The sequence below is a fragment of the Mesocricetus auratus genome, unplaced genomic scaffold (genome assembly GCF_017639785.1).
Source record: "Mesocricetus auratus isolate SY011 unplaced genomic scaffold, BCM_Maur_2.0 Super-Scaffold_100013, whole genome shotgun sequence".
Taxonomy (NCBI): Eukaryota; Metazoa; Chordata; class Mammalia; order Rodentia; family Cricetidae; genus Mesocricetus; species Mesocricetus auratus.
In genome coordinates this window covers 24061568-24133656 of record NW_024429196.1, presented here as the reverse complement: position 1 = coordinate 24133656, position 72089 = coordinate 24061568, and the positions used below count along the sequence as shown (strand labels likewise).

Sequence of the window (72089 nt, the reverse complement as noted above, 5' to 3'; positions counted from 1 at the left end):
GATTGGGTAAGTGTAGGTGACCTTTGGGTTCACTGACATGGGGGCTAGGGGAATTTCAAAATTGTTACTAACAGTTGCCCACAAGGACAGTTGTGACAAGAAGATATTATTTACCAAAATTGTCATTGCTGACTATCAGGATGGAGTCACTTTGTCCAGGGTGGGCACAGTTTGGGTACTCCTTGGAACTGTTCATGGTTCCTTGGCTAGAGAATTTCTCAGGGTGCCTTTTTCTGAGGATAGAGTTAATTCCATCCTCTGCAGTTTACCTTGCTCTTACAGAGATGTTATAGTGGGTGTTCCTGAGGCCAGGCAATCTGTCTCCAGACAGTGCCTGTGGCCATTACACCCTGGGGAGGCGAAGACTGATTGGCAACACAATCTTTTTCCTAGTTTGCAGGCAGGGTTGGTTCCCTTCTTTGAAGCAGAAAGTCATCAAAGGGACTCTGAGCCAGGCTTTTACAACAGACCCAGCAGACCTCCGTGGCCAGTACTGAGAGGCTGAGTTCCAAGGCAAGGTTTACTCTCTTCAGTTTAGGACAGGCAGCTCCTGGAGCTTTAAGCACAGTATCTCCTTTTTTCTTTTTTGAAAAAAATTTTTAATTTCATATGTATGTGTGTGGTATGTATGTGTGGGGGGGACTTGGGGGGGTAGGTAGGTAGGTGGGTGTGTATATTCAGATGTGTATGAATACATGTGTATGTGTGTGTGAATGTGGAGGCCAGGCATTGACTTCAGGAGTCCTCCTTAATCACTCTCCACCTTATATATTGAGGCAGGCTCCCACTTGAACTGGAGCTAATCTGTTGAACTAGTCTAGTTAGCCAGCTTGTTCCCAGGAAACTCTGTCTCTGCCCTCCAGGATCATAGGCAGACCAAGATATTCACCCATTTACATAGGTGCTGGGATCCAAACTTTGTTCCTCGCCCTTGACAGGTAAGTACCATTAAGCCATCTACAGTCTACAGCCAATTGAACATCTTTATTCCAGCCCTCTGGTATTATACTCAAGACATAAGTGTAGCTCTGAGTATTTAGGAGCTTTTAAGAGCAAAACCACATGCTGGTATATTGCTTGGCAGCTGCAGGGGAAGTTTGGACAAGCAGGCCGCTTAACAGAAGCTAAGTTCACCAGGGTACTTGACCTTGGGTTCCTAGAATAGAGTTGGGTAATTTTCCATCAGATGCTCCATCAAGGAGGAGGTCAAATTCTAGTTAAATCTCAAATGGCCTCAGCAAGAATACAAGATGAAGGAACCTCTGCACTGTCTTGCCCCACCACATATGCAGACTCTGAACATGCACAGATACACACAAAGTAAGAAATAAATAAAGGATATGGGGTATAGGTCATTTGCTTAGGACATTGTGGTTCTGGGTTGAATACCAAGTCCTAAAGAGAGAGAGAAAAAAAGAAAAAAGGCAGAGTCCTGACTCTACTCTAGACACTCAAGTATCTAACTAACGAAGCATCACAAATACCTCCATTTAAAAAAAATAAACTTCCTGTAGTAGCTTCGAATGTAATTGGCCCCCAGAGTCCCAAAGGAGTGGCACTATTAGGAGGTATGGCCTTGTTGAAGTAGGTGTGGCCTTCTTAGAAAAAGTATGTCATGCTGAGGTGCCTTAACTCAAGCTTCCCTCAGTGTGGCAATCAGTCCACTTCTGATCAAGATGTAGCCAGTACCATGTCTGTCGAAACGTTGTCACGCTCCCTGATACCATGACAATGACTAATCCTCTAAACTGTAAGCCATCCCTAATGAAATGTTTTCCTTTGTAACAGTTGCCATGACCGGGCGGTGGTGGCGCACGCCTTTAATCCCAGCACTCAGGAGGCAGAGGCAGGTGGATCTCTGTGAGTTCGAGACCAGCCTGGTCCACCAAGCCAGTTCCAGGACAGGCTCCAAAACAATACAGAGAAACCCTGTCTGGAAAAAACAAACAAACAAAAAAGAATTTCCATGGTCATAGTGTCTCTTTACAGCAATAGAAATCCTAACTAAGATACTTATTATACTATAACACATTGGGCTGAGTCTCTACAAATCCACACGCCAAAGTTCTATCCCATTGGCTCAGAATGCACCCATGTATACAGAGAGCTATTCAATTTGACATGCAGTCTCATGAAAAGGCCTTATAAGAAGGGGAAGTTGAGACACATTAGCAGGTATGGAAGAAGGATGGGGACAGAAGGACAAGATGAGTGTGTACAAGCCAGGGAGAAGAGAATGGCTTAGAACAGAATCTTCCCCTCAGCCCTGACAGTCTTTTTTTTCCTGAGACAGAGTTTTTCTGTGTAGCTTTGGAGCCTGTCCTGGAACTAGCTATTGAAGACCAGGCAGGTATCGAACTCACAGAGATCCGCCTGCCTCTGCCTCCCAAGTGCTGAGATTAAAGGCGTGCACCACCACCGCCCAGCAGCTCTTGACCTTGACCTTTCGTCCTCCAGATTTGCAGTGATGAATTTCATTTGTGGTGCTTTGCAACAACATTGCCTTGACACAACGGTCTAAGAGAAGGTTGCTTACTGTGTATGCATCTATGGTGAGGCCAGGTCAGACAGGCACTCAATACCTCCCACTAAATTCTTTTTTAGTATTTTGTTTTGTTTCTTTGTTTGCTTATGGCAGAGTCTTACTATATAACCCTGGCTGTGTTATAACTCACTATGTCAATCAGGATGGCTTTGAATTTGTGACAATCCTCTTGTCTCTCCCTCTCAAATACCTGGATTACAGGTGTGCATCACCATGCTAAATTCCTTAGGTGACATAATCTGAGAATAACAACATCAACTCAACAAGGGTGACATGGAGCAGGAGAAATGGGACAAAAGGATCTGGCCCAAGGGCCTGAAAAAAGCAAGAGAGAGAGTAGTAGGATTTTTCTGTGGGCCATCAGCTCACAAATAATCACGGAGACTTCTAGATAATTATGAAAGCTTGGCTCTTATAACTTAAATTAACTTGATGTTATCAATCTACATTTTACCATGTGGCTTTTTTACCTTTCCTTCATCTTGTGCCTCCTGTTTCTTCTCCATGTCTCCTGGCATCTCCTGTGTACCTACATTCTCCTCCTCTTCCTTCCTTTCCTCAGAATCCCACCTATACCTCTTGCCACGCTATTGGCCATTCAGCTTTCTATTAAACCAATCACAGCAATACATCTTCACACAGTGCACAAATATCCCACAACAGGAGAGAGGTTGACTATCAAAAAAGAAAGAAAAGGAAAAAGAGAAAAGAAGAAACTAAGATCCTAGAACACATGGTTTTTTGCTTGTTATTCATCCTGATTTACCAGCTGATGCCACGGGACATCTTTTCTCTGAGATAGAAGTTTAACACCAGGCATCTTTGTTGGCACTCTGAGCAAGTGTGTTACCTCATACAACACATGCTCTTCTGCAAGGTGCCTGTGCTTCAGTGAGGTCTGCTGGGCTCCTGAGATACAAGGCTGTTTCCATGCCATTGTTGTCAGGTTCCACTCTTACCAAGACATGGGTAGGATGACAGGAAGCAATAGCAAGTGATTCCCAGCTACTCCCTGGACTCCCCGTAATTGTGAGAGCCTTCATTTGTGTCACTGTCCTGAAAGAAAAGAGTACTGACACACACCTTTAATACCAGCACTCAGGAGGCAAAGGCAAATGGATCTCTGTGAGTTTGAGGCCAGCCTGGTCTACATAATGAGTTCCAGAACAGCCAGTGTTACACAACCAGACCATCTCAAAAAGAAGAAAAGAGGAGGAAAGGGAGGAGAGGGTGATGGGAGTGTGGGGTGCTGAATTCGGAGGTCTGTTCCGCCGTAATACTTAATAATGGCTGTTGTTAGGTATGAGGAAGAGCATACGTCCAGAAATGACGGCCTTGGCTTAGCTCAAGCTGGACTATGGAAGGATTTCTGGCAGTTAGATAAAAGCCAGCATTTCTCAGGAACTTGTGAAACAGATTCCTCCAAAAGGAGTCATTTCCCTTACCTCTGGCTGAGGAGCAATCATCTCCATTGACTTATACCAGAGATTACTTATCAAAGTCCATACTGACCTCCAGGCTCCTACAGTCCCTAGCCACATTTCAAAGCCCCACACAGGCTAGCATCCTGGCCCTTCTTACCTTCTCCCCTAAACTACCAGGCCTGCCCCAGCCCACAGACCCCCCCCACTTATCTCCCTCATAACATGCATGGCTTTTCCATGCCCTAGAGCCGGCCTTGTCCAGTCTATTTCTTTCTCTCTGTTTCAGAGTCTACCAGATGTCTCTGAATGTTTTCTCTCTTTCTTATGCCCCAAACTCCCCCAATCATGGAACAGCCATTTCTATGTTTTGTTTGCTGAGCCCCTCAAATAGAGCTCTCAATAAATGTGGGTGGTTTGGCGGGAAGTCCTATTGAGCACAGGGTCTCTTACATAGGTTGATGTATTAGTTTAGTTTTCTGTTGCTGTAGCAAAATATCTGAGGGGAGGTAACTGTTATTTGTTTGGGACAGGGTCTAGCTATATAGCATTGGCTGGCCTAGAAGTCACTATGTGGACCAGGCTGGCTTCAAACTCACAGAGATCCTCCTGTCTCTGCCTCCTGCTGGGATTAAAGATTTGTGCCACCATTCTGGGCAAGTCTGATTGACTTTTATTAAAGGTGGTTTATTTCAGTTTATGATTCTGCTTCAAGGCTGACGGTACATCTGATTATATCCTTTGTGGTATTTTGAATGAGAATGGACTCCACAGGCTCATATACTTGAACGCTTAGTCATTAGGGAGTAACACTATTTGAAAATGATAGGAGGTGTGGCCTTGTTGGAGGAAGTGTGTCACTGGAGATGATTTGAGGTTTCAAAAGCCCATGAGTTCAAAGGCCCAGAGTCTCTCTCTCTCTCTCTCTCTCTCTCTCTCTCTCTCTCTCTCTCTCTCTCTCTCTCTCTCTCTCTCTCTCTCTCTCTCTTTCTGCCTGTGGAACAAAATGTAGCTCTCAACTACTTCTCCGGCACCATGCCTGTCTCGACGCTCCTGCCATGATGATAATGGACTAAGCCTCTGAAACTGTAAGCCAGCCCCCAGTTAAATGCTTTCTGTTATAAGAGCTGCCATACTCATGGTGTCTCGTCACAGCAATAGAGCAGTGACTAAGACAGCCTGGCTGACAGTGTCCCAAGTTGTAAGAGGGCATTAGATAAAGAGACTGATTGTATCTAAGTGTGTGCCCCCTTTTGCATGTTCCTTGTAAAGTCACAATCACTTATCATGGAACCTCAGCCTGAAGGCCTTATTAATCCTGATCACCCATCAACTCCAACTCGGAACACTACATTGGGATTAAGTTTTTACCCTAATACCCTACAACAGGGATTAAATTCAACAAATGAAGCTTTGTGGGACCACTCAAGCTATATCCAAGTCACAGAGGTCTCCTGAAGCTTTGGGGTGGCAACCATACTGTACCTTCCCATGTCATCCTTCATGGAACTGAGTTATCACTTTTTATTTATTTAAAATTAATGATAAATTTATTACATTTTTATTTTGTTAATTTTCCTTCCTGCTTAAAAATATTCTCACTGATGACTAATGATGGTTTCCTCCTCTCTGTACCCTAGAACTAGAAAACCAGCCGTGTGTGTGTGTGTGTGTGTGTGTGTGTGTGTGTGTGTGTGTGTGTGTACATGGATGGTGCAGACCTGCAAATCTAGCTCTCAGGGTTGGAGGCAAGAGGAGCACAAATTAAAATCATCCTCAGCTATACAGTGAGTTTGAAGCCAACCTGGGACACATGAGTCCTAGTCAATAAAACAGAAATAAAATAAGCATAGCTTGAAAGACTTTCCACAATCTTGCTCTTTATCCCAGAATTTATTGACAACAAAATCAAGGCTAAACAGAGTGAACCTGCTTTTCATAAGCTAATGACAGTATCGCCACCACAGCCCTGGTGTCCAGAATCCCTGCTGGAATTTTTTCTGCCACCACAGCCAACACTAGTCCCTAAACCAGCCAGAGAGACTTGGAACACTTTCCATTCAGAGCTACTGTGTGTGCTCAGTCCTGTCTGAAATGCTTCCCACCCGCACCCCTGTCCCCCAGGAAACAGCTTCTCCCTCCAGTCTTTCTGTGGACATCGTTTCCCCAGGAAGCCGTTGCTGAAGTGCCAGACCAGATAGAGCCTGGTGGCAAACCCACTCGTCCTGGAGTCCTCCTTTCCCCTCTGCAGCACTGGAAAGGTATACTTAGTGGGTGGCCCCTTGTATGAGGTCTGTTTGCTACAGACTAGAAACTACTTGCAAGCAAGGCTCTTTCCCAGGCTTCCATCCCGGCACCTCACATGACCACACACGTGGCCCTCAGTTACTGTTTCATGACTCAGTTGTCCAAAAAATTGTGCAATGAAGAACGTAATCAATGTTATTTTGATTTGTTGTTGTTTGGGTTTGATTTGGTTGGTTTTGGCTTGGGTCTTGGTGTTCTGTTTTGTGGTGGTGTCTCACGTGGCTTGACCCCCCTATGTTGTTGAGGATGATTTTGAACCTTGATTCTCAGCCTCCACCTCCTAAACATTAGAAACACCACCACACCTGGCTGGACACTGCTTTAATTTACTTTTCAAAATTAAATTCAGTTATTCATTGTGTGTGTGTGTGTGTGTGTGTGTGTCCAGATGCCTTGCTGTTTACAAGCTCCTATGTAACAGCTTGCAAGACGAGGCTCTCTCCTTCCACCATGTGGGGCCCAGGGATCAAACTCAGGTCCTCAAACTTGATAGTGAGTGCCTCCACCCACCGAGTCATCTCACCAGGCCTGAAATGCTTCTCAGATTCCTTGACTCAAGGGACACTTTTATTGAGGAACAATAACAATCTGAGAAACTAGGTTGGCCATACCCTAAGGACTCACTTTGAGAAATGCTGCATCAGCCTAGCCACACGCTGCTAAAACCCAAAGGAAGTAGATTGGAGAAACAGAGCTGTGCTCCCTGCCCCCTGCCCTTCTGACTCTGGAGACATAACTAGCACTGTTCCCACACCAACCAAGAAAATAAAGCTCACAGCCACTGTCATCCTCTCAGAGCTGTAGAATCCCCGACTCAAAGTCAGAAGTGTCACTGGGTTCCTAGGGCCAGGAAGAGGGGTTGTCAAGTGCTTCTCTACCTGCCACTTTTCCAAAGAGGGGAGGGTTTTTGTTTGGTTTGCATTGCCTTTTTCCTACATCAAGTGAAATTAGCTTCAACCCTGAATTGTTCAAGGCCAAAGCTGAGCCTGACCCTCAATCAGCACAGGGGAGAAGGGCAGACATTTCAAATGACAACAGCCACTTGAGGGAATAGAAGAGCTCATGAAGGGACACTGTAAGGGCACTAGTCACTGCAGGGAGAGTCCTCTACAGAAGGTGAGTAGAGTGGAGCAAAGGGAGAGTGCTGGGCTAGCCTGCACTAGGAGGAACAAGGCAGGGGCCAGATGGAACCAAAAAGAATAGGTGTCCCCTGGGAGATCAGAGTTAAAGGGCTGCCAAGGACAAGCACTCCAGCTGCATTTAGCCTGTACGTGGCTTGTCACTGTTGAGACAGAACAGAAAGAAAGAGAAAAATCTGCATATGAGATGATAGTAGCTGCTAAGGCCTCTTACCACCCAAGACATCTCCAGGGACACCCTGCTATCTCAAGTATTAGAAAAGGGAATAGAGACAGAGGAGGAGAGGGTCCCGTAGAAACCTGTTACACAAATGAAGTTCCAGAAGCTTCCAAAATCCTCTATACACAGACACCGAGAGGACACTTAAAAGCAGCTCTCCTTTGAGAAGTCCATAGCCATGGCCTCGGGTGTGCCTTACTCTTTCCCCGGGCTCCTTTCTTTCTATTCTTAATAAACCAACACTGCTCATTACTGGCTCATCCTGAAATAGTTTTCTGTGTCAAGGCCGAGGATCTAGTTTTATCTGAGTTGAGGGCCCTAAAAGATTAAGGAGACTCCTCAGGCTGCTGTGGACAGCAATGTGAAGCCCTGCTGTCTCTGCTGCCCACACATGACTGCCTGAATTAGGAGTAGCAGCTGGAGAAAGGCAGACATGGCTCTTTAGTCAAATGGACAATGGCACAGATTCAAAGAAGCTCATGAAGGAGCGGCAGGGGAAGATTCGAGAACAATCAGTTTTGAGAAGAGAGGAGAATAGTCCTTCATTTCAGCAAAGAAAGAGCGCCTTGACCTTTGGAGGTCAGTGGCTATGCTGCTGCTGGTGTGGAGACAGACAGGAGCAATGCTTGAAGGCACAATGAGGAAAGGGCAAATGTGATCGATACTGACCACTCCATCTGAGTGTGTCAGAGAAAGAAAGTAAAATAGAGAAGCCAGAGGGGCACAGGGCAAGTTCATGCAACACTGAGTGGAACCCAAGGCTCTCTAGGAAAGTAACTACAAATCTCCTTGGTTCTTGTTCTTGTGAGTTCGGCTATCCTACCCAGATGCCTGAGGGAAAGACATCAGTTGTTGTGTTTAGAGACCACTTTTAACACAGGGTGTCCTCAAGTCCAGGTACGTAACTTAATTATGTACACAAAGACCTTATGTTCAAATAAGGTCAATGGGGGCAGGGAGAACTCAGCTGTATATCTGAGGGTGCATAATTTGTCCCATTATGTAATCTTGGGCAATTGTTTTATCCTTATAAGCCTTAGTTTTCCTACCTGGAAACTGTGACTCGAAGCCAACTCGTAAGGTCACCTTGGCAGTTCAGGAGACTAGGCTCACGGGCCACCACATGGATGGACCTTGAAGATATGATACTGAAAGAAGCTGGTCACAAAGAAGACAACATGAAGGATCCCACTTATCTGAGGTGTCAAAAGTCATCTTATTCATTGAAACAGAAGGCAGAATGGTAGATCACCAGCTCGAAGAGGAGGAGGATAGAATGGGATTTGCTGTATAGTAAGTACAGGGTTACAGTTTGGCAAGATGACAGATTTGTTGAGACTAGAGTTTTAGCTAGAGTGTCTATTGCTGTGTTAAAATGCTGTAGCCAAAAATAACTCAGAAAGGTAAGGGTTTATTTAAGATTACAGCTTGGAGTCCATCATCTAAGGAAGTCAGTGTTGGACTGGAGGCAGAGGTTATAGAGGAGTGCTGCTCACTGCCTCCCTCTTCATGGCTGCTCCGTCAGCTTTCCTATAGAACCTAGGGGTGGCACTTGCAGAGTAAACTGGGCCTTCCCACATCAATCAATCAAGAAAATAAGTGGCCACAGGCCAATCTAGTGGGAACATTTTCTCAACTGAAGTTCCCTCTTCCCAAATGACTCTAGCTTGTGTCAAACTGACATAAACTAGCCAGCACAATTGGTTACAGAACAATATTATATATTTAACATTACTGAACTGTACTCTCAAATACTGGCAAGTTTTCTTGGTATTTTGCTATTGTTTCTTATGTTTGTTTTCTCTCTCTCTCTCACTGTGTGTGTGTGTGTGTGTGTGTGTGTGTGTGTGTGTCCACAAACACATATGCTATAGCTCAATATAAAGGTCAGAGGACAACTTGCAAGGGTGTTTCTCTGCTTCTACTGTGGGTCCCAAGGACTGAATTCACATCTTCAGTCTTAGCAGTCTTACCCTCTAAGCCATCTCAACAATTCACAAGTTTTGCTTTATTTTTTATTGCTTTTAAAATTATGTGAATAACCTCTAAGCCATCTTCCCTGCCTCCATATTTACTTTTTACAATAAAAATGCAGAAAGAGCCAGGTATGGTAGCGCACACCTTTAATCCCAGCACTTGGGAGGCAGAGGCAGGCAGATCTCTGTGAGTTTGAAGCCAGCCTGGTCTACAGAGCCAGTTCCAGGACAGCCAGGGCTGCTACACAGAGAACCACCACCCATCCCAAAATGGATAAAGAAACCAAGTTCCACGAAACAGCAAAGTGCTGTACACACAGCAGGTTCGGCGATTACCGTAGCCCAGACACAGAACAATGGCCGGTACAATCGTTGGTGCTCCATTTGTGCTCGCTAATCCAGTGATCTCCTTTATCCCCATCCTGGTTATTCAGAGGTGAAAAGGTGTCAGATCAGCAGGTAGACATCTTGCCCCAGGGAGCAGAGGACAACAGGAAGGCTAGGGGGACATGCAGGTAGGACTTGGTCATGCAAATACATCCAGAACAAAGAAAAGCTGTTCATGGTGTGACACTATGTGGGAAGTGTGGCAGAGCCTCGTGACAGCTGAGCAGAGTCCTTTGAAGTCCTGTGCCCACCAGTCCTTCTTCTCCCCGCTTTTCTACAGGGGGAGGGAGCAGGCAGAGGGTTCCGGAGGTCTCAAGAAGGGAAGGCAGAGGCTGCCGTGGTATGTCCAGAGAGACCTTCAGGAATATCACAGGCGATGATCTCTAGACAGACAACTGCCAGTGCCACCTGGCTCTCCCTCAGGGACCCACTTTCTCATCCACATTAGCACTCCTAGGATGCACAAGACACATATGCAGCTCATTTTGTTTGTTTTGGTTTTTGTTTTCATTTTGCATAGAGGCATCTCTGGCATTGGCTCACCATTAACATCATCATATATTTTCTTTTGTTTCTCACATAAAAGTTCCATAAGCCCTCCAAACCCTATTCACTGACTTGGAGAAACATCCATTCCTTGGGGCATGCCTAAGCCTCCAGTCGCTGGAGTTCTTCCCTTGAGTCCCAGTAGAACTCTTTCACGGTGAGATGCCTGCATTTCTGGGACCCAGTGTGCTGTACAGAAGTTCCTGTACAGAAGATGGCCCTGGGCTGGGAATGTGGCCAGTTCCAGCAACCTTAGCACTAAGGAGGTTGAAGAAGGAGCATATTGAGTTCAAGACCAGCCTGGGTTATGGAGTGAGCTCATGTCACAAAAGAAAATAAAGGGCTAGTGAGATGGCTCAGAAGATAAAAGCATTTGCCTTGCAAGCCTGATGACTTGAGTTTGATCCTTGGAATACACTTTTTTTTAAAAGCCAGATGAGGTGGCTTGAACCTGTAATCCCAGCACTCCTTCGTGGAGATGGGATGAAACTTGCATGAGGTGCATGGTGGAAATGAACTGTTACCCCACTGAACATACGAATACTGTGAAAGGAGACTGCGTGTGTAGTCATCATAACCCAGGTGCAGGGAGACTCACATCCCAGCCTCCACACACGAGCTGCCAAGAATCCACTTAACTCCAGCCACACCCAGGCGAAAGGCTCAGGCGTGTGTGTCTGGAGTAAGGCTGGGGAACGCTAAGGCTCTCCTTAACTTTCTAAACTTCCTTGAGACTCCTTAGGAACCTTGGTGAAAGTCATGGAATGTGTTACACAGCTGCTATCGGATGTAAAGGAGAGCGGATCTGTGGGTCTTTAACAGGGATTAAGATCTGAGTTGCAGAAAAATCCCTACTGGTTTTTTTTTTCTTTCTTTAGTTTTCTTTTCATGCAGCACTAAACTTACACTCACTGTGTAGCCAAGGATGACTTTGAGCTTCTTACCCTCTTGCCTCCATTGTGCCGCTGCTGAGGTTATAGAACTGTGCCAACAGGCCAGCTTACATGGTCCTGAAGCCTGAATTTGGGGCTTGAAGCATGGTGGGCAGACGCTCTATCCACTGAGCTACATTCCCACCCTATCCCTCAAAATTGAGTCCCTATTTGGGGTGGGGGTGGTCCAATTAGTTTTAGAAAATGAAAAGACTAATAAGGCAGGGCCTCTGTGTTCCAGTAGCCAAATGGGAGGTACCAAAACTTTCACCTGCCAATAGGGGCCTGAGAAAACCAGGAAAGCTTCTCAGGGATCCCAAGCAGAGGACCTGGCAAGGTAGGTCTTAGCCCAACACGAAGCCCTGGGCCTCCAGAAAGAGATCTCAAGCAGAGAGCAGAAGCCAAAGAGAAAGCCAGGATCCATTGTTGGTCTCCATGTCAATTTACTTCAAAATTCACCCCAAGTCACAGAGATAATCTCTTGGCACTACAGACATGCCCCAGACTAAGAAGGTTCTCTGGGAATGGGTGGGGTAGAGGCTCTACTTGGCCCTCAATGAAGAACTGTCCTTTCATGCTTGGAGCGGGCATGGCAGGACAAGAAGGGATAAATGTCCAGCTGGCACTGCGGAAGGAGGAGGAATGACTGTGGCCAAGAACCACCCACAAAGCATCCAAGAGTGTCATGGGAACAGAGAGGCTGCCTTTGTGTCAGGCTACTCTGTGCCCCACTCCCTTCCTTGCCTCAAAACAAACTGACCAACAGTCGGAGACCAGCAGGAGCCAGAAGGGAGAGACTGTTATGGTTCTTGATGAGGCCAAACCCACAGTGGAAATGTATTCAGTTCACTGAGGGCCCAAGACTAGTTAGAAGTGCCTGAAACAGCGTGTGTTCAGAGAGGGGGGAGATAGAAAGAGAGAGGTTTTACAACTGGTGTAGAACAGCATTGGTTGGAACCCAAAAGAGGTGGAGGGGGCTGGAGAAAGGGGTAACAGCTCACACCTTAGCCAAGAAAGGAACCCATGAAAGCAAGAGGGAGTGTGTGGGAGTCACAGTCTGAAAATCCCATCAGAGGCAAGCACCTTACCAACCCAGTCCTGGGTGTGTGTGTGTGTGTGTGTGTGTGTGTGTGTGTGTGTGTGCGCGCGCGCGCGCGTGTGCACGCACGTAGAAATACACATGACATAACTTAGTAGCCTGCCTTCATTTAAGTGGGCCTGAGCAGCACACACCTGCTCTACTACACAACCATCACCAACAACTCCATAGTATTTTCATCTTGAAAAACAGAACCGTTCCCCATAAAACACTGACTTCCCATTTCCTCCTCCCACAGCTCCTGGCAGCCACATTCTTCTCTCTCTCTGTCTCTCTGTCTCTCTCTCTATTGCTCTCTCTCTCTCTCTCTCTCTCTCTCTCTCTCTCTCTCTCTCTCTCTCTCTCTCTCTCTCTCTCTCTCTCTCTGCATCTGACAGCTCTGGGCTCAGCAACAAGAAGGATCAATGAGTGAAGCCATACTCTGTCCACTTGTGTCTGGCTTATATCAGTTACTGTGATGTTCTGAGCTGTCTTAGTTCTATTGTTGTGAAGAGACACCAGGACCAAGGCAACTCTTAATTGGGGGCTTCCTTACAGTTTCAGAGGGTTGGTACGTTATCATCATGGAGCTGGAGCAGTAGCTGGGAGCTTTACATCCTGATGCACGGGTAGCAGGCAGAGAAAGGGAGGCACTGGGCCTGGTATAGACTTTTGAAACCTCAAAGCCCACTCCCAGTGACACACCTCCTCCAACATAGCCACATCTCCTGGTCCTTCCTAAATTGTTCACCAGGTGGGCAGTAACTATGCAAATAATTGAACCTCCAGGGTCATTTTCATTCAAACTTCAATGCCAGGCTTCCTCTGTGTCACAGCACCTGAATGTTTTTAAGTCTGACTAATATTGCATTGGGTATTTATATCACACCTTTTCCTTATCTGTTGACAGACACTTACACCTGCATTTTTTGGGCTACTGGGCATGATGCTTCTATGAACACTGAAGTACAAACGTCTCCTGAAGGTCTCAGTTTCCTCTCTTTGGAGCATATACACAGAAGCAGAATTGCTGGGTCCTCTGGTAGCCGTATGTTTGGTTTTCAGAAGACAAGTCATTTCATATTTTCACTAGGAGTACACCAAGGTTCCAATTTCTCCACATCATCACCAACACTTGCTAGTTTCTGCCTTTGGGGTTTTTGTTTGTTTTCAGGATACTCACATCCAAGCACCACTCGGTGCTCCTTTTATGTCACCTTCCCTAGACGCATGCCTGTCATGTCCCTGGATCTTCTGCTCTGTTGCTGATTTCCATGCGGGGCATCAACAAGAATGAATGGATTAAGACGTCAGGCCCACAGTCCTCAGGTGGCCAGTTAGGGCTAGGAGCCAACAGTTCCCCTGCAGTAGTAGCCAATTAGCATGCTCTGTGAGGAGCGTGTCATCATTTCCTATGTGTGTTACCAAAAGGAAGAGGTAAGGGAGCCAAGTGGATTGCTTTCTTTGGCCTTTCTGCTCAGCCTTCAGAATGAAACACTAGAATCTCTTCCCTTTCAAAACAACTCGGTTCTCCTAAATGCAATAGGTCTGGGCTCTGAACCCATGAACTCTGCTGTAAGCGCCAGTGTTCCTTTGAAACACAACTAACCGCTTTGTTCCATCTGGGTTATTCTGGGATGTCTCTTTGTATGGCATATGCACGTCCCCAAAGCAACATAGGGCAATAGAGCTAATGAGAAAGGGTTGGACCACAAGGGCGATCCTTAATGCCTGTCACTCATTCTCCAGCCACACAGGAAGGATGGCCTTTCCCCTTGGATGGAGCAGATGTGTCCTTTCACTCTGTGACCTCTCCTTCGCAAGGCACAGCAGTCAAACAATGGCAGACTGGTTTCCTATGAGAAGAAAATATAAAGTGAGAGAGCAGGCTCTGTTGCTACCAAGAGATGAGAAAAGAGAATGAGGTTTCTCCCAGGCAGGGTAGCACCTGGGAAAGGACCTGCCTGAGGAAGCCATCCTTCAGACAGATGGTGCTTGCTGTTCGAGGTCAGCGTGGCTCATCCCCTCTGTCCCAGTTTCCTCTTCCACAAATCAGGCATGTGTGGGGGAAGTGGATCGGGGAATGCCCTAGAATGCCAAGTCAGGAGAAGAGCTGATTGCATAGCCCTGGAAAATGGGGCGGATTTGCATTAGAACACGATGCTTTGATGCTGTCTGCAGACCTTCGACGAGTACACATCCTAGAAGGATCCACTTCTGAGAAAAAGAAGAGATAGAGGATCATAGTAAGGTTTATGTCATTCATAAAAAGCCTCTCATCTGGGTGTGGTAGTGAGTGCCAGAGCACACAAGAGTCTAAGGTAGAACTGTGAGAGTGAGTCTGAGTTACGAAGCAAGTTCAAGGTTAACCTAGGCTACATAGTGTGACCCTATTCCAAAATCAAAAACAAAACAAAACAACCCCTCCACTCTCTGGAGTGTCTGTGAGAAAGGAAAACTTTTGTATTCTTTAGGCTGACTCAAAATGATAAAACACACGATGTTGAGAAACCCTCAAATACCTTTGGGGTTAACAGCCTTCGAAGTTGGCTTGCATCAAATTCACAGGATTCATTCAATTTTGGTTAGAACTCAGTACATAAGACAGATGAGAATAGGGCTATTCAGAGTAAGCTGTGGTTGGGGCTGGGCTACCTGGACCTCAGTGCATCCCTTCACAACTCACAGGCCTAAAGCTTCTACTCAGAAGTGCAGGCCTTCCCGGTGAAAGTTCATTTCACTACTCTCACGTGTGGATAGGCTGGACCATCAGCCCAGATGGTTCATTCTTCTTTTCATCCACACTGGGAATGGTAGGAACCATTGACAGTCATTGTGGTTTGAGTGAGAATGACCCCCATAGGTTCATATGTTTGAATAGTTAGTGAGACTGTTTAGAAAGGATTAGGTTTCAAAAGCCCACACCAGGCTTAGTCTCCTTCTTTCTCTCTCCTTGAAGCTTGCAGATGTCAACTGGGACATCTCCGTTACTTCTCCAGCACCATTGCCTGCCCGTTGCCATGCTTCCCGCCATGATAGTAACAGACTCACCCCCTGAAACTGTAAGCAAGCCCCCATTTAAATGTCTCATTTTACAAGTTTCCTTGGTCATGATATCTCCTCTCAGCAATAGAACGCTAAGCATTGGGTTGGGACGAACGGAGTCAAGACAGTAGGCAGGGAGCAATCAGATTGAATATAAAAGATGGAAAAAGCAACATGTTTCTGGAAGAAAAGAATCAAGTGGTTATTGGTTACTTTTAGCATCATTGTGTCGAAGTACTGACAGAAAGAAAAACAAAAGCTAGTGAAGAAAGCTTTATCTTGGCTACGGTTTCAGAGGACCTCAGGCCATTAAAGTATTGTGGAGTTCATGGCAGTGGAAGCAGGTGGTGGAGGCTCCTTACATCATGGCAGACCCAGAAGTAGTAAGTAGTCAGAACCAGGGCCCGAACTATCACAGGACTTCTACTAACTAAGCCCTGACCTCATATAAGTTCCAGTCTCCTAACTACCCGTGATGGCTGAGGAACAAAGAGTTCAAAATGAGCCTGTGGGGGACAGTTCAGACTCAAACTATGGCAAAGTAGGAGGTAGTTGAATACTGTTTCTTCCTGTATAAAAGACAATGAAAACTGAGGCTGAGGAGATGGCTAAGTGGTTAAGAGCACTGACTCCTCTTTAGCGGTCCCAGGGTTTCCAGAACCCACATGGTGGCTCACAACCATCTGTAACTATAGTTCCAGGGATCCAAGGTCATCTTCTAGACTCTTTGGGCACCAACCATGTACATGGTGCACAGACATTTGTAGGCAAAATATCCATACATCTGAAATAATATAATAAAATACAACACTGAAAACAAAAGGACTGTTTCGTGAGTGAAGGAGTAAGAAGAGGAGACTGTTCCACACGCATCCTTTGGACAAGAAAACCACATCTCTGTATTACAAATGAGTCACTGAGAGGGCCTAACACTAACATGGGCATTCTGTAAAACGCCATTTCCTCAATTGTTGGTAGTCCAACCGCAACATTCCGATGTCTGAGTCTATCTTTAGAGTGTGTTCTACTCACCCTTTGTGATTTCTGGGATGGATAATTAATATAGCAAAGTTGTGGAGATCAGAGATCTCCACTTGCACCCATGCCATTTCTGCCACTGTGGTTGTTAATACACGTCCACTTGACTAAGACAAGACGTGTTCAAATTAAATATCATCTCTGAGGGTGTCTATGAGGGTGTTTCTGGAAGGTATTAGCATTTGAATACGAGATCTCAGTAAAGATTTCCTTTCTCAAAATGACTGAGCATCAGCCTACCCACTGAAAGTCTGATTAGAATGAAAGAGGTCTTTGTTCTCTTCCTCCCCCCTCCTCCCCCCATCTCCTTGCTCCAGCTGGGACATCTTAGTCTATATATTCTCCTGCCCTCAGATTCCATCATGTCCTAGGTTCCCAGCTTGTAGTCTATGGGACTTCTCAGCCTGCTAATCACATGAGCCAAGGCGCATAACAAATCTCTGTGTCTATTTTAATGCATTTTAATGCGTGCACCTCCTATTAGTGGATTTCTCTAGAGAACTCTGATTGATGCTCATTTCCTCCAGTACCGAATATAGAGGAAGTCTTCAAAATGTCTGAGAAGCTGTTCACTCTACAAGGCTGGGTGCTTGCGTACAAGGTAATGTAGCCAGCTAGTATTCCAATATTTGTAGAGCAATGTCAGCAACACCAAGAGGTCATTTCTAAGCCCAAATCAAGGTCATGACCCTGTCCTTAAAATTCCTTAAGTGCTGGAGATGCAGGGTTTCTGGAGACAAGTGGGAAGCAAATATTAGAAGCCTGGAAGGATGTTGCCTTGGACCCAGGAATTCAACTTCAGAGGAATGTCGGAGATGCACAGAGAGAATCCTACAGAAGGTTGTTTGATGCAGTATTATTTATGGTATTAAAACTGTGTCTGCCAAGAAAGCTTGGTTAAGCAAATTATGGTAAAGCTATGTAATGAAATAGCATGGTGCATTTTATTAGATACAAAGTCTATTTGTAAGAAAAGTCTTGAATCATGGAAGTATTTATGATTTATTAGGGGGAAAGAGGAGACTATAAAACACTGTACTATGTTATTCTATGCTTATGCTACCTACTATAGAATGTATTTTTGGTACATTATTTATTTGGGGGATGCATGCACTGTGGCACATATATGGAGGTCGGAGGACTTTTCCCTTTCCACCATGTGAGCCCCAGGGATATAACTCAGCTCATCAGGCTTGGCAACAGAGACTCTTGTCTTCTGAGTATCTCATCATCTAAAAAGTACATCTTTAGATAACATGGGTAGCTTGAATATAAAACAGGCCTTTCTATTTCTCAAGAATGAGCTATAATTGGTTTGAACACCACTTTGGTCTGGTTTCCAATTCTACGAAGTATGGGAAAAGCTTATAGGCTTTACCAGATTGCCTCTGACATTCAGGGATGGGGATGAAAGACGTATCAGGTTGCTCTCAATGTGAAACTCAACCCCGTTTTCCTTATTTATTTATTTTTACTTTATATTTTTTAAAGATTTATTTATTTATTATGCATACGACAGTCTGCCCCCGTGTATGGCTGCACACCAGCAGAGGGCACCAGATCTCATTACAGATGACTGTGAGCCACCATGCGGTTACTGGGAATTGAACTCAAGACCTCTGGAAGAACAATCAGTGCTCTCTAAAGCCCTGAGCCATCTCCCCAGGCCCTCCTTTTTTATTTTTAATTACATCTTATCTATCTATCTATCTATCTATCTATCTATCTCTATGTCTACCTATCATCTATCTAGTGTGTGTGTGTTGTGTGTTGTGTGTGTGTGTGTGTGTGTGTGTGTGTGTGTGTAACATTCAAAAGTTAAGTCGATTCTCTTCTTCCAACATGTAGGTCCTGGAACTTGAACTTTGGTGGTCCTCAGGCTTTAGGGGCAAGCTCCTTTACCTACTGAGTCATCTCACCAGCACCTCATTTGCAATTGATTTAGATTGATTGGTGTTTTAAGAGTTTCTTTTGAAGGTCCTTTGTAAAAAACAAAGTAAAAGACAATCTGAGAAAAAAGTTACATGGATGAAACTCACTATATAAGTGAGATTACATCAGACTCAGGAATCTGTTCTCTTCCACAACTCCAGAGGTGAGTTCTCTAACCCTGAGGTTGACAGTTTTCCAGATGGGGAAGAGAATCATAGCAATTAAAGCTGCTTCATAATCATGTAAATCTACAGTAGCAACCAAAGGTTTCTTCTCTTCCCCGGAAATCAGTTCTGATCTCCAAACTGCGCCATATGTCTTACAAGATAAGATGCTAGAAACGCAGGGGGATTTGGTGAGTCTTTCCTTTGCAATCACACCAAGCCATCTGATGGGCACTGCTGTCTGATCCAGGTAGGCATAAGTTGACAAAGACTTTCTATTTCGATAACGTCTGCATTGATCCAATGATGGCTAGCCTCTCAACATTGTCTCTGAGGCTATACTCAGAGTGAGGGTTTTCTGCATCCTGTATCTGTTCCTCCAGCATCTTCTCCTATTCCACAGCCAACCTTGCAAACCACAGTCACTGGGTACCAGTTCACAACAAAAGCTTAAGGTCCCTAAGAGCCCAGCACTCAAAATGTATACAACTATATAACTAGGCACAAAGAAAGAGAGGGTTTGGGGTGGAGTCTATGAGACATATACACCAGCACAAAGCATTTGGGTAGAGAAAGGCAAGCAGAAGTTTATATGTTAGCTTTGAAAGCTTTATTTATTCATTTAGTTATTTTGAGGCAGTGTCTCACCATGATGGCAAGAATGGCTTGAATTTGTAAGCTGCTTTCAACCACACTTTAACTTGCATTCCCGATACAACTTTGAATTCTGTTGGTTTTTTCAGCTTATTCAATATACAATCTGGTTTAATAAAAAAAAAAGGTAAACTATAAGAGTCTTATAGTAGGGCTGGGGTTGTGGCTCAGTTGGGAGAGTACTTCCCTAGCATTCATGAAGCTCTGGGTTCCAATACCCTCAACACTATATAAACCAGGTGTGGTGGTACAGGGTTAGAAGAGACCAGCACTTAGGAAATACAGGCAGAAGGATGAGAAGTTCAAGGTCATCCCTGATACACCTCAAGTTCAAAGCAAGCCTGAGATACATGAGACACCATTTAAAGGCAAAATCAAGGAAGCAAGAGTAGGACAGACAGGCATGTAGGGGCCAGGCGGTTACTCCAGGACACACACTCTGGTATCTACTGTATTTAATGCTTTGTACACTTAGAAAAATAACATGAAAAAAGTATTAACTTAGCCCAGGCAACAGAGCAATCACAGCTCATTTTCTGCACAATGTCCCACCACTCACAAAGGAAGGAATCCACAGTTAGGGCAGAGCTCCATGGTAGAGCATTTGCCTAGCATTCATGAGGCTCTGACTCTGCTTCCTGACACCAAATAATACCGGGTAGTGTGGTGCATGCCATCTCAGCACTTTGGTAGAGTCCCTGACAGGGTCAAGGTTATCCTCCACTGCATAGGGGAGGCCCAGGCCAGCCTGGGTACTTGAGATCTGTCACATAAACAAATAATTTCCCATGGGAAGAGGGAAATTCTGTAAAGCATCTTCCTTCCAGCACACAGGTTGCAGCCTTTCTGCTCTGAAGGCCCACAATCTCTGTCGTGTCCTTAGCTGGGGTGGCAGGGCCCCTTGTTCAGAGTAAGCGGGTGTTTGTCTCTCTGCAGATAGTGTCTTGTTTTGCTCATTAAGCTGTCTTTTATATTTCCCTTCCCATCATCCATAGCTGCTTGATATAACCAGCGAGGCAGCATTCAAAAGAGTCGCCGTTATCTTCAAGCTTGCTGAGAAACGGAATGTGTCTGACCCCATCTGTGCAGCTCTGCTTGAGTAGGCCGCCACCATGTGTCTTTGGAGAGAACTGTCCCTCAGCTTTGATTCCCTCTCCTCTATCTGCACAACTGCTACATCTAAAGCATCAGGGTAGCAGGTACGGGAGCGGTTAGGGTATGGAGCTTGCCCTCAAGACAACCTAGTATCGTAGGGAAGAGCAGACATGGAGAGAAAAAACTGCAAAACACGACAGAGCCAGCTGTGGCAGCTCACATCTGTAACACCAGCATTTACCAGGTGGAAGAGGGAGGACCAGGAGTTCCATGCCATAAATGGGAATTAATCTTTTGTTGTTGTTGTTTTGGTTTTTCGAGACAGGGTTTCTCTGTATTGTGTTGGAGGCTGTGCTGGAACTTGCTCTGTAGACCAGGCTGGCCTCGAACTCACAGAAATCCGCCTGCCTATGCCTCCCGAGTGCTGGGATTAAAGGCGTGTGCCACCAATGCCCGGCAGAAATCAAACTTTTACAAGCAGAGAGTAGAAGGGTTGTTTCCAGGAGTTAGGGGTAAGGAATTGAGGAAATGGTGGTCAAACGGGTAATAAAATTCCACCTTCGCAGGAAAAATAGGTTTGAGAGGCCTAATGAAAAGCAAGATTTAGTAACACTGGATTGTACATTTAAGGTTTGCTGAGGGAATAGATTTGCTAAGCATCCTGATAATATAGAGAAAATTCTATGAGGTGATGGATATGCTAATGAGATTGATTATCATGATCATTTCACATATACAGATATCAGACATACCAGGCTGGGGGGGCCAGTGAGATTGTTTGGTAGGTAACAGTGCTTAGCACCAAGCCCAGTGGCCTGAATTTTGCTCCCAAGGCCCATATGATAAAAGAAGATAATGGATTCTCCCAAGTAGTCCTCTGACCTACATACACACATACACACACACACACACACACACACACACACACACACACGATCACACATGCATGCACACATACGGGCATATGCATAGCCACACTGAGTTGTATAGCAATTTCCTTCAAAATGAAACACCCCATCCAGGAGGAAAGTTCATTTAGATTCAGGAAGTGAAGCTGGGCAGTGTTGGCACACACCTTTAATCCCGACACTCTGGAGGCAGAGACTGGCAGATCTCTGAGTTCAAGGTTAGGCTGGTCTAGAGTGAATTCCAGGACCACCAGGGATACACATAGAAACCCTGTCTTGAAAAACAAACAAACAAAAAGACCCAGGAAGTGTTAAAGACAGGCTGCTAGGATTCAGAAAGTAACAATTCACATGTCTCAGGAAGTCCCTAAAACCAAATACACAAGGTTTCCTACCCCACTTCAAGATAATATAATCAGTAAGGGCTGCTGAGGAAACTCAGACCAGTTGAGTTTCATGGAAGAGATTCTCTAACATGTCAAGGTGCCTACAAGTTGTGCAGTGAGCTCCAGGAATCTAGCTCTTATGAGCCATCACTCATGCTGGGATAGTGGGTAGGCCTTCAATGCATTCTCCTGTAAGTAACCCTTCACTTAAACTCCTATAAGTAACCTTGATAAACACATTGATTTACTTAGTTGGACTTTGGTGATATCATTACTTTGATCTGTCACTGGTTCCCTTTCTGAGGTGTATAGTAGGCTTTCTCAGACCACCAGCCCCTAAAGCATGACACAGAGACTTAATATTAATTAGGAATGCTTAGCCTTATCTTTTTATCCCACTAGCTCTTATAACTTATTTCAACCTGTTTCTCTTCATCTACATTTTGCCTCAGAGCTTTTTACCTTTCTTTCATTTTGTATGTCCTACCCTTCTTGCTTCTTCTGTGTCTGGGGGCTGGCAGCTGCCTGGCTGGCTGACCCCAGGCATCTCCCTCATTCTCTCTTCCAGAGCCTAGATTCCTCCTCCTACTTACTCTTTCTGCCCACCAACCCCACCTTGTTATTGGTCACTCAGTTTTTTATTAGATCAATCAGGTGCCTTAGGCAGGCAAAGCAACATGTCTTTACATCATTAAACAAATGCAGCATAAACAAATGTAACACACCTTTACATAGTAAAAGTAATATTCTGTAACATAAAAAATTAACACATCTTTACATAGTTAAAGTAATATTCCACATCAGGGGTTAATAGATATCTGTTCTAATCTCCCCAGAAAGAGTGTCACACAACAGAAATATACAAATAAATATGCAATTATAAAAATATATCAGACTGGGTATGGTGGTGAATACCTGTAATCTCTGTACTGAGGAGGTAGAGGAATTGACAGAATAGGGACATCCTGAGCTACAGAACTGAATCCCCGATTCACAATCCTAGCCTGGTGGTGCAGACCCATAATTCTAGCACTCAAGAGACAGAGGCAGGAGAATCAGTGCAAGCTTAAGCCTGGTCTGTATAGTGGCTTCCAGACCAACTATGGTTACATAGTGAGACCCTGTCTCAAAATACCTGGAAAAAAATGAAAAACACACTTGTCAGTATGTGGGAGGTCAGGCGTATAGGTTCAGGAGTTCAAGTCCAGCCTCAGCTAAGTTACAAATTCAAGGCTAAATCTAGGCTAGATGAGACCATATTTAATAGATAGATAGATAGATAGATAGATAGATAGATAGAAAGATAACCCACACAGATCACCCCATATATCCTAGACCATATATGTATAAATTTTATTTGTCAATTATCCTAATAAAGCTGGAGGGGAGGAAGTGGGAGAAGGGTGTTGGTGTAAATGGGGAGTAGGGGCAGAGGAGGGAGAAGGCAGGGTACAGTAGAGGGGAACTGATTCTAGTCCCCATTATTTTATAAGCCTTGGCATTGAACATGGATTTTAGCACCATAGGGAGTGGCTAACAGCTTGACCTCCCCACAGGTTAGAAATAGTGTCTGGGAACAGATGTACTATGCACCACAGAACGCACTAGAAAGGGCCTGACTCCCGGAGATCTGCAAGTACGATGCTGTGAAGACACATTTGTTATATTTATAACAGTCTTCCACACCTCTCACCTGAAGGTGTTGAGTGCATTATAGCTAACACAAATGAGCAAACTCCAGAACTTGTGTTATAAACTGGGTGCACTGAGCACACCTTTAACCCCAGCACCCAGGAAGCAGGGCAGGTGGTCTCAGTGAGTTTAACATCTGTGTGTTCTACTCGTGAGCTCCAGGTCAGCCAAGGATATGCAGAGACCCTGTCTCAAAAAAAAGCCAATCAGACAGAAAATGATCTGGACTAAGAGTCAATTTCACCCATATGCATTTCCCCTCACCTGGTCTCTTTGTTAACTTTCACTCAACTTGAGGCATGGGTCCTTATAAAGGAATTGAAGCTTGCAAAAGGCATTTGTGTGATGGCTGCTGGGTTATAAATAAAGTATAAAATAATACTGTCGGGGGACTGAGAAGCATGTTTGGATATAGGGAATCTTGAACATCGGAAGCTTTCTGGCTGAAAAGCGCTAGACTCTCCCACCGGCCTGGGAGATGGGGAGACAGACACCGGGTCAGAGAGGCAGAGGCTGCCCGTGCCAGAGAGATCATCACTGGAGCTAAGTTCTGACCTACACGTTGCTCTTGTGCCTCTGACCACGTCATCCCATTCTTCATAAGAGATCTGAGACAATTATTAGAAAGTTCAAATATCACTCCAAAACCAGAACTCTGCCCTGCTTTCCTTTGCTTTCTCTGCACCCCGAAGAGGCCTAAATCTCCCTTCATGCCGACATCAAACCCGAGACACCCGGCTCCCTAGAATTCTTTTTATTCGGCACGGCTTCTGCAGCGGTCTCCAAGCACCTGTGGGTCTTTAAAGGCAATGTTAAAGGAAGCAAAGACACGTCCTCCAGCACAGACACGGGGCTCAGCAAACGGCGCATAAATCAAAGCCAGAGAGAAGCCTGCTAGCAACCCGGAAATCAAATTGTGTCTGTGAGAAGGACAGTGTGGAAAATAGATTAGAAGGGCTCTGAACAAGGGAGGATAAAGACAGACAGCCCCTGAAAAAAATTAACGGGAGGAAGACAGGGCCTGGAGAAGCAGCCTGAATTCACAAAGAGCCTTGCACTGCCTCAGGATAGACCCGTGTTTCAGCCACTTACACCAATTCCTGCCTGGATAATGCAATGGTCGCCCAGTTATGTCAGCTCCTGCCCAGACACTGCAGTGGCTGTCCATCTCTACGTCTTTCTTTGTGTGGAAGTTATTGCTGAAACTTTCCATTCCATCCATGGTGTCCATGTTCTGAGTTCTAATCTGTTCCTTTTCTCAAAGCCTTATTATATATGCCACCCCTCCCATCCATGCTCTTGCTGCATATTTTTGAGACAGACACTTTGTCATATTGATATCACTCTTCCTTGTCCCTCACCTGAAACTGCTGAGTGTTTTATGTCCAAGGCAAATGATAAACTCAAGAAGCTTTGCCCGGGCTGGCCTTGAGCTCAGTGTGGCAGTGGATGGTCCTGAACTTCTGGTACTCCTGCCTCTACCTGCCAAGTGCTGGCATTATAGGTGTGAGCCACCTACCCCCGGCCTCCAGCCCTGCTCACATCTACAAATTCTGCACTCCAAGTTCAAAATTGGAAAAATGCAAGATGCACAAAAGGTTGTTGGGTGTGGTGTCACACTTGGGAGGGAGAGGCGGGCAGATCTCTGAGTTTGACATTAGCCTGGTCATAGCAAGTTCCAGGTCAGCAGGAGCTGTGCAGTAAAATCCTAGCTTAAAAGGTTTCTGATGCAGGGCACTCGAGAGGCAGAGGCAGGCAAATCTCTGTGAGTTCGAAGCCAGCCTGGTCTACAAGAGCTAGTTCCAGGACAGCTTCCAAAGCCACAGGGAAACCCTGCCTTGAAACCCTCCTTCAAAAAAAATGGTTCTACAAAAGAATTTGGCATACTAAGTGTTTATGATGAATCCCTGGAATGAAGTAATATATAGGATTAAGTTATAAGAACTCCAGAGATTATTTAAAGTGAACATCACACCATTTTATGCAAGAGAAAGGAGTATCCATGGATTTGGGTGTCTATCGGGAGTCTTAGAGTCAGGCATCAAGGAACCTTTTCTCCAACTCGGTTGAGGTGAAGTCTCTATCAATATATTGTCCCCAAACCAACCCTCTAGTCCTCTCAGGGAAACTGCCTTGTATAAGGTGAGAGACATCTTTCAGCTGACTGTGGCCTATGATGTGACTAGCTGAGTGACCTTTGCTCTGTGGGCTCTGCACCCCTTGGGGTGATGTCTGAACAGACTGGGCAGTCCCCAAAGCCACCACAAGGTTCTGAGTCAGAAAGCTGAAACTTTTACTTTTTCTGTCTCTTCTGGATGCTGGCCAGTTGTAAGTATGATTTTTCTGATACTTTGCGCTCCCCTGCTCTTTGTCTAAAGCCCCATCCATCCCTGCCCCGTGACTGCTTGCCACCGCCAGCTGACCTCCACCCCAACTTTACTCAAACGGCTTAGCTTTTTTTTCTCTCTCTCTATTCTCCTCCTCCTCTAGGTTTTGAAGATTTACAGCTTGCCTGCACTGGGATTTTTCATTTAAAATCTAATAAAACTGTCCTCAAGCAGAGAGAGAGGATGTCGTATCTATCACTATATAAACCAATAACTTTATGAGCTTAGTTGATTTTTTTAATTCTCTATTATATTTAGTGTGTGCATCTGTGTATGCTTGCATGCCTGCACACGTCACGGCACACTTGTGGAGTCGGGGAACAACTTTCAGGAGTCAGTAGTGCCCTTCCACCATATGCGTCCTCAGGTCCCCAGGCTTGGTGGCAAGCACCTATACCTGCTGGACCATTCCACCAGCTCTGGGAGATTAACGCTATTTCAAAACCCCATTTGGCTTAGTGGCAAAAACTTAACCTAAGCCCATTTCAACTTGTATTGCCATCCTCCTCCAGGGGACCTTGGCTGGCTCTTTCCCAACTTCCCATAATAATCACCCTCTTCTTCCTTTTCCCATGGGCTCTACTAGCCCTACTCCTGCCCCAAATCTTAGTTTGGCCTCAGGATGGAAGCCTTGTTCTGAATCACCTGGCTCCTACCACAGACAACCCCCCACACCCAACCCTTGGCATTCTGTCTGACACTCTGCACACACATCCTGGTCCTGTTGCCACCTACTTCTGGGTTGCTCACACCACACCCCTAAGGTAAGGGAGATCATTCCAAAACTTATAGGCCAGCGCTACAATTTGTCTGGCCCAACGAGGCAAGGTTAACCTATTATGTTTGCTTCCATCCCTAACGGACAAGCTTTAGAAACTCAGAAGCCAAGAATTGCAACCCTCTAAACTCCTAGATTCTACAGAATCTTGGGTTTCTTCAAGGAAACAAAGAATAACCCAGCTTCCCAGATACAGAAAAAGTTTTAAAAAAATGGAGAGATGGAGGGTGGTAGAGGAATCTTAAAAGATACTTCAAAATATTGTCTACTATATTATGTTTTTTGTCCAGTTACAAAGCTGAGAGTGATGGCTTCGCTCATGTTAAGCTATCATGTTTCATTAATAGTCTCTGTGTGTGACTTTTCCTAGGGAGACATGAACAAGACATGCACAGACCAAAGAAACAATTGTACCCTAGGCTAGCCTAGGGAACCTGTAAGTCTATTGGGGTTCCCTACAGAAGTAGGGGTGAGGGGCTACTTGGAGGAGCGTGGATAGCCCAGAGGCAGCTGCATGGATTAAAATGCCTCACCAGCACAGGTGAAAACTCACAGAAGCCTGCCTTCCTGCAGCTCCTTGAACGTCTTGCAGGGAGATCAGCTTATAGAATAGTCTATTTTGTCCAACAACGGTTACTACTAATAAAAACGTGGAGAGGGCCTTGTGGATCTTATTAGTTTCAGGAACTTCCTAACACTTGTAAATTTTGTTTACTTTTTGAGACTTAGTGGATGCATCTTTGTATACTGTTATCCTTGCAGAACCATGTGATAAAGGGTACAGCCTCCTGGGAATGGCACCTCCCTCTAGAAACAACACAATCCTAAGAGCTAAGAGTATTTATTCTGCATCTCCCACTATTATCCACATTTGCAAGAACTACTAAAAAGCAAGGAGGGTAGTCTCCTTCTGTTTAAAACCTTCCACGGTAGGATGTGTCTCTCATCTAGCCACTGGGATCCTAAGAAGGAGTCCCGGCTTTCCCTGGGTGAATGTGAAAAGCCCAAGTTATAAATATGAGTCTCCCACGTCTGCATGGGAAGAAAATGCAAATCATTCAACGTTAAGGTAGGCTAAATAGTCTTTGTGATCCAAGATCACCCACAAGGCGTGGGGGTGTTTCCTGTGGGAGGCGCAAGCCTAGCAATGTGTAACACAGCTCCTGCCACTCATCACCTGCTCGTTTCACAACATCCGACACATTCCTGGTGTCATTACAGAAAGCCAACCCAGTTCTCCCCTCCCTTAAACGTTTTCACAGCCTGACTAAGCCAAACAAACCGCTGGAACTGGCCTGAGTTTCAAGCCAGTGACCAACTCCGGAGGGCAGGACCTGCCCCCTCCCTCGGGTTGGGGGTGGGACTCCAGGGGGCGGGCTCCAGGAAAGGAACACAGGGGGCAGGACTTTGGGGGCGTGGCCCCGGGGCCAAGACACTGAGTGACCAGGTCCGAAAGCTAAAACCCCGAGGCCTAGGCCACTTGCACTGTCGACACCGCTGTTTCTTGACTGCAATGGCCTTGGTTGTCGGCCGACGGGCCTTTGGAGTGCAGGGGACCTGCTGGCTTTGGCGCAGCCGGTGGGCCCCTCTCTCTGCTGGTTTCTGCAGCCCGGGGTCAGCAGTGACCGCTCGGCCGGAGTCAGAGGCCCGGCCCACTAGCATGCGACAACAGGACGGAATCAGGTCAGCCTGCCGGCAGTGCCAGGGCTCTCTCCCTGGAGTTGGGCACCAGGACTCGGGAAGAACAGGCCTCACCGCCACTAGCCCTGAGTTATCAGTCACTGCTTGTCTTTTAGGTTTCATCTCGAAAAGATGAAATACTTGGTGGAGGAATCGTTGCATACTGAATTAACGGGTGTCCCTTCCCTGTGCACGCTAGTACGATGCACCTGTGAGGGTTGTAGGGGAAACTCAGGGCTACGGTGCCCAGTCGTCCGGTCATTTCTGAACATTTCTGCCGGTGTGGGCAGCACCCCACCCACAGTTGCTATGGCCTCCAAGAAAACCCATCACAAAAGATCCAAACTTCTGCAGGCTCCAGGGTTAGCGAATGCTGAAGTGCAGGGTGGGGGTAGGTCATTAAGTGGGGTAAAGGGCACAACACTATGCTCTCTGCCCTTTTATGCAACAAACTTAAAAGCCTCAAGGAGAAATCCGTGCACAACCTGGACCCTGGAGTGACGAAGACCCTTTCAGGCATGACCGTTTGCCTAGCCAGGGCAAGGCTAGAAAAGGAGATAGGTTTCCATGTTCAAGAGTTACAGATGATTGTTATATTCTCCAACTCCGGTAAATAGCCCTTCTTAATCCTAGAAGACCTCGTCAACCTTTTTAATCCTCACCCAAACTCTTCGGTGTTCTCCCAAAAGGATGGAAAGGCAGTCTCCGGCACCCACATCTCCCCTTTATCTCCTACACCTCTCTACCCTTACCGCCTTAAAGAGGCTTAGCACACAGGTCTGCAGATGCTGGTGTGGGGTGCCCATATCTGTCTGTCCCCTACCTCCCTACAGGTGGACACCATAGAGGCTAGGCACTCCCAAAGAAAGCCAGAGGCGGGCTCTGAAGTGTAGGGCCCACATAGGGGCCTTTCTTTCCAATTTTAAGGAACAGCTCTGCTTCTGAAAAATCCGATCATAACCTGGGCATGGTATCAAAGGCTTGTAATCCCACCATTGGGGAGGATGAAGCAGGATGATCCTGAATTCAAACCCTTCCAGAACCTCATAGCAAGTTCAAGGCCAGCCTGGGCTACATAGTAAGACCAATCACCTCTTCCCCCCAAAGCAAAGTCTGGTCATATCTGATCAAAAATTCTGGCAAAAGATAGGAGACTGAATCCTTCAGAATTAAACATGAATGGGCAATTGGAAGGGGGGATGATGAGACCAATTGATTGTAAATCATAGGAATCATATACTAAGACTCTCCCTGAGTCAAGCATTAAAGCAGCACTACGTTAAGCACTAAGCAGATGACTTGTGCAACTCAGTCACTTCAGTGGTCCCATTTCAAAGCTGTGCCTCAGAGCAATAACACTGTCATACCATGAGGGCCAGCTACAAAATGAGTGCTGTGTCAGTCACGGTGCATTGTTTCTAAATGGCACAATGACCTACAAGGTGGAAATCACCCCTCTTCACACACAGAGTCAAGTGCAGGGATGGCTGTCAGGAGGTAGGTGAGCCAAGAGCCTGAAAGAGCTCCCCTCTGCCTCCCAAGTTGTTTCCACTCCTGTGCCATCATGGTAGAGTGGGCCACTCCAGTCCACTACATTCAGTAGAATTAGCCATGAAAAAAAAAAGTCATTTTACAATGATGATCTTCAGATAGCTCAATGGAGCGTTTATAGGGACCAGATTTTACCTGTACACTTGTCACCCTGGGAGAAACCTCATCAGTAAGAAGTTTCTCCTTGGGGGGCGGGGATAGCATGCAGCTGAAGCTCTCAGCTTAAGGCCTTCCACACTTGGAACTAAAACAACCATCGAGAGGGCTGAAACTGGTGAGAAGCCTAGGAGTTTTGATATCCTGTGAAATAAGGGAGAGCTGCCCAGCAATATAAAATGACTTTCAGGCACCAGCTTGGGTGACTGAGCAGCAGCCCTGAGAGGGGTGAGTTAGGAGAGGAAAATACCCACTGTACACCTCGGTGGAGCAACCCAGTGAACATACAGATCCAGGGCTCTGGAGAGAGGCTGGACCGGGGCGAATGACTGGGAGATGTCAGCATGGAGGGAGCCGTGATTATGTCATGGCCACCAGCAAAGCTGCCTGGCCAAGGTGCGTGGAACAAAGAGGGCAAGGGATGGAGGGGAGTGTCTCCTGCCAGGACCCAGGAGCCCCCGTAAAAGAAGGCAAGGAGAGACTAGAGAAGAGTGAACTCAACCCCAGAGAAGACTGTTTCCAAAAGGGGAGAGGCGGCCCCGTATCTGTCCTGACAATCAGGAGATGAGCACTGAGAAGGGCATCAGCGGACTGCTGGGAAAAGGAGTCTGCACACGGGGCTGCAAGTGAGAGCTGTCTGGCGGTGTGTCTGGGAGGATCCATGGGACTCACACGAAACAAACACCACCAGACAGCAAGCTTCCGTTTGGGCTGGAACCTTTCTGTGCAACTTTGCTCGAGGCCTTAGAATTTCATGTAAGCTTGGGTGGCAGCGTTTGTGTGTGTGCATGTACCGTCACAGGCGCGTGTTCATGTGTGTGCAGTTGCATGTGTGCGCAGAAGCCAGAAGACCAACTTGAGTGTCCTTCCTCCCTTGCTGTCCACCTTTTCTTTTGAAACGGTTTCCAAAGTCTGTCTCCAGCTCCCCGGCATTAGGAATCAAAGTACATGTCAAATGACCCACAGGGGCGGGGGTATTTCTAGAAACGGAACTCGGGTTCTCAGGCTTGCAAAGCAAGAACTTGAGTAAGTCATCTCCCCAGGTGGGGTGACAGTGTTTTACGTGTGCTGCCATGAGCACAGTGATGATTCTACTGACAGGTTACAAGCAGCTTCCACGGCTTCCACAGACAAAGGTGTCTAAGTATCAGCGCATCAGATGCATGTAGCTCCTATACTTAGGAGAGAGGACGTTCGTGAAAAGCAAAACAACCCCACAGCTATCTGGAAGCTGCAGCAAAACTGAAATGGTACCCCAAAAGGAATGATTATTCTTATTGTGCTGAAATAAATTCAGTCGTCAAAGTTGTTTTTTAACTCTCCTAAATGTTATTTATGGAGCATCCAATTGACCATGTCCCAATAAAATACCATATTCAGAAAAGAATGAAGAAGGCTTAGAGCGTGTGTGGGTGGAGACTGATAGGAAATATAAAGCGTGCAATGAGAATCTGGTTTGGTTCACTGCCCGTTTCTTAGGACAACAACAAAATAAGACACTCATGTGTAAGGCAGTAAGATGACAATACAGGTTGTTTTATTCCGAATGTGGGCGATTTTAAAATAGCAAAGAGGCCCTTTGGGTGCGGGCTCTTTGCAAGATGCTACGTCTGTTGTATGGATTTGCCCGTCTGCTCTTTGTATAGCATTTGGTCTCAGACTGTACAAATTATCCTGCAGTCTTACCCTGCTGGAAACCCTTACAAATGCCAACCTTTTCTTTGGGGTGGGTGGGCGGAGATGGGGAGGGGGCACTTTCGTCCTTGGCTCCTATCTTAACCTCATTCTAAAGAAGCCACCTGGTAGAATCTGTTTGTGGATTCACCTAGCCCTGACACTGTCACCTGAAACTCATATCCTCTGTGGGCAGAGATGATTTGGGCACTGTTGTGACTCACCCTTGCTGTGGAGGTGGCAGTCATGTATCTGACAGTACATGCGGGGAGAGGGAAAAAAAGAGCAAAAACAAATCAAGGAAGCAGAGAGAAAAGGCTAGCCTACCTTTCGGGTCATCTTTTTTCCTTGTTTTGACTCAGCTGTCATTCTGGAGTGCTGACAGACCCTCTAAATTGGCACCAAGCCCTGGCAGTTCTCTATTCTTGGCTTTCAAAATTGCTCCTAAATTAGAAAGGAATTGCAGGGGTCCTTGCTTGTTTTGACTGGTTCATGACCCGGGGGACTATCAAATGCTTTTCGCAGGAACATTGTCTTAAGCAATCCCAAGAAGAGGAACGCGCTGTCACTGGCCATGCTGAAATCTCTCCGAAGTGACCTTCTTCATGAAGCCGAAAGCAAAGACCTGAAAGTCATTATAATCGCAGGTATTCCTCTGAGGCCTGTTGTTAGTGGCCCATGGTGCCCACGTGAGGTTCCTCAAAATGTGTGTGAGCTGGGACTCCCTCTCCTCACCTCACTGGAGAATCGCCCTGACCCCCTTTGAAGAACTGAAACCTTCTGTGGTCCTTGTTAGCTGTGGGGACTGTAGCAAGGCCTTTGCTTAGTGAAATCATGGCTTCTCCTTGTCATCAAAATCTGGAGGCTGAGGACGCTGCTCCACTGGTAAAGCCCTTAGCATTGCAAGTGCCAAGCCCACATAAAAAAGCTGGACTTGGTATTGCAAGCCTATAATCCCAGACGGGGTGCAGCTAGCAGGTGGGCTGATGTCTCCTCTGTTTGCTAAATCTTGCTCATATCTAAATCTGTAGTGTCATCTTTAATGGTGCCAAAAAGTATGCCAGATTTTGTCCATTTCTTTCCTTCCTTTTTCCAATAGGATTTTCTTCTAATGTGTATGGATGTTTGCCTGCATGTGTGTGTATGAACCACTTGCATGCCTGGTGCTGCAGAGGCAGAGGGTATCAGGTCCCCTGGAACCAGCATGATAAACGGTTGTGAGCTGCCATGTGGGTGCTGAGATTCAAATCCAAGTCCTCTGGAAGAACAGCCAGTGATCTTAACTGCTGAGCCATTTCTCTAGCCCCTCTAGTAGAAATTTCTATAGAATTATAACTTTGGAGTCAGAGAGGTGGCCCAGAGTTAAAAGCAATTACTGCTCTTGCAGTAGACCTGAGTTTGGTTCCCAGCGTTCATGTTGGGTGGCTCATAGTCACCCCATAACTCCAGCTCCAGGAGACCCAATGCCTCTGGCCTCCAAAGGTACCTGCAAATGCACACACCACACCCACACACAGGCACATAATTAAAAATAAATTCTTGAAAAGATAAAATCACCACTTCATACATAGTGCGTGGCATAATAAAAAAAATCACATTATCACCATCACGCATGCCCAGAAAAATACAACAGACACTGTTTTCTGATGCTTTGTTTGGTTAAGCATTAGTGTTTGCTGAGATACTCTGAGCTACCTTTTTAGGAATGGCCAAAAAAGAATTTTCAACTGTTTCCTATGGTGAAGGAAAAGAAGCTTGAATTAGCAACTTGCAGCAGGCATATGAGGCGTAGCCTGGATGCAGCAGAAAGGCCGCTAATGTCTTAATGACACCACTTTCTCACTTGTAAAAACAGGCTAACATTGCCTGTCACAAGGGAGATGGCAGGAAATGTCCTCAGCTTATCAGTGGAGTGACACTTTGTTGTTAAGGATAATGATGGCAGCCACATCCTCAGCTCCTCTCTGTAAAATCAAGAGGGGAGCCAGGTGGCTCCCATGTTTCTGTTCACACTCTGACCCACGCTGGATGATGGGGGCATTGCTTACGGCATGACAGATTTCAAAGGATCTGCACAAGTCGATAAACTTAGGCCAGACTGAGTACAACAATACAGTCATCAGACCAGACAGAGCTTCATAAAAGCACTGATCCCAGAGCCTTCCTGTGTCGCTGCATTTACCATTTGCAACCTCTCATTGTTGGCTTTTTATTTTTTTTCTTCTTTTCTCAACTGGAACCGCTCACAGCTGAGGGCCCTGTGTTTTCTTCCGGGCATGATTTGAAGGAGCTGACAGATGCGAAAGGCCGTGATTATCACACTGAAGTATTCCAGACCTGTGCTGAGGTAAGCCAACATGACAGCCAGCATTGTAAGCACGAGCACCATTGTTGTATTAAATACTGGGGTAGCCTTCGGGTTTCAGATAAGAGTCTATCTGTGGGGTCTGCTCTGGAGAATGGCTGTCAGAAGTTCTGCAGTTATTGATGAGTTCTTTATCCAAGCAATTATTTGGTTTGCACCAGCAGTTCTCAACCTGTGGGTTGTGAACCCTTTGAGGTTAAAAGACTCTTTCACAGGGGTCACATATAGATATCCTGTATATCAGACATGGACATTGAGACTCATAACAGTAGCAAAATTGCAGTTATGAAGTAGCAACAAAAATAATTTTGTGGTTGGGGTCTCCACAACACAAGGGACTGTATTGAAGGGTTGCAGCACGAGGAAGGTTGAGGACCACTGGTTAGACTTCTCAGACTTCTAAGAAGTGACTATGGGGCCTAGAGGGATGGCTCAGTGGTGAGAGCACTTGCTGTGCAATCGTAAGAGCCTACGTTAGGATTCCCAGCATCAATGTGAAAAACTGGTCATGGTCACACACACCTGCCAATAGAGGAGACCCATGAAGGTTTGCTGCTGCCAGAGTAGCCATAAACCAGTGGGCTCCGGGTTCAGTGAGAGTGTCGGGCTTAAGGGAGTGGGACAGACTGATGGAGCAGGAAAACCTCCTCTGACCTTTATGCACGCACGTACGCGCATGCAGACAGACAGACAGACAGAGAGACTAAAACAAAATTGTCAGTGGAAAAGAAAACATTCATATATAGAAATAACTATAATGCTTCTAAATTCTTAGCCAATTCTTCTAAGTATCACCTCCAAAGAAGAAAATTAACCTCATCAATTTTATTTTCTGTATGTAGATGTCTGACGCTGACATCAAGTGTCTTCCTCAGTTGCTTGTGTTTTGAGATTGGTCTTTCATTGAAGCTAAAGCAAGAGCTCCTAACTGCTGAGCTATCTCTCCAGCCCTACCCCAGTTGCTTTTGAGGGAATGTGCCAATGGACTAAGGACCTCCCACAAGACCACACTCCCACTGGCTCAGTCATCTTCTGATGACAACACCCTGAGAGAAATCTTTAAAGTATGGACTTTTGGAGAACATCCACCCGAGCCATAGTAACCATCTACTTTTAAAATTGTTTAATTTATTATTGTTGTTATCGTTATCATCATCATCATCAGTGTGTGTGTGTGTGTGTGTGTGTGTGTGTATGTGTGTTACGGGTGATTGAACCAAGGACAGCACACTTGTGAGGCAAGCACTCACGGAGTGAGTTAGCTCCCCCTCCTAGCCATTATAACCTTCCAGGACCACCATCACATTACAGTTTGTACCTGACTCTAGTGCCTGGATATATAATTGGTTATTTTAAGGGGAAAATGCTGACAAATATCAAATGTTTATGAATATAAAAGACAAGTTTCCCAGGCAAAACTCTTCAAATCTGTGAAGGTCGTTTTCTTTCTATTGCTGCCTTGGGGAAAAGCCCAGATGTAGTTCCTGTCTCCCCTCCCAACTTGCCAAGGTTCAAAGAGCAATAATTTAGAAATCGAAGTTTCCATGGCAACACAATCTGTTTAGAGTGTCATGAAAAAAATAAGCTTCAAATGTAAGTCAGAGCTCTGGCCCTTTATGGTGGTAGGGGTCACACGAACATGGCTTTCTCTCCTCTCTGTGCCAAAGGCTCAGTCTCAGGAATTTTGCTTATTTTTATGACAGTAGGGTGTCCTCCCTCCCTGTTTTAATGGAATTGAGAGAGTATGCTATACCGCATGGTAATTTGAGAAGTAATTACTAAGGAAATTACCTTCAAGTCCCCTTCCCACCTTAATTTTCCCAGGAAGCACCAAATACCAATTTCAGACTTTTAACACAAGGGCTGCCCAGGGGTACAGAGAACTGACAGTTTGTGAAGGGTTTAGCTTGCTCCCCAGGAACAAACCCCACAGTTCTCCATGTGGTGGGCAGGGGAGGCAGGAAGCAGGAGGAGGCCAATGGCCTCAGACTTCACTGCCACCAACTTCCCATCATGCTCTGGCCTTAAGTGAATGACTCCCCACCCACCCAGCTTCATGTCCTTGTTGCTAAGTAGGTCTGTTTGCTCATGGGCTTCTCCAAAACCAAACTCTACAAGTCTGCTTCGCTGTGGAGACGTATTGTAAGTTGATGGTTTTGCGTTTTCTGCCTAGACACTGATGAACTAGTGCATGAGAAACGTGCTCTGTGGGGTCAGTCATGTAACATGGCAGGTACACAGCTCTTCACACTTCATGGAAATGAAATGGGTGTATTTGTCCTACAGGTCATGATGCTGATACGGAACCACCCGGTCCCCATCATTGCCATGGTCAATGGCTTGGCCACAGCTGCCGGCTGCCAGCTTGTTGCCAGCTGTGACATTGCCGTGGCAAGTGACAAGTCCTCTTTTGCCACCCCTGGGGTCAACGTTGGGCTTTTCTGCTCCACCCCTGCAGTTGCCCTGGGGAGGGCAGTGCCCAGAAAGGTAACTGAACTGGCTGTCAGTACTCATAGTTTGCAGAATTAGCTTAGGAAAAGTACCTATAAGGGAGTGGGGAGTTCAATCCCCAGAGTCCACATAAAACAGCCAGGTGCAGTGGTGTACACTTGCAATCCTGGCACTGGGAAGGCAGGCACGGGTGGATCCCTGGAGCTTGCTGACTACCGGGTGAGCTCCCGGCCAGGGAGAGACCTTGTCCTCTCTACACAAACACCACCAGGTGTATTGTACTTGAGAAACACCGCCAGAAGTTAGCCTTGGCTTTTACACACACACACACACACACACACACACACAGAGGCACGCACGCGCACACACACACACACCATACACACACACCACACACACCACACACGCACACACACCATACACACACACTCACTCACACACACACATGCACGCACGTGCACACATACCACACACATGCACGCCACACACACCATACACACACAGCACACAAACCACACACACACTCACTCACACACACACAAACATGCACGCACGCACACACCACACACATGCACACCACACACGCACACACACACCACACACACACCACACACACCACACACACTCACACACACGCACACACACGCACACACACACCACACACACACCACACACACACACTCACACACACACGCACACACCACACACACCACACACACTCACACACACGCACACACACGCACACACCACACACCACACACACTCACACACGCACACACTCACACACACACTCACACACACTCACACACACGCACACACCACACACATGCACACCACACACACACACTCACACACACACACACGCACACACGCACACACAGTATCTTCTATCTTCTATATCGGACATTCTGCCCAAAGGCCTCTAGTGTTCCTTCCGTGCTGGGGAAAGAAGAGCTCACTGCCTGTTCCTCTGCAGCATCAAACACAAAGCATCAGTGTGTGAACTTACCACGTTTCAATCTTACAAGTCCTCAGTATGACTATTTAGGTTTTTCATTTTCAGGAAAACATAGCCTTTGTGTAATCTTATTTGAAATGCAATTGAAACCATTTTGTTACACTAAAGTCTGCCCACGGGACAGTAAGCAGCTTGCTGGCACAGTGCCAGTGTCCAGGGGCTGTATCTCTGGCTAATGACCTCTTGACAACCTTCCTCAGTCCAGAAACGATTTAAAGGTGCTGATTTACGGTGTTGAGTTCACAACGGTTAGACAAGGACTGTCCTGTCCATGCTATGTGAATCCGCCCAGGGAGCAGCTGTATGTCAGAGCTGTCTTGTCATTACAAATGACTGTCAAGGCCATTTTCCTTGTAAAGCTTTCTTCCTTCCGCAGCCTCACAGAATAGCATTTAGTGAACATCCCTGAAGTGGAAAACAACAGTGTCTGTTCTAGGAAAAAGTCATTCTGTTCTCAGTGGGAAATCTGGAAAAGGAGGGGCAAAACCATATATGCAGCAAGCAAAGAAGTGAACTGCTTCCTAGAATGGATTATCTGTTTTGAAACAACTACAAAAATTAACAGCGTCTCACATGCCTGAGGCACAAAAGAAATGAGACCCAAAGGGAATCTAGCAGTAGTGGTAAGCCGTTCCGGGGGGGACTATTTTTTCTTCCATAGAACCTGTTACTTCTTGCAGGAACATGTGCCTGTAGGGAGATTCTGTGGTTAATCCAAGGCAACGTGCTGACAACAGCTACCTGCTGCAATGGTTTGCTCAAATGTCTTCCAAAAGGGGCTGTTTGTGCTTATTCTAAGATAGACATTTGCCTTAACTGCATCCATATTTATTTAGCGACTATTTCTTAGGTCATTGCTTTTTTCCCAGACGTTAAAATAAGATGTATTGCAAGTCTCTGGTCTGACTCACAGACTGAGTCAGGCGTTGGTGGCTCATGCCTTTAATCCCAACATTCAGGAGGCAGAGGCAGGCGGATCTCTGTGTGTTCGAGGCCAGTCTGGTTACAGAGCAAGTTCCAGAACAACCTCCAAACCAATACAGAGAAACCCTGTCTTGAAAAACAAAACAAAATTCAGACTCATAGACTGTCTTGTAACTGCAAATAAAACAATGAAGCCTTTCATAGCAAGAAGTTGCTATACTGGTTTAGTCTCTTCTAACATGTGACTTTCTGAAAGGTTCTATGGTCAAGGCATTTAAAACCTTTAAATCAGTCCTATTGTCAGGAAAACCTTCTAAATCAGGACTTATCAAAATTCCTAGAAACTCCATACTGGATCATGTTTATCAAACTTTATATGTGTTTTTTTAACAGAGAGGGGAAATGTAGCCAAAATATCCCTTAAGTTCCATGGAAGCTGAATTCTCGGAACAATATTGCACAATGTCCAGCGTGACAGATGAGGGGGCAGGGACATTGTGAGAACTAGGATCGCTTTTTCATCCCAAAGATATTTTTGTCTGGCCTGGAGCTGGGGAGAAGGCTCAGTTAGCAAGTGTCTGCTACTCAGGCTTGAGGACCTGAGTTAGATCCCAGAACCCATGGATCAAAGCCAGGTCTGGTGGTATACACTTGGAGTCCCAGAACTGGGGAGGCAGAAACAGGAGGTGCCCTGGGGCTCGCTGGCCAGCCAGTCCAAGCAGCAAGCAACTTCCCCCTCCTCCCAGGGCTCTGTTTCAAAACACAAGGTAAACAACTCCTGAGTAACAACACCGAAGGTTGACTTCTGACCTCTGAACCCACATGCACCCACAAATGAATATACACGCATGCCACAAATGCATATACACACATGCCACAAATGCATGCAGGATCATGTCCTACTCAGATCTCTGGTCTCTCTTCATGTTCTGACCCAAGAAGAAGACTGAACACCCACCCATGCATGTGCTGGTGATAGGTGACTGTCCCTGTGTTTATCCAGAGAAACAAACTGGTGCCTTTGCAAACTGTCCTGGACAGGCTCTGCCCTTTCCGCAGAGTTTAGAACAGCATGTGATGGACTCTAGTTCCCTCTGCTGGACACTCCTGGAAACTGCTCCACCGTGTTGAAAAACAATGAAGTTTGCTGGGCAAAAGTCATACAGTTGAGCTTGCTATGCCAGGACATGAATTATTCACCTTATTTTTAAAGTATTTCTCTTTTGAATGAATTAAATAATGCATCTTCATTGTGCCATATAAATGCCCTGCCCATCCCAGTCGCTCCCTTCTGCAGCTAGAACTGGCCACACACATTCAGAGCCAGTGCCTCCGGCAGTGGGTATCCCAGGAGAGCTGGAGAAAATACGAGTCCCTTTCCCAACACCAGTCCCTTTGCCACAGTAGAATCCCTGCTTCCATTTCCCTACCCACTTGACTGTGTGTCTGCACACTTGTTTCCTGCCCATCTAACCCAGAGTGGGATTTCAAAGCCAGAAAGAGAGTTGCACCCTCACTCAGACCAGAGCCCCCAGAAACTCCACCTGACACATACTGGTTAGCAGCGATTCATGTGCCCAACATAATGTAGGAAATACAATTTGAAAGCACCTAAGCATCTTAGTGGCTTTTCTCAGGTTCGCCGTGAGAGGAGGCCAGTGATCTAGTGTGATCTAGTGTGATCTCGTGTGTCTGTTGTGCATACCTGGTGGTGACTTTTCTCAGGTTGGCCAGTGATCTAGTGTGATCTCGTGTGTCTGCTGTGCACACCTGGTGGGCTTTGCAGCGTATCCTCCCCTCCACCACCTCACCTCTCTTCCTCCACCTGCAGCCCGTAGTCTCTGGGAGACAGAGACCATCATTATAGCCTGAATGTGTTATCCCCCAAGTTCCTATGGTGAAATGCAATCACCACCTTCAGAGGTGGGGCCTGGGGAAGCAATCCTGAGGCCAAGGGTAGAGCCTCGTGCTGGAAAGAACTGCTGGTTGCTGGCTCCCCCCGTTTTCTTCTTTGTAAGGACACGGTGATATTTCAGTCTCTGGACCTGGAAGCAGGTTCTCACTGGACACCAATTCCGAGGATGCCTGGAAGTTAGGTTTCCCAACCTCCAGCATGCAAGATGTTCTGTTCCTTCTAAACCACACAGTTTATGGCATTTTGTTCCGGAAGTCTGGATAGACATGGGACCCACCCAAAAGATAAGCAGAGAACCCCAGAATTCTGCAGCACACAGTCCTCTCATATGTGGGACGATTCTACTTTTATTGACCTGTACAGGAGCTGTGACGCCTATAAGCCCGCCATGCTAGGCTCTGTATCTGGTCTGTGAAGATGCTTATGGCCCTTCATGTCCCCATAACGTGTTCTTGTGGGAAGTGGCCTCTGTACTGGTTTGCAGAAGGCTATGAGCTTGTTCCAGTGGCATTCACAGTGGACCTCATCAGACAGGCTGTCTTTCTGCACGTGGCCTTTAAAGGGGTGGGCAGAAGGGATCTCCTGGGTTGCCTGATCAAATCTGTGGAGTCTCCACCCATTCTGGACTACTTGTATTTTCTTGGCTCTTGGAACGATCTGATCTTCTCCCCTGCAGGGAGTTAGGGTGTTGACAACACCAAGGGGTGATAGATGACATGTCATTTGTGGAAGCAGATGTCTGGGCTGAGGCGTGCAGGTAAGTCCAGAGAGTGACCATCTCAGTACAGGGAAACAGAGATAGGGCCTGGAGAAGTCATGGAATGTGAAGAGTGCTTTAATGACCTCGCTTGTTCTTCCCTCAGGTGGCCCTGGAGATGCTTTTCACTGGGGAGCCCATTTCTGCTCAGGAGGCCGTACGCCACGGCCTCATCAGCAAAGTGGTGGCAGAGGAGCAGCTGGAGGAAGAGACCATGAGAATAGCCAAGAAGATCGCCTCTTTGAGCCGCCCCGTGGTGGCGCTGGGCAAGGCCACCTTTTACAAACAGCTGCCCCAAGACCTTAGAACGGCATATTACCTTGCCTCCCAGGCCATGGTGGACAACCTAGCCCTGCAGGACGGACAGGAAGGAATCGAGGCCTTCATCCAGAAGAGAAAGCCCGTCTGGTCATACTGAGCCAGCATGAGGCGTGCAGCCAACAGTCAATGCTGAAAGTCCTCGCCTTTTCAATCCAATCACTCTCAGTTGTAAGAGATGTCAGCCAGTCTTCCTAACTCTGATGTTGGTTTCCCAGTGTGTGCTCTATGTGATTAAAAGCCACGATTCTGTGGGGAATGAATATGGGGGGGGGGGGGTAAATGAAGTGTTAGGTCAGAGCCTGCAGCACCTGAAATGAGGTGACAATCGAGAGAGGCATGAAGGAAGGATACCACCCCCCCTCTTCGGTACTTTCCTTAAGGTTGCTCATGACAAGCTGAACATTTCAAATCTCCACGAGATCATCTCCACACTGAAAATCTTGATTCTATCAGGAAATAATCATGCCTGTGGCTTTGGAAAACTCCTATGTGATCTGAATAAATTAAATATTTATAGGGTTGGGTCGGTCATTTCTAAGCCACTGCAAGCTGAGAAAGAGGAGTAACATCGTCTTTGTGTGTTGGCTCTGAGGGGCATGGAGCAAGGACCACGTGCCTTTAACCAACATCCTTGCCCCCGTCACTTTAAACCAATGGGTAAAATCAGTCGGAGCAGCGAGAGGACCCAGAGCAGGTCCTGCCCACTGAGTCACTTTCTCCATACACAGCTCTGAACCACACTCCGCATCTGGTAAAACACTCAGACTGACAACAGTCACTGAGCTCTCCGGTCGAACCAATGTTTAGGCCTAGTCATATGTTTCCGCTTCTGGTCTAATGCAGCCCAAGAAGTGATCAAAATTTCCTTATCTGTAAACTTGATCATGAATCAATACCTATCTGTCTGTCTCCTCTCTCTCCTTCCCCTCCTTCCTTCTTCCTACTGCTAGGGATTGAACTCAGAGCCTTGGGTACACTAAGCAAGTCCTCTGCCACTGAGCCACACCCGAGTCCTGATTTGTTACTGTTGTTGTCAATTTTAGTCACCTAAGAGTAGACTAGAACCAAGCACACTGGCATATTCCTGTAATCACATCAACTCGGTAACCTGAGGCAGGAGGATCACACGTTCAAGGCCAGACTGCATAATTTAGCAAGACACTGTCTCAAAACAAAAAATTCAAAAGGCAAAGAAGTAGCTTGGTGTTCACTAGTGTAGCATGGATTAGGTCTGGGGTTTTTATCCCCAGCACCAGAGAGGGAGGGAGGGGGAGGGAGAGAGACACAGAAAGACAGACACAGACAGAGACTGACTGACTTGTATAGTTCTAACCTGTGGTTTCTATCTAGTTGCTGGGGTAGAAGTGGCTTGTGGTATGGATGTCCCCAGATACCATTGTTACAGACCTCCCTTGGGATATGTAGTTGTTCCCTTCTCTAGGTTTTATATGCCAGAAAAACAGTTTGTTGTAAAAGTGCCCCATGAGCAGAAAACCAGCTGAGCGGCCATCCCCTGCAGACCCCAAATGTGCCAAAAGTGGCTCTGCCCGCTCCCACCGCCCTCAGTAGGCCTGGGGAGCATACTGGTCGCAATGATCCCCATCTCAAGGGAGTCTGTGAGGCCGGGTGTCACCTTTGTCCAAGGACAAACGGTGGGCCTGGAGTCTGAGGATTCCAACATGTCTGCTTGCTAAAGCCATTGTTTCCAGTCCCCTGGCTGCACTGTCCTGTGGGAAATGTTCCAGATCATTAGACCATAATCCAGAAAGGAAAATGTTTAGTTCCCAATGCACACACTTGCTCTCTCGGGGAGCTCAGTTGTGTGATGCTAGTCTGAATTGGTTCCCGGAGGCTGAGCACAGTTTGGAACTGTTTCTTCAGGAAGTTGCCCTGATTGGGCGGGATACACACTATGTTCCTCTCTCACTGTCCCCAGAGATGGTCTGAGCCTGACCTGAACTCAAGGACAAACGGCTGTCCTGTTCTGCAACACTGTCTCCATGCAAGAGAGTGGAAGACATGCTCCTATCTTAGGGACTTTGCCAGCTCACAAGAGACACTGGGTCTGTTAACTGGCAGGGCACTGGTGGGGATTTTACTACTAGGCAATGGACGGTGGGCTCACATTTCTTTTTTTTTTTTTTCTTTATTCTTTTTGGTTTTTTTCGAGACAGGGTTTCTCTGTGGCTTGGAGGCTGTGGGCTCACATTTCTAATCTAAGGACTGGCTACGGCGGTTAGTCTAAAAGAAATGGACCCCCACTGTCTGCTCCTCTTTGGTGCCCCCACTGAGAAAATTACTGCCTGGCGGGTGCTGGACCACACTGATGGGAAAGAGGGTGGTAGACACTATGCAGACATTTGACAAATGAAAAGGAAATGCTGTTTCCATATGAGCAAACACTGCTCCGTCAAATCACAAACTCCTCAGGCATCTAGGCTGGCTCCCCAGCCTATGAGCTGATGTGCAATTGATGACTAGTTATAAATATCAGTAGTCACTGGGGCAGAAAACAATCCAGGAAGAAATGTGCCACACACCCTCAGCATCAGATAATCTATCCCAAGGCTAACATCGTTCTCAGTTTATTTGTATCTGTTCCCTTTTACCAGGATGTCAATGAAAACTTCCTGCTAGCCACACATGGTGACTTTGAAAAGTCTATTATACTCATCTTTCCCTCGGCACCATTTACCTCTGGGGAGCTTAGCTGAGCTGAGCCTAGCAGGCCACACCCTAGCAGTCAGTGCCAATCAAGTTGGTAGAATGGAAATTCACTTCTGCCAGCCCCAAGTAAGGCACGGGTCAAAGGTTGGCTTGGCCCCTGGAAAATAGAAACAGGCAAATGACAGAACATCGGAGACTTCAGGAGAGCCCAAAGCCATCCCAGGCAGCCCTAGAATTAAAAATCAGAATTCTCAGCGTCACACTAGGCCAACAGAGGGGAACATTCTGGTTTCTGTTGCTCTAAAAACATTCCTTACAGGATTTCCAGATGATTCTGCCATACACTAACTTTGTGACTACCTGCACTGGTGGTGTAAGCAACAAGTCAAGTCCTCCCAACAGGGTTCAGCAAGATGTCTTAGCAAATAGGGCACTTGCCCCCTGTTGTGGTTTGAATAAAAATGGCTTCCATGGGCACTATTAGGTGTGGCCTTGCTATCTCTCCAGCTCCATGTCCACCTACATACCATCATGCTTCCCACCAAGACCACTGTTGACAGAGTTTCTGCCCCACCTGGTCCCACAGCCATTTAGGCCCAAATAAACACACAGAGGTTTATATTAATTGTAAACTGCTTGGCCAGTGGCTTAGGCTTCTTATTGACTAGCTCTCTCTTAATTATTAACCTATTTCTATTTCATCTATATATTTCCATGGGGTCTTGGCTTACTGGAGAATGCACTGAGTCCTATCTTTCAGGTAGCTACATGGCAGCAACTTCCTGGTGGCTCTCTCTCTGCCTTTCTCTTCCCAGCATTCTCCTTGTCTGGTAAATCCACCTATACTTCCTGCATGGCTACTGGCCCATCAGCGTTTTATTAAACCAATAAGAGAAACTATATTCACAGCACACAGGCAGGACATCCCCCAACAGTCAATAATGGACTAAGCCTCTGAACTGCACGCAACCTGCAATTGTGTTTTCTTTTACAAGAGTGACTGTGGTCATGGTGCCTCTTCACAGGTATAACCCTAACCTGGTAACCCTAGCTTGATCCCCAGGACACACATGGTAGAAAGAGAGAGCAGATCCCCAAGTTGTCCTCTGACCTCCACACACACTCCATAGTGTGCGTGTGTTTGTGTGTTCATGTTCTCTCTCTCTCACACACACACACAAATAAGCAAGTAAATAAACAAGTAAATATAAAGTTGAAGTAATGTACTATGCATAATGAAATCATGGGCAATTGCGATTGGTCTGGAAGGAATGAAGAAAAACCTAAGGGAGCCCAGAATCCTCTTAAAATCCTCATACAGGCCCCAGGTGTTGCTGCCTTTGGATGACCAATCCATTAAACATCAGAATATACTCACTGCTATATTTCATTTCTTTTATTTAGGAGAAAGCATTAAACAATTTGATATTTAAATTTGTCTTAATTAAAGGTCATGATTTCTTGGCAAACAAGTATAATGATGTGTTAAACTCTGCTATTGAAGTTGATATATATTTTGTCAACATTTAAGAAAATGACAAATTTTCATCTTGCAAAGATTTTTCTTTCATCATTAAAGTTATTTTTCCTTTTCTATGTGTAATATATGTGGTGTGTATGTGTGTGTACACGTGTGTACATGGGCATGGAACTGTCCACTTGTGTTTTGCGGACAGACCTAAGCTTTGCCAGTTGAAGAGAGTGGCTAGCCAGCAAGCTCGCCCTTTGGCTTGCCTCAGCCTTCCCAGTCTAAACACTATGGTTATAAACATGTTCCACCATGCCTGGCTTTTTACATGGGTTGTGGGGAATCAAACTTAGGTTATTATTCTTACGCAGGAAGAACTTTGCTAACCCAGCCATTTCCTCCAGTCCTCAAAGTTTATTTTTTGAAAATGCCCCACAGACATGCCCACAAGACAATCTGATGGAGACAATTCCTCAAATGAGGTTCCCTCTTCCCGGATATGTCAAGATAACAAGCAATAGTAGATACAGGGAAATGACTTTTTTCTCATGTCCCAGATGACAGTTCATGAAAAGCTGGTAGACCATCTGGGCTGTGTGTACTGTGTCTCTTGGATGGAATGTCAGCCCATTCTGGCTGCACAGTGAATTGTTATTCGTGACAATGCCTTAGCGCAGCACAGACCTTCAGAGTCATTTGCTATATGTTAAACGTTGCCAGTGTATAGTTTCTCTTAGTCCACAAGGCAATCCAGATGGATTTCCTGCAGTGTTCAGTTCCGAATCAGTTTTAGAGAATAAAGCATGAATTAAATTGCTGTTTTCCTTTTCAAGCCAGGGAAGTCGGTTGGTATTTCTCTTTAAATGGAAATTGACATGTGAGGATGGCACCACTCCACTTGGGTAAAACCAGACTTAGAGAGTTTGGGCTTGTTTTGGTAAAGCAGAACTAATGCGCATTTTAGTCTCTAAACACTCAGCTTCTAATGGTATAACGATCTTCAGAGAGAAATAAGAAAATGGGAGCAGGGCGGTGGTGGTGCACGCCTTTAATCCCAGCACTCGGGAGGCAGAGGCAGGCGGATCTCTGTGAGTTGAGGCCAGGCTGGACCAACAGCCTCCAAAACAATAGAGAGAAACCCTGTCTCGTTAAAAAAAGAAAGAAAGAAAGAAAGAAAGAAAGAAAGAAAGAAAGAAAGAAAGAAAGAAAGAAAAAAGGAAGGAAGGAAGGAAGGGTTGAGATAGCTAAGATTTCTTCTTGCATTTATGTAAACCTTGAACCTGAATGACGACGATGTTCTCTGCATCGTCATCTCACAGAGATTTCTGTGTTAGCCGGGAGACTAGGGAGATAGCTCATTTGGCAAAGCACAAGTTAAACAAGCGTGAGGACCACCATGTGTGGTAGTGTGCTACTGAAATCCTAACACTTAGTAGGCAGAAGCAGGAGGATCTCTGTGAGTTCAAGGCCAGCCTGTGCTACAAAGTGAGTCCCAGGACTGACAGGAAGACAGAAGAGAGACTCTGTCTCAAAAAATAAGAAACAAAAAAAGAAGTATGGGGACCTGAGTTCAGATCCCCCGAATCTACATAAAAAAGTAAATCTCAGGCAAAGTGTTACACACCTGCAGTCCCGGCATTGACTAGGGACACTGGAGGGATCCTGGAAGCTTGAGGGCCAGCTAACAAAGGTCCTGACCAGTGAGAGATGCCCTCTGATACAGACGTACCTGGTACCAAGTCCAGAGAGAGAAGCGTTTCCTCCCAGCTAGAGAGCCAGAAGTTTCACGAAGGCTGTCTGGAGGAGTAACTGTGGACCAGGGAGATATGAACCAAGGAAGAAGGCAGGAGAAGGCATGAAAGGGTTAAGTATGTGATGTCTACTAAGGAGGCCATGGGGGCATGTGGATTAGGGCAGAGTCAGATTCCCAGAGTTAAAAGCCATAGGGTTTAAACTATTCCTGTTAAGCAGTGGGGGAGCCTTGTATGATTTCTAATTGAGAAGTAGGATCAAAATAGGGAAATTCCAGCTTGTTTTTAATGGAAGTTCATTTTAAATTTATGATTTGGTGCAACATCAATCTTATGTGTTAATCTCCGTTCTCTGAATTTCCATCCAGCTGCCTTCTAAACAGAAAACCCCATGAGCATGGCTCCACAGGAGCATGTGAGCTTTCAGGATGAGGGGCATCTACCTTGGTGTGGAACTTACACATGCATTCTGTCAAGCTGACTCAATGCCTTGTCTAAAAGTTTGCTACCATCGCGACACTAGCAGGCCATTTAAACAAAACAGACAACTGATAGCTAGGATTTTCAAAACACTCCTCTTATTAATATATTAAGTATCTTTCAGTATTCCCAGACTAGTTGGTCATAGGGTCTTCCAGTTTTAATTTTTAAAAATATTTTATTTATTTATGTATTGTGAATATAGTCTTCTGCCTGCATGTCAGCAGAGGGCATCAGATCTCATTCAAGGTAGTTGTGAGCCACCATGTGGTTGCTGGGAATTGAACTCAGGACTTCTGGAAGAACAGTCAGTGCCCTTAACCACTGAGCCATCTCTCCAGCCCCCCAGTGTTAATTTTATCTATATGGTTTTTCTGTCAGACATTTGATCATCATCATACAAGGATTTCCAGGCTTTGAGAAGAGGAATACTTTCCCTCAACACAGCAGACAAGGGTTTATAGCCTCGTAATTTATAAGTTAAAAGGCAGTATAACCCAGGTGTGATACAACACATCTGTAATCCTGGCACCTGGGAAGCAGAGGCACAAGGATCATAAGTTCAAAGCTAATATGGACTAAGTAACAGGTTCAAGCCCAGCCTAAACTATACAAGGAGACCTTGCCTCAAAAAAAAAACCAGTGGTTGAAAGTGGATAGGATGGGAACAGAACCTTGAGGATGCAACCGTACACAAAGAACTACAGGCAACAAAGGAATGTTCAGAGTGGGAGAGATAGTCTTCCCTAGGGAAGAGCACACAGGTTGGTTATACAATACAAAATGGTCAGCCCTGACACCCACAGCTAAACACCGAGCTGAACTCCTGGAATCCAGCTGCAGAGAAGGAGGAGTGATGAGCAAAGGGGTCAAGATCAGGCTGGAGATACCCACAGAAACAACTGACCTGAACAAGGAGAAGCTCATGGACCCCAGACTGATAGCTGGGAAAACAATTCAGACCTCCTGAACGGGGTTGTCAGTTAGGAGACCTGGGAAATCTATGGGGCCTCTGATAGTGAATCACTCTTTATCTCTAGTATACAAATTGACTTTGGGAGCCCATTCCACATAGAGGGATACTCTCTCAGCCTAGACACATGGGGGAGGGCCTAGGCCCTACTTCAAATGATATGACAGACTTTGAGGATCCCCCATGGAAGGCCTTACCCTCCTGGGGGAGCAGAAAGGGGATGGCATGAGGGAGAGGTGGGGGGAAGAGGAGGGAGAGGAAACTGGGATTGACACGTAAAACAAGATTGTTTCTCATTTAAATTTAAAAAAGAAGAAAAAGATGTCAAAAATACAAGTGACAATGTAGACTGAGCAGAAATAAGTATGTATATACATAGACTTATATGCATGTAATAACAATCAATGAAAGAAGAGGTCATGAATTTTAAAGAACACAATGAAGGATATATGGAAGTGTTTGGAAGGTGAGAATGGAAAGGGGAAATGATGTAATTATAATATAATATAAACAAGAAAAGAAAAATAAAACAAACCAAAGAACTGACACTATAACTCAGTATTAGGGCCTAGCATACATAAGACCATGCCCTCAATCACCATTCCCTCAAAACCAGGGGAGGCCAGTATAAAGTTATTCCTTATTTGGGGAAATACATTCTAAATTTGGCTAGAACAAGAATTAAAAAAAAACATAAACCAGAGTTGTAAACAGAACAGTGTATCACTGTGATAGAGGACACAAAGGCCTTCTTCATCTTAACAGTGGCATCTACAAAATCTTTAAAAGCAAGTGATGTTACAATCCCTTGTGAAGACAGAGGCAGGCTTTGTTTTATGAATGAAAACAATAGTGCACATTTATAAAATACAGGATTACATGTAATTCACTGTATTCTGCCAGCATTATTATTGTTATTTTGTTTTTTCGAAACAGGGTTTTTCTGTATTGCTTTGGAGACTGTCCTGGAACTCTTTTTGAAGACCAGGCTGGTCTCGAACTCACAGAGATCCACCTGCCTCTGCCTCCCAAATGCTGGGACTAAAGGCATGCGCCACCACTGCCTGGCTCAGCATTAATTATTTTAGAAGAGAATAGGGGTGTCTAGAAGAAGAGGCTTCACTTTTACTATATATATTTTAGGTTGACAGGACTCCTCAGGATGATAGAATTATTGGTTCTTTTAAAAATAATATTTACTACATTAGGGAGCTGGGAAGAGGCTAGGTCAGTTAAAGTACCTGATTCATAAACATGAATACCTGAGACTGTGTTCCAAGCATCCATGTAAATTGGCCAGGGTGACAAAGATCTGTGTTCCAGCCCATGGAGAGATGTTGGGGGTAGATGGCATGGGTACAGGCAGATTCCTAGATCCACAGATATGAAGTTTCGAAAAGAAATAAGGTAGATGCTATTAAGAAACACACCCAATGTAAACCTCTAGTCTACATATGCACACATGTAACTGGATATGCACATTGCGTATATGCATACATACACCTACACATACATAGCAGACACATACACAGCACACATAAACACATGCACACATGCACAACACATACACACACACACACACACATAGCACTAGAAAGATATGATTCTCATGCCATGAAATGAACCCACTTAAGATACACAATTCAATGATGGGCGGTAGTGGTACACACCTTTAATCCCAGCACTTGGCAGAGGCAGGTGGATCTCTGTAAGTTCAAGACCAGCCTGATCTACAAAGTAAGTTCAAGGACAGCCAGGGATGTTACACAGAGAAATCCTGTCTCAAAATAAACAATAAATAAATAAATAATAAAAAATATATGCAATTCAATTATTCTTACCCATAGCTTTATAGTGTAACACAATCAATTCTCGAGTGTTTTCATCGGCCCTGTATTAGTTACTTTTCTTGTTGCTGTGACAAAATGCCCAAAAAGAAACTTAAGGAGGGAAGGGCTGATTTTGCCTTATAGTTCTAGGGGACATACTCCACCATAGCAGGGAAGGCATGATGGCAGGACCCTGAGGTAGTCAGTCACAGGAAGTGGGATGGACTAGAAAACCTCAAGGCTTACCTCCAGTGACCCTCTTCCTCCTGTGAGGGTCCACTTAGACCTCCCCAGACAGAGCCACCAGCTCTGGTATGTTCAGACACAGAGCACACCGGGCTATCTCACTGTAAAACCTGCAGTCACTGCCCGGATGCTTCCCAGCCGTTCATCCCTGAGCTGGTTAGGAGACCTGCTTCTGCGATCCTGACTCGCCCATCCCTGCCCGCCATCTGTGAGACCAACCAAGCTCTCCTACTTGTTGCCTGGGATCACTTTCCAAAGAACTCTCCCCCACACAAGTCCCTCCTTCAGTATGGTCACCAGGAATCAAGCCAGTCAAGAAGCTAGGTGACACTTGGCTGTCAGTAAATATCCCTCTCTCTTAGGAAAAAAACCCGTTTTCATCACGAAGGCGCGCCGTCATGAAGCAATGGGACTGGCTAAAGTGAGCAGCGTTGGCAGCGGGAGTGACAGAAACACAGAGGAATCCATTCGGCTTGTGAAGCTTCACTCCTGCGAACCTTTCAATCCGGGCCACCACATAGACCGCCACGTGACTGAGCTAGAGCCGCGACCACTGTTGGTATCCAATACAGAATCCCCTGACCAAAGGCTAGAGTGGCCTCCTTGTCGATAATCCCCCCGAAATAAAAAAGTGAAAACTACCCAGGTGAGCCGCCCTTCGGAGTTACAGGCTCTGTGGAGGCGTCCTCGGTGGTGCTGAGAAGGCAGTGCCTTGTGCTGGCCCCAGATCCCTTCCAGACTCCCCTTGAGAAGGAATTTATGAGCTACTGCATTTCCACTCCCTTCCTTGGCATTTATTGGCTTTTTGATGAATGTTAGAGCAATTTTTCTGTCAACAGCTTCTCATTAGGGGCCTGGCGATGTTCGTTCTGACCATTATTTTGCTCAATATCGCGCCTGGTCACTGCGAGCAGAAGAGGTCCCACTTAGAAGCCATCCATCTTCGCAGCAGCAAAGGCTCCAATAATCCACTTCCCGACCCCGCAGCGGTGACAGCTTCCCTGGGGCGTGCACAGGGAATTGAGACAAACAGCCAGGCTGCCATGAATCGCACATCTCCAATCCTTCGCCTCTGTTCTCCTTTAAAGACTGACTTTCAGCTCCGATTCTGTTTCTTTTTAAAATAAATTGCGGGGCGCTTGGTGGTGGAATAATCACCAGGACTTCCTTGTGAGGGGTGATGTGATCTTATAGGAAATGAAGAAGCTACCTTGGTGTCACCTAGAGAGCTAGCAGGTATTGGGAGCGAGTGCCTGCTGTCCCTAACAGGCTGGTTATGTAGCCTTCAGTGCACTGTCTTGACATAATTGTGGCAGAGAAAAGCATTCGGAGGCCTTCCTGGCACTTCTGCATTCTTAAGCATCAATATCTACTTTAATGTGTCCCCACCATCATCCCTACCAGAAGGCACGGGAATCTAACCTGGAATGGCACATCTCAAAAACATGTTTTGTGAATTCCAAACACATGGAAAAATTTAGAGAAATTGCAAACAAAACTACCTTGGATTCATTACCCCATTTTAACAATAATCAGTTTATGAGCAACCTCCCCCCTTTTCCAACCACCTCTCCCACACCCAAGACTTTTGTAAAGCAAGCCCTGACTACATTTTAATTTTTATAAGAGGGTACTTGTAGCAATATTCTGTTTATGATCTAACAAATAAAGCTTGTCTGAAGATCAGAGCCCAAAGCTAGCAACACTGGTCAGCCATAGAGGCTAGGCAGTGATGGCACACCTTTAATCCCAGAAGCCACACAGTTAGTCACAGAGGCCAGGCAGTGGTGGGACACACCTTTAATCCCAGCACTGGGGAGACAGAAACAGATGAATGTCTGTTAGCTCAAGGCCACCCTGAGCTACATGAAATTGATCCAGTCTAAAAGAGAAACAGAGCTCACACAATGTTGATCCCAGCACTTGGGATCCCACGCCTTTAATCCCAGCACTAGAGAGGAATATAAGGCGGGAGGAGACAGATGCAGTCTGGAGCAGTCTGAGGAATAGGACAGTCTGAGGGCTGGTGGAGACAGATGCAATCTGGAGATGCAGTCTGAGGACAGGATTGCCCTTTCGAGCTTCTTCAGGTAAGCTTTATTTGTTAGATCCTAAACAAAGTATCAGCACAGGTACTAATGTCTGACCACGTCTCAAGCACAGTTTAACAGTACCTCTCTGAGAACATGGTCCTCCAAAGGGGCAATTTTCACCAAGGATCTCGGGATACCCCCTCTCCAGGAAACCATCCAAGAGATGAACTCCTAGATTAGTGGAGCACGTGTTTGGGTAACAGTGAGTCTCACTGGAGGGACTGCCAATGGTCAGGGGCAACTGCAATGTCCATGTAGCACTTTCATAGCCCCAAAGACTAGGAAGCACCACAAGCATGCAGTAGCCAGGACTCTATAATGTCGCATAGAGCATGAGGCAGTTCCCCAGGCCAAAGAGGTATCTCACACAGCACACAGGACTCATTCAGACAGGTGCGATGGTCTAAATCCAAAAGTAACTCCATTTAGAAGTATAATTTATAATATGTTTGCACGGCTTTACTATACACAGAATGTGCGGAAGTTTAGCTGCGTAAGTTGGAAAGTCACTCACTTTATTGTTTAGAACCTTGCTGAGAGCCATTCGCCATCTGGAAAACCTCATCCTGCGTGCAGTGCTTCTTACAGTGTTCAGGCCCCCACTCATCCAAGCAGACTGCATCCACTGTCTGCAGTTCACAGAGATGCCACACAGAGCTGCCAGCACCTGAGGCGTCATTTGTCTTCACTGTACATGTGAAGCCGTCTCCACAGCGAAGCTTGTTGTTTAATTCTGCGCCTTACGCGTTATATGGCGCTGTATGACACAGGGTTCCAGGCTCTCGTGTGTAAATTATTTCACAAGCACCGAGAGTTGTTTGGCTTGGCGATCTAGTTGCTGTTTCGCATTGCCTTGCCGTTCTAACCCAAGCAGCTGAAGACCACTTTTCTCAACCTCAGAGACACAGAAGTGCGGAGTTAGGAGACTGAATGTGCGGGGAGAAAGGAATTGCAGGAAGTGCATGTGAGCAGCCAGGAAGTTGTTCTTGGCTTTTCTGAAGCCAAGCAGCAGATGGGAAACACGCACCTAATACTGCATCCTCCCCAGCCCCCCGTGAAAGTGCAATAAGACTTAATGGTGAGCAGTTCGAGAGAGCACACTCAGGGAATCTAAACAGCCTGAGGGGAAAGACACACAGAGGCTGTTCTCATCCCAGTTCCCTACACATGGCCCAGCCAGATCGCTCCATGGTGACAGGCAGTCTTCACCACACACAGTTAATCACAGAGGTCCCCCACATTTGCAGATAGTTTAGTGTGGAAGATGGTATTAGAAGAAAGTGATTTGGAAGAAACAAAGTTTACAGAAGAGAAAAAAAAATGGAAGGGGGTCAGAAGATGACTCAACCAGTAAAAGTGCCTGCTGCCTGCTGTGTAGGTGTAACCCGAGTTCAGTGCCCAGAACCTGTGGGGAAAAGCCAGACGTAGCGCCCTCCGTCTGTAATCCCAGCACTCATGCAGGCAACTGGAACTCATTCAGTGAAAAGGGAAGGGAGTTACCCAAACGTTCAAAGGGCAGACAGCCTGGAGGACTCGGCACAGCCGAAAGAAGAGAACCTGATTCAGCAAGGCAGAAGAGAACCGACTCCCGAAAAGTGTCCTCTGACCAGCACGTGCGCTGTGACACGAGTCTGCCCTCATTCTCATATACACATTGCTCACAATAATAACCAACAACAGTAATTGTAGAAGCAATAACAGGAGCTGGAGAAATGGCTCAACAGTCAAGAGCGCTGACTGCTCTTCCACAGGTTCAATTTCCAGCACCCACGAGGCAGCTCATAACCAGTTCCCAGAGATCTGATGCCACCTTCTGGCCTCCACAGACATTGCATGTACATGGTGCACAGACATACTTGGAGGCAAAATACGCATACATATAAAGTAAAAATAAACAAATCTTTTAAAAAATTCATCATCATTGTGATGTCCTGAGGAAAAAGGAAACTGTATTCATGAAACAAGAACAAGTTGTCATACATGTGCACATACATGTATATGTAAATAACATATATATAGGTGACCTCCAATATATGATTGCTTGACTTAACATGTTTTTGGACTTTATAATGGTGCAACACCAAACAAGCATTCAGCAGAAATGTTTTAATCTTCTCCCAGGATTAGTGATATGCAACACAATTCTGCTTTGTGGTGCTGGATGGCAACAGCTAGACACAATTTCCAGAGGGCCTTATGGTTGCAAGGAAACGGTTAATTGACAACAATACACTGGCTGAGTTGTGTTTGGTAAAAAAAGGTAAATTAGATATATCTTTGACTCATGATATTTTCAGTTTATTGTGGGTTCATTGACACATAACCCACTACATACATTTAATATAGATGCATAATATATATTACATTCATATAACATATATGTGTATGTATACATGTCCATTGCGAGCAGGCATATATGTACACCTGGATGCATGTGCATATGCGTGTGCACATGTGTAGATACATGAAGACAATCTCAAGTGTCATTCAGGAACACTGTCCACCTTATTTTGAGACATAGCTTTCATTGGTCTGGAACCCACCACCGCATGAGCTATGGTGCTGGTCAAAGATACCCAAGAATCATCACTGGGATCACACCTATGCACCCCCACACCTGTGATGGCGATTCATGGTTGTCAACTTGACTACATCTGGAATTAACTAAAACCTGAGCAGCAGAACACACCTGTGAGGAATTTTTAAAAATAATTTATTTATTTTCATTTTATGTGCATTGGTGTTTTGCCTGCATATATGTCTGTGTGAGGATGCCAGATCCCTTGGAACTAAAGTTACAGACAGTCGTGAACGGCCATGAGGGTGCTGGGAATTGAACCTGGGTCCTCTGGAAGAGCAACCAGTGCTCTCAACCACAGCCCCCGGGATTTTTTTCTTGATTAAATCACTTGAAGTGGGAAGACACTTTTAATACAGATCATTTAGCATGGGAAGATGCACTTTTAATCCAGATTTTTTGAAGTAGGAAGATCCACCTTTAATGTGGGCCACACCTACAGGCAGCCTATATAAGGGACATGGGAGAAGGAAGCTTGCTCTCTTTGCCTGCTTGTCCTTGCAAGTGCATTTCTTCACTGGCAATTGGAGCCAACTTCTTCAGGATTCTGGCGTATGCACTGAAGACTTGCTGAGACATTCAGCCTCATGGACTGAATAACTACTGGGTTCTTGGACCTTCTGTTGTTAGACAACTGTTGTTGGACTAGCTGGACCACAGCTTGTAAACCATTCTAATAAATCCACTTTAGATAGATAAATAGATGATAGATAGATGGATAGATAATAGATAGATAGATAGATAGATAATAGGTAAGTAGATAAACAGAAGATATATTAGAAGATAGATGAGACAGAAAGAAAGATTCATTCTATTTATAAGTTTTTCCTCTAGAGAACTCAACTTTTAAAATGTGGTTCCAGGGATCAAATTCAGGTCTCTTTGTTTACAAGGAAAGTACTTTACTGACTTAGTCATTTCACAATACAAAGAGGTTTATGTTTTATATATTATTATATATCATTTATTATTTTATATGTATATAAAAGAAACATACAAGAACCAAAATGATCTTTAAAAGCATAAATTCAGTGAAATTATCATATTAAACTAGGGGAAATCTCTTGAAAACAGTTGAAGCTAAAAACACTAGGGAAGGGGCAGGGACATTTGAAAGGATTAATAGTAATTTTCCAAATTAAGAACAAAGGAAAGGGAGAAAGAAGAAAGAAGCCTTAAAGAAAATAATTCAAGCAACATCTCCAGAACAACAACAACAAAAAAAAGTTTCCATGCTAAGAGGGCATGTCTGCCTAGACCATGGGTAAAAAGTGACACACATGAAGGTTGAATCATGAAGAAATCACAGGACGCCGGGTGTTGGTGGTGCACGCCTTTAATCCCAGCACTCGGGAGGCAGAGGCAGGCGGATCTCTGTGAGTTCAAGGCCAGCCTGGTCTACAAAGTGAGTTCCAGGACAGCCTCCAAAGCCACAGAGAAAGCCTGTCTCGAAAAACAAAAAACAAAAAAAAAAGAATTTAAACAGAAGTGCCCTGCATGGGAGGACAATGCTGCTCCCAGAAGACCTGGGCTGTTAAAGAAAATCTCGATGCCACCACGTGTTACCTCCCTATGAGTACAGATCATGGAGGTCTGAGAGGCTCCCAAAATAATAAAAGTTATTGCCATTGCTCTTAGTTGCCCACCATAGCTAGATAGTAAGACTCTTGCTAAAGATGCTGCTCACTCTAGATGCAGGCATAGAGAAATCAGTCTCAAACTGACCAGAAAGCCCTGCCCCTGCACTAGCTTACACAGAGCCAGAAGTACTTACAGGCTTCTTGGGAGGAATTCATCAATGTCTTACCCAGCACTGGACCTACTGGCAACATATGTCCATTGGTGCAGTTGTGGCATGACACTTATAAGAGTTTAAAACTGCTTTCTGATTGGGTTTGGGACTTGCTCAACAGGAGGAATTTGATGCCCAGTCTTCTAAGCCTGGTCAAAAACCCAAGACTGAGGAGATCATAGGCCCTAAGGGGGACCTACTGCTGTTGTTTTGCTGAGTGGTCATATTTTCAAACTGCCTTCTGCATCCTCGTGTTTATACCCACAGATGTGTACTGCTCTCAACGGGGAGGCTTCTTTTTGTAGCAGGTTAATACAGAGACTTCCAACTAGTCAAAAAGCCAAGTAGAAATGCCTTTCAAGTGCCCAGCGATGAATGAAAAGGTGATCGAATCAGCCTCCACTATCCCAGGCTCAGGGCGCTTCCTGGAAGAGGGGAAGAAAGCCTGTAGGAGCCAGTGGATGGAGAGGAGAGCCGTGAGTGCCGGCTGCTGCATGTGACGTGTGTGCATTCGTCAACTCACAGTAGCTGTGGTTACACACACGGGAGAGCTCTTCACAGCTGATGGCTGGTGAAGAAGGTCACTGTCCTTTGGGGACATGGTCACTGGTAACATACCCCATACCCGTGTGCGTAGGGACAGCACTAAATGGACTCAGAGAATTGGTAACAACAACCAAAGAGGACATGAAGGCAAGGGAAGTGGATGGATTTATACTCTGCATAAATGTGTGAATTGTCAAATAAAATTATTTAAAACGTTAATTCGTCGTATAAACCAATACATTCCCCACCCTTGGAGGCAATTACATGTTCAAAGACGAAAGTGAGTGAGTGATCACTGGTTCTTGCTAAATAAATGATGACCTGTGCTGATTTGGCTTCTCCACATTTAGTGTAGCAGTTACAATATTTTCCAGCAGAGGGCGGTAGTTGTTTACCTCTAGATTGAAATTTTTTTTTTTTAGAGACAGGCTTTTTCTGTGTAAACGTCTTAGCTGTCCTGGAATTTATTTTATAGATCAGGCTGGCCTCGAACTCACAGAAATCAGTCTGCCTCTGCCTCCCAAGTGCTGGAATTAAAGGTGTGCCTCCCCCTCCCCCAACCTGTCCCGGCCTGGATTGAAATCTTAACCAGAAATTTGCTTCAGGTTACTTGATGGGAAATCACTTTCCTATCAAGTGTTGTTCCGACTTTGGTAGTACCGGGGATTGAACCTAGTACTTTGCATATGCTAGGCAAGCACTCTACCGCTGAGCTACATGCCCAATCACTTTTGAATCTTGAGAATAAAACTAACCAATTTAGTATGTCATACAGTCAAGTTATTTAGATGGCTACAGAGGAGGAGAAACTCACAAACACAATTCCGTGCTGATGTTGATTCTAGGGGCAGGACCAACGGCCCGTGTAGCCGGCTGTCAGGCTTTGATTTTCACCCCGGGCTGGGAACTGCAGGTGGACTGCCAGCAGGGCTTCTCGCCCTCGGCAACATGGACCTTTGGGGCCAGACAGTCCTTGGTTCGGAATGTGGACCTGCGGCTCTACAAATCATGGGGCTGAGTAATAAACACATAATATTTTATTTCTGTGGAGGAAGGAAATACTGACCGTGAAACATTGAGTCATTAAGGGGCTGGAGAGATGGCTCAAAAGTTAAGAGCACTGACAGCTCTTCCAGAGGTCTTGAGTTCAATTCCCAGAAACCATATGGTGGCTCACAACCATCTATAATGAGATTTGGCTCCTTTTCTGGCATGCAAGAATACATGGAGGCAGAATGTTGTACACATAATAAATAAATCTTAAAAAAAAAAGAGTCATTAAGGTCACCCTTCAGTTCAGACACCCTCATGGGGCTGCTGGCTTTATTTTGGTGAGAATGTATATGATAATGTACCCACTTGACATATGTATAATTTTGGTTAAACAAAAGTTTAATACTAGAAAGTGAAAACATTCCAGCTACAACTCTTGCCTATTGTGGGGCCAGTGTGATAATTTTATATACTCACTGAAGAAACATTTCAAACATCCCGACATATGTGGGGGAGGGATGCCTTAAGAAACATCACTAAGCCGGGCGTTGGTGGCACACGCCTTTAATCCCAGCACTCGGGAGGCAGAGGCAGGTGGATCTCTGTGAGTTCGAGGCCAGCCTGGTCTACAGAGTGAGTTCCAGGACAGCCTCCAAAACAATACAGGGAAACCCTGTCTCGAAAAAAAAACCAAAAAAAAAAAAAAAAAAAAGAAACATCACTAAGATTTTGGTTTAAACGATAAATTAATTCCCAATCATGAAAATGGACCCACAGGTGCCGGGCGTTGGTGGCACACGCCTTTAATCCCAGCACTCGGGAGGCAGAGGCAGGTGGATCTCTGTGAGTTCGAGGCCCGCCTGGTCTACAAGAGCTAGTTCCAGGACAGCATCCAAAGCCACAGAGAAACCCTGTCTCGAAAAACCAAAAAAAAAAAAAAAAAAAAAAAAGAAAATGGACCCACAGAAGAGTCCATAGCAAGTAATCCTCTCAAACATCACTGTTGGTGTGTTTTTAGCATTTAAAGCCAAGGCTCATCTAAACTGTCAAGGGGGCAGATGGGGTCCCATGAGTACTCTTTTCCAAAACTTATCTCTTGTCTTTGGTTTCGGTAGGTACCAAATGTACCAGCATCCACCCTGAGGGAGGTTCCCCGCTGCTGAGTAGTCATTCCTGTGGGAGGGGAAATGCTTAGGTTTGGGTCACTGTCATGTTTGAGTTTGAACAGCTTTGTTTTGGTTTTGCTTTCTTGACAAGGACTTTCCAGGAGAGAAACTCAGTTGAGCAACTTGACATTTCTCAGTTATCTTAGCTACTAAGCTGTTTATCCACCATCGACTTTGACTTCCAGTAGCCTGTTTCAGTGGAGATATGAATAACACACATACACATGCTCCATACACACATACATATATATATGTATACACACATACACATATGTTTGTATGTAGACATACATCTATATGGTTTGATTATTCTGATCTTAAATTTCTGTCCTCCAGGCTCATTTCCCTTCTTCCTGAATGCCACCCGCTCTGAGGTCAGCACTAGCGATTCCTTGATTTCAGAGCTTGGGTATTTGGTTAGAGACTGCCTTTCCGTTCTCCCAGGCTGATGTCCCCTGTCACTCCATCCCACCGTCCTGTCTGAATTCTCTCCACAACACCTAGAGCTCTGGATTTCACCCCTCCCGCATCTTTCTTTGACTCTTTCCCTTTCCCCATTCCCTCTCTTTCTGGTCCACCTTCAGAGAACACGAACTGCATGAGAACAGCACCCTGTCTGTCCTCTGCATGTCTGTAAGGGCCGGCCTGGCACAGCAACTATATGTGGAGGAAAGAGAGAGCAAGAAAGGAAGGCAGGGAGGAGGGGGGAGAGGAAGAGGGAGGGAGAAGGAGGGAGGGGGCAGAGGGGAAATGGAGAAGACAAAGGGGAAGCAGCAAAGGAGGAAAGCAGGAGGGCCGCAGTCTGTCCACAAGTGGGTGCTGACACTGCAGTCTGCAGTATGGAGAGCACCGTCCCGCAACAAGACTGTGAATGGAATCCAGGTCAAGGAGACGACAGTTCTCCATAAGAGAAAACAAAGACACAAGGAGGCAGCTTGCTGGTTCCATAATTGTCCCTCACAAATCTTCTCCATTTTGTTTTGCACAGGATATGATGTACCTATGCTTCTTTCTTACCACATATATGGTGAGATATGTGTATGTATTTCATACTTATCATGTTAATATCCTGTACTCATACATGCCTTTTTAAAATATATTTTGTTTATTTATTTATTTATTTATTATGTATATTCTGCCTGCAGCCAGGAGAGGGCTCCGGGTCTCATTATAGATGATTCAGTCATCTCTCCAGCCCCTATACATGTCTTATTCTACATATGTCTCACACATGTCCTGAAAGTGGGGAAGAGCCATGACCCTGTTAGTGGAAGACTGCCCAGGGACTATTAGTTTTGGGGAAGATCAAAGTTCCTTTCCCAAGGCAAAGACCAAAATAGCATCAGAATGTCAACGAAGTTACAGATAAGATATAGGGTGGGAAGGACCAGGAAGGAAAAAGGTTGGGCTGTGCAGTCTGTATACTGACCATACGTACCTGCTCCGCATGTATGTGGGGGGTGGAGAACGACCAGCCTTCTACTGTAATCACCCCTCAAACTAGAGCCATCCTTGCTCAGGGGAAGGTATGCCACTTGCCCAGGGATCCAGCCCAGAGGTAGTTCTGAACAGCCACACAGACCCATCCACAAGTGTCAGACAAAGTCATGGAGATCAGAGTCCTAAGTTAAAGGAACCAGAGGGAGTAGGTGCAAAGCAATAAGAGATCCAATCTGAAAGCAAAGGACCTGGGAGGCAAGGATGCTGAGCTTGCCTCCATTCCTTGTGGGGACCAGAGTTACTACCAGGAAGTAAACAACTTGCTGCAGACTTGAGTTTGGCCTCAGCAATGTGGACCAGCAATGGCTGTGATTCTCAGTTGGCTTGCTCAGAGGGAAAGCAGGGCTGTTGCAGCAGGTGGAAGTTGGGTAGGATAGAGGGTTAAAGGAGGATGCTAGAGAAATGAGACAGGGTCTCTCAATCAAAACAGGAGCCTGCTAATAAGATTACTCTCACTAGCCTAGCACTTCTCAATCTATAGTCACGATCCCTTTGAGGTCGTGTGTGTGTGTGTGTGTGTGTGTGTGTGTGTGTGTGTGTGTGTGTCCCTCATGTCAGATACTATCAGATATTTACAATATGATTCATAACGGTAGCAAAATTATGATTATGAAGTAGCAAGAAAACAATTTTATGGTGGGGGGTCGCCAAAACATGAGGAACTGTATTAAAGGGTCCGTAGCATTAGGAAGGTTGAGAATTACTACTCCAGTCAGAGGCTTGGGATTCTCTGCCTCTGCCTTCAGAGGCTGGGATTGCAGGAGGGAGACCATGCCTACCCAGCATTTAAGGAGGTTCTGGGAATCTGAACTCGGATCCTCACACTTGCACAGCAAATCTTTAACCACTGAGCCACCCTCAATCCCCAGGAACTTGCTTTCTTAGCATGTTCTTAACCCGATTCTTATTACATCAACACTAAAGGAATATTATCTGTACACGAGTTCCAGTTTGCTTTCTGTATCCTTTCATGGAGTGACCACACTAGCAATTTTCCTCTACAAGATGAATTTCCATTTAATAACCCTCCTCCACTTTCCTGTTTGTTTTGTCTTGTCCTAGGTTGCTTTTAATACAGGAGTCGTAATCCTAGCCCATTCCGTTTGTTTGCTTATTTTTAAACGGTGCTTTGATTTCACAGCCGGGCTGTGTTTATGTTGCCCTTGGCCTCCTCCCAGAGAATGTTGGTGACAACAGAAAGAGCTGGGTGTCTGCTGCCCTCTTTACCCTTAGGTTATTTGATCTCCACATTTCAGGATGTCCTCTACTAGACACCAACAACAGAGAGCTGCACGGAGATCTGAGTCTGCTCTCTGCAGAACTGCTCCCTAAGATTGACAGGAAAACATGAAATGGAAGGCACTGGGTGAGGGACTCTCCCCCCAGGGACTCGGGAGACTGCAAAGACAACTTCAGTAGCTATGAGAAACCAGCTATGACTAAAACCAACGTGAAAGAGAGGGACATGACCTTCCTGCTTAAACTCCCCGATAGGAAGAGATTTGAAATGAGAATCTTGAAAAGGAAATTGGTTGAAGATGAGGTCTGTTCTTTTACATTGCATTAAAACATACCTGTGCACCTCATTCACAATGGTGGTACTTTAGACTCTACCCCATTTAAATGAGGTGTGTGTGTCTGTGTGGGTAGTTGTCAATCAATCTTACACACACGGTGCCCGCCTTTCCATCATTGCCACCTCTGCTCTGGGTCCCCAACTTCACAAAGAGGCTGCCGCATAGGATTCCGGCGGAAAACAGTACATAACTACTTTAGATGCTTTTTGAAATGTCTTGTGTGCTTGCATAATGCTCCTTAAAGCATATCACCTTCGAAGGAGAAAGAAATCCCCAGCTGAAGTCAGAAAACTCCCAACACAGATGCAGAACATATTAGCTTCTGGTCGCTGCTATGACAAGTAGCTGCAAACTTAACAAGTTAACGACTGAGGTATATACTGCCTTTCAGCTCTGGAGGTCAGAAGTCTGGAGTGGCTTTCACTGAGCTGTGAAGGTGTGGACAAAACTGCATTCCTTCTGGAAGATGCGAGGGAAATAATTGCATTTCCTTACCTCATCCTTGACCAGCTTCTAGAAACTGCCAACATTCTTTTACTTAAGAATCAAGTAGCGATTGCATCATTTTAGCTCATGTTTCCTGGTCACGTCCTATGCTTGAGCCTGCCTCCCCTTGATAATATCTTGGATTACAGTAGACCCACCTGCAAAACCCAGGCAGTTTCTCTATCCCAGGAGCCTTCACTTAATCAGATGTGAAAAGTTTCTTCTGCCAAGTAGATTAGCACAATCACAGGCTTGGGGGATTAAGATAGGAAGGGTGTGTGTATGTCCCTACAGCTCTCAAGCCCCTTGCTGTCTCAACAACCCTCTTGGGAGACCCAGGGTTCAAGGTCATCCTGAAGGCTCAAACATAGCTGCAGAGGACTTCTCCTTGAGGTGATCACTTACCATCATGCCCTCACCCCACGTACACTCTAAACCCTCCACAGCCTCTCCCCACAGCATTGCCTGGCACTTCAGAAGGAAGGGACTTGAACCTTGGGGTTAGGGTGCAGCTTGAAAGATTGCTGAAAAAGGCTGGGGAATGGAGTCTTATCCTTGCCTCTTGGCAAGGGAATGTGGGAAGGCAAACGGAAGCATTCTAGTATCCAAGAGACTCTATGCACCCCAAGGCATGGTGCCAGTGCCCACTGTTGACGATGATCAGAAACAGGCAGAGAGGCTCGGTGAGAAGGGACAGAGGAAGAAGCAGAGCTGCTGCTGTGCTCCGTCTTTCTGGGCCAGTGCCAGGTAGGCAGGGTTCGCAGGAGTGGCTGGCTCTTTGCACTACCCAGCAGGTGAGTTACCTCCATCTACCCTTCAGAACCCACTAAACCAAAAAGGATTGACTGGAGAGGAAACGCATGCCAAGAATTCCTGCCAGCCGTTCTGCTTCACGGGACCTGTATGATTTCCCTACCACACCCAGCTGGGTTCAAGAACTTAGTCAACCACAGAAGGAAGAGCCAGGTGGGAGAGGCCGCGACAGACAAGTGTTTGCTATGCTCACTGAAGCAAGTCTCACCCACACCTTCCAGCTACGGAAAAACAGGAAACTGGAGCCAAAGTTCAGAACCCCAGAGTACTGGGGCAAGTCTCCAGAGAACAGCTGTGGAGACGGAGTTAATAATGAGGAGTGAATGATGAGAAATTCTTCCCATGGAGACAGTCACCTGGGGAAGGGGAGTCTTTCACTAAAAGCTGCGCCGCATCGGTAGACACAGAAGCATGTCCTGAGCATGTGATCTGCCCAGTCAGAAGGGCCTCACGTGTGGTTTAAAGATCTGCAGTGGAGAACTTGACCTCTTTTTCTTTCTTCATTTTGCGCTGGGCATTGTAAAGTGTGCACCTGGTTCTTCTGGTACACCTTGCACGTGATTTTGTAGGACAAAGGGTTAAGGAGATAAAAATACCCAGTTTCTTAACTTACAGGGTAGATGGCTGCCAGATTCCTTCATCATACAAAGCAGATAATTTCTTCTCATCCATTCATATTCACACACACACACACACAGACAGAGACAGAGAGACAAAGACAGACAGATAGAGACATACAGAGAGAGAGAAACACAGAGAGTCAGAAAAAGAAAGTTCAAGGGAGGTATGCAGGGGAGATGAGACCATGATTTATAGATATGGAATGCTATTTTAGATGCATTTTTAAAAAATACTTTGGTCTCCACCTAATGGAGAAAAAAATGTAATTCTCATCATCATTCTAGTTCTGGAGAAGAGCTGGACCTCAAAATTGCTTTTAACATTCAGAATTTAAGTTCTTGAACAATCTCAATGACTGCTTTCAGAATATGACGTTGAAAGCCTGGCAAAGTGGCATGTACCTTTAATTCAAGCACTCCAGAGGCAGAGGCAGGTGATCTCTGTGTGTTCTAGGTCAGACTGGCCTATACGGCAAGTTCCAGGACAGCCAGGGCTAAATAATAGAGAGACACTCCACCCCAGTAAAAAAGAATATGGTTTTGAAAGCAAAACCAAGAGGAAAGGAAGACCACTGTAGTATCATTGAGCACTTGTGTAGCCGGTACAAGGCCCTGGGTTCCATCCTCAGGACCACAAAGAAAGAAGAAAGCAAATAATAATAATTTCCTCATGAAGTTGTCAGATTTGAGACTTTATTAAGCAGGGCATCAATACCGTCACTTGCACATGGGATACGTGGAGAGTCCGCTGTGCCTCTGGCTATCACTGTGAGCATGCCTACACAGTCCACAGCTAGCTACTCCTCACCCCAGCCAGGACCACATCCTCTGGTTTATAAAGCCATTCTCTCCATTGTTTTCTAGTGAGTTCTATAGCTTACTGTCAATACCGTGTCTTGGGGAGAGGGGAGAGGTAAAATTGATTTACCCTCTTGGCAGCAAGTCTGGGGTCTGTACTGGCTGGACCCTTTGCTAAGAAAGTGACCGACAAATCCAAGGAAGGGGTGGAGTTGGGGGCAGAGCAGACAAAGATGGCTGGAGGTATCTACTGCTCCTGCCTCAAGTTCTAGCTATTTCATGAGTAAATGTTTTTCAATGTGCTATCTGCCTTTGGCTGGTGTCCAGAACCCTGAGATGGCTGGTTTTGAGTTTTTGTTTAACTTTTACCACACTCCATCAGTTTTATGGTGTGGGGGATGGGGTGCAGGGGAGACAAGACTCCCTAACGTCTACAAACCACCATAGCTGTGGGTTTGGCCTCTTAGGGCTCTCTCACAGCTTCCCAGCACCCTGTGCTCCTCTGCTTGTCTCCCTTAATCTGCATGTCTGTCTGTCTGTCCCTGGAAGGCTCCAGAGCTTAGCAGTCTCCCTAAAAGTAGAGTGGGGTGTGTGAGTACAGCTAGCTAATCCTTGCAGAAACCTCTGACTTAAAGGCCCCTGTAAACGTCTCAGAAGAGCACTGAGGACCAGACTCGGAAATCCTCAGGGAAGCTAGGAGCAGGAGCACGTGGAGTGTATACCAGTCTGGGATGCCAACTTAGCACAGAATGCTTCTCTGTGGACCGGGGAAGACAAGGTGGGTAATATAAGCACTTTAAAGAGTTGGGAAGACCTCTTGTCTGCCAGTAATCATCTGTTAGGAACTTTTACTTCCCTGAAAAGCTTCATTTAAAAAGAGTAAATTGGTATACCTGAAGAACAAGACCTGGAGTGCTGTATCTCATCTTACTCTTGGTTAAAAGTGAATGGTGGAGAGAAAACAGAATCAAGAACTTCAGACTCAGGTTCTAGCACAAAGCTCTCTAACTCCAGAGGTTGTGACTTCGACAAACCATCTCCTGTTTTGGGAAATCAGTTTCCTATAAGGTGTGTAAGATGAGGGAGTGGGAGGAACATCAATTTTCCTGTTTTGTTTCCACCCCACCTCTGCTTCCTGAGTGCTGGGACTAAAGACATGTGCCACCATGCCCCACCACTTTTTTTTTTAATTTTTTGTATGTATGAGTATGTTGCCCGAATGTATGTCTGGGTACCGATGTGTGCCTGGAGCGGGAGGAGGCCAGAGGAGGATCCCTGGGACTGGATTACAGATGGCTGCGAGCCACCCGGTGAGTGTTGGGAATGGACAGTCAGTGCTCTTAACTGCTGAGCCATCTCTCCACCCCCTCAGTTTTCACTGTGATGCTCTGTGGTCCCCTATACATCAGGTTCAGAAGACACTATTTGATGTCCCCACATGTGGCGTGGCGGGATCACCCAGAAGTACCCCCCAAAAAACTATTCTTCCCCAGAGTAGTTCAACAGGGTTTCAAAATGTTTTACATTCATTTTGGTATCATATTTTGAAAACCCAGAGAAGGCTGGAGGGATGATTCTGTAGGTAAGATCACTGACTGCTCTTCAGAGCACCTGGATTCAATTCCTAGCACCCACATGGTGGCCCACACCTGTTTCTACCTCCAGTTCCAGGGGCTTCAATGCCCTCTTCTGGAATCTGCTCATACCAGGTATGCAAGTTGCATACATACATACATGATAGAAAAAATACCCATACACATAAAATTTAAAATGTAAAATTTTATAGAAAAAGAAAACCCAAGGAAAGTTATGGTACTTTATCTAGGGGAAGGAAGATGTATAATCTGTTCAAAGAAAATATTGCATATAACCTCAGCACATTGCCCTAAAACTTCGAAGCCCGGATTAAGGGCTCTCAAGAGCAAACAAACACTGGACAAGACATGAGACCACAAAGAACTTCAAATTCTAGGATCCAACTCTAATTGTAGTCTTCTCCTTTGGGGGGCATAAGCAAGGAGGCTTTGAATTTAAAACCAGACCTAGAAAATGCCATTACAGAAAATGAGCACTGTTCATCTCTGAGGAAGTTGAAAGCAAATAAACTAATGTCTTACCAGAAGCTCTGGCCGGAAGGAGGAATGGCCAATTATAGACATTAATATTTATCACAGTCAGAGAAGGGGAGACAGCAGGAAATGATTAGCAAGACTGCAGCAGCCATTATGACACAGGACCGGAAGCCAAGCCAGGTTTGTCTCATTAGTTAATGTAGAGGACATCCCAAGACATGTCTCCAAGGGACTTTAATTGTGAATCAGAAAGACTCCTTGGGGACCAACTGAGGAGGTAGCTGCCTCTCTCCCTCTTAGAAAGTGGAGAAGGAAGTCAGCTATGACAACTGAGTGCATCTTGCTGGCTCTGACATTTGTGTTTGCTGTTCATCCTGAAGTTAGATTAAAGCCAGCTTGGAGAGAAACAGCCAGGGCCTGAGGTCTGAACACACTTGACAGTGTCCAGAGCAGAGGTCAAACCCAGTGGCCAGTGTGGCCCTTGGTGCCTGGCTGACTGCTCTGTGGCACTGGAAGATAGAAGGGTAAGATGGCCAAGCATCCAGAGCAGGACTGTCATCATCTGCTCCCAGTACAGTTGCTAGGCTCGTGGGCTCACCAGTTACTTAGTGGAAAATGACATTTGATGCGAAAGGGAAGAATCTGCTGTCTGGAAGGACACTGGGGAAGAAAGACAAAGAACGTAGCCTTCTGGGTTCATTCAGGTTGCTAGAAGCAGCGGCCTGGAAGCTTGGCTCCAGTGTGTCTCCGAGGTTTCATTGCCTCTGTTTTGTGTCCCACGATGGCATAGTTCCCCGATGAAGAACGGTTCAGCCAATTGTGGGCAGTGCCATCTGAAACCTCAGAGCCACTGCATTTGGGACATCCTAAGAAAGTTCACTAGGTATTTCTTTTCCACAAGTTACTGACAGGATAATCACTGCTAAGACTGTGAGGGGTACTCTACACACCGACCTGTGCCCCAAAGCCCCACATCTAATGGCCTCCAAGAGTTCCACGGAGTTCTAATCAAGCATCACTCATGTCCAAAGCAGATGACTCTATTGCCTGTCTGAAACTGCTGTCTTCAAAACCTTCTAAGGAGAAAGCCCAGAAGCATCCATGATGCCCCTGGGTACCTTCCAGGTTAGACCTGGTCCACAACCTGACAATTCTGGACCAAGGATTCAGGAGTCACCTGTCTTTCAGGGTTCCACTGCCACGCTCTAACTTGGGTGCACTTTGTCTGCACTGGGGTCCTCAGAGGCTTCCTGATTTGTTCCCTCTGTCCACCTTACTCTCTACACATGGTGATTCTAACATTCTCTGTTCAAAACTCTCCAACATTCCCTATCACTGGCACCCGCAGTTCCCGCCATTGCTTAGCATGCCCTATTTAGCTGCCTCTCTGAAACCCTTTCCCTTACTTCCTGTTTCATGAGAGGGGGCGGTCTTACATAGCTCAGGCAGGCATTCCCCTAGAATTCCTGATCCTCCTGCCTCCACCTTTTGAGTTCTGGAATCACAGGTATGTGCCTCCATGCCCAGTTTTGTGCAATGCTGGGAATTAAACCCATGACTTTTGGAATGCATGGCAAACATTCTTCCAGCTGAGCTATATTCCCAGTCCTTCGTGTTGTTTCTGGAGGACACCAACTTGCTCTCACCACAGCATCTTTGCACACATGGGTTAGGGTTAGGGTTAGGGCTAGGGCTAGGGCTAGGGTTTGGGTTAGGGTTAGGGCTAGGGTTAGGGTTAGGGTTTGGGTTAGGGCTAGGGCTAGGGTTAGGGTTTGGGTTAGGGTTAGGGCTAGGGTTAGGGTTTGGGTTAGGGCTAGGGCTAGGGTTAGGGTTAGGGTTAGGTTAGGGTTAGGACTAGGGCTAGGGTTAGGGTTAGGGTTAGGGTTAGGGTTAGGGCTAGGGTTAGGGTTAGGGTTAGGGTTAGAGAAAGCTCCTGCAAATCCCTCATATCCCTGGTATGTGGCTCAAATGCCACCTTGTTAGAGAGGCCTTCCCAGTCATAGTGTCTAAAATAACAATAGATCCCCATGTGTATCTTTAAACCTTTGTATTTTTTTGTCATAACATTAATCCCATCTCCATTGACTTTGTTTGGAATGATAGTTTTCAAAGTGGCCACTAAGTTAAAATGAGATCATTAGCGTAAGCCCTAATCCAATAGGACTGGTGTCCTTTAAGTACAAGCAGAAAGACAGACAGGTGAAGAGGAAGAAGGAAGTTGGATATCCACAAGCCAAGGAGGAAGTTCTCAGGGGAAATCAACCCTGCCAATATCTTGATCTTGGATACCTAGCTTCCAGAACTGTAGACAACAGATAACAGACCTGCTGTTGAAGGAATCTTGTTTCTGCTTTGTATGGCATCCCAAGACAGTCAGTCCACCTCCCTTTAGGGAATATGAGATTCTGAGTCTCTAACCAAATTCAAAGTAGTGGACAATTTTACTAGGTGGGTGGGTGTGAGATGGTGTCCCATTGTGTGTGTGTGTGTGTGTGTGTGTGTGTTTTTGACAGGGTTTATCTGTGGCTTTGGAGGCTGTCCTGGAACTAGCTCTTGTAGACCAGGCTGGTCTCGAACTCACAGAGACCCGCCTGCCTCTGCCTCCCAAGTGCTGGGATTAAAGGCATGCGCCACCACCGCCCGGGCCCATTGTGCTTTAAATTGCATTTTTCTGATTACTTCATGAGGCTGACCATCTTTTCATTTGCTTATGAGTCACTCACATTCCTCCTTCTTCTTCTTCTTCTTCTTCTTCTTCTTCTTCTTCTTCTTCTTCTTCTTCTTCTTCTTCTTCTTCTTCTCTTCCTCCTCCTTCTCCTCCTCCTCCTCTTCCTCCTTCTCCCTCTGTGAAACAATGTACACCTTTCACAACTTTAAAAAGTAGTTCTTTGAGAATTTTGAATATATTTTGATCCTATTCACCATCCCTCCCTCAACTCTTCCCAGATTCACCACACTTCCTATCCTACCCCACTTTTCTTCCCACTCAACTCTGTGTCCCCCCACCCCCCATCAAGGTCAATTTGTGTTGCCCAAATACTCTTGGATGAGTGGTCTTCTACTGGAGTATGGATGGTTTATCAAGAGCTGCACTCTTAGAGAAAACCAACCCTTTCACTCTCGGCAGCTAAGAAATGCCAGTAGCTCTGGGATGGGGTGGGTTTTGGGCCAGCTCCCTTCTTCATGCTGGCATTTGGTGGGGATTGGGTTTAACAGGTCTTGTGCCTGTCATCACAGTTGCTGTGACTCCTATTATACAGCTTCCCTGCAGTATCTGGGACTCAACTGCTTCCTTATAGTCATCTGTCAACTCTGGCTCTTACATCCTTTCTGCCCCCTCTTCTGCAACAACCGCTGGGTCTTTGCCTGCTCCATTTCTGGATGAGCATCCTGGGGTCTCTAATTCCCTAAGCCTTGTCCAGTTGTGAGTCTCTGTGTTGGTCACAAACAGCTGTAGACAGAGCTTCTCTGATGAGTCTTGAAAAGTGACTTGACCTCCTGGTATAACGATAAGCCATCAGGGGTCAGTTTCATACTATGTCACTCAGCAGAACAAAGAAGCAGGCTCTGCTGGGACCTGTCCAGCCACATGTTCTTGGCCTGATAACAGTGCTATGAAAGTATTGGTATGCATATTCAGATGATTTATGTTGTATCTTCCATGACTTTTCTTCTTCTTTATTTGCATTAAGATTTCTTTTGCACAACTAATGCCTTCTGAGAAGACATTGCAATTCAGTGGATGCTCTCCATTTCTCAAAATAAAACAACAGGCAAAGCCACTGATGCAGCTCAGTTGGTGGAGTACTCAACTGGCATGTTTGATGTTCTTAATGCTTGGCTTTGATCCTCAATGCCACCAGGACTGTGGTAGCTCATGCCCATAATTTCAGCACTCAGAAGGTAAAGACTGGAGAATCAGAAGCTGAGGCCAGTTTAGGACAGACTGTAATATAGGAGACCCTGTCCCCAAACAAATAAACAACAGAAAGGGGGCAAACACAAGTTATACAGTACTATGATGAGAAGACAAGGCAGAGAAGAATACTCTGAGACAATAGTTCTAGTTTAAACTTGATAAAAACAGCTTGATTGGGCCTGCTTGGATCTAGTGTTCACCTCGGGACCAATCATATACCTACAGAAATGCAATGTACTGGCTACTTAGCTAAACCCAAGTCCTATCCCTGGAGCTAGGT

The 72089-nt window shown here is 45.8% G+C and overlaps 1 protein-coding gene and 1 non-coding gene across 2 annotated transcripts; one reads left to right on the top strand and one right to left on the bottom strand.

Moving 5' to 3' along the window:
* The first annotated feature begins 28056 nt into the window (after positions 1–28056).
* On the top strand, positions 28057–41958 carry Echdc3 (enoyl-CoA hydratase domain containing 3). Its single transcript, XM_005081235.4, has 5 exons — positions 28057–28313; positions 32217–32338; positions 33941–34038; positions 36343–36543; positions 41228–41958. Exons 1-5 carry the CDS (start codon positions 28144–28146, stop codon positions 41537–41539), a joined length of 903 nt encoding a protein of 300 aa, XP_005081292.1. The 5' UTR covers positions 28057–28143; the 3' UTR covers positions 41540–41958.
* A 6191-nt stretch (positions 41959–48149) lies between these two features.
* LOC121143806 lies at positions 48150–48211 on the bottom strand. The gene has a single exon (XR_005881130.1). It is a non-coding gene; the product is annotated as a small nucleolar RNA SNORD78 (small nucleolar RNA).
* Between the last annotated feature and the right edge of the window lie 23878 nt (positions 48212–72089).

What these genes read in the sequence shown, in the direction of transcription:
- Echdc3 (XM_005081235.4), top strand. Translation starts at nt 28,144, where the DNA reads ATGGCCTTGGTTGTCGGCCGACGGGCCTTTGGAGTGCAGGGGACCTGC. An exon ending in CGACAACAGGACGGAATCAG is followed by an intron (nt 28,314 to 32,216) that starts GTCAGCCTGCCG and finishes TGCTTTTCGCAG; the next exon opens with GAACATTGTCTTAAGCAATC. An exon ending in GAAAGTCATTATAATCGCAG is followed by an intron (nt 32,339 to 33,940) that starts GTATTCCTCTGA and finishes AACCGCTCACAG; the next exon opens with CTGAGGGCCCTGTGTTTTCT.